The sequence below is a fragment of the Lolium rigidum genome, chromosome 7, assembly GCF_022539505.1.
Source record: "Lolium rigidum isolate FL_2022 chromosome 7, APGP_CSIRO_Lrig_0.1, whole genome shotgun sequence".
Classification (NCBI taxonomy): Eukaryota; Viridiplantae; Streptophyta; class Magnoliopsida; order Poales; family Poaceae; genus Lolium; species Lolium rigidum.
The window spans coordinates 252,820,933-252,892,554 of NC_061514.1; the positions used below are offsets into that span (position 1 = coordinate 252,820,933).

Consider the following 71,622-nt stretch of genomic DNA (forward strand, 5'->3'; position numbering starts at 1 on the left):
GCCCTCTCCATCCATTCCATGGCTTCTCGCTCGCATTGCAAAACCATCAAATAATCCTCCAATTTCACCAAGTACCACTCTCACAGTCTCATGCTGGCACACTGGTGCCGCCGGAGTGGGGTTGCCGGATTTAGTAGCGGCGGGGGCAGTTGAATTGAATGGATCCACCCACCCACCCCTGCATTTGGGTTACTCCGCTAGAATCTACCTGCTGGACCCGCCCACGCCCGCAGATGGAGTAGGAGATGCCAAACCAGTCCGCGTCCGTCCGTCGCTCGGACGTCGACGCGGCTGCTACTTGGGTTTGGGTGTACACTCTGTTTGGGGCCAAACAATGCGTGTCGGTGTCCCCGTGCACCTGTTTCTTTCTACTCCATGTATACCTCCGCCCAATCTTCTTTCCTATCGGATGCAGTACCCTTGACAAAGCTTTTGGCTCGAATCTGTACTCCAAACTGCCGCTACAGCGGTGGTCACGCCCGCACATGGTTTCGGCCATGGTCGCTGATTAGACTAGTGTCCTGTACACTGGGATCGAGATCCGGCTGCACTTGCCACTGTATTCATGGCGGCCCAGCTCCCAGCTTTGTCTACAGCTACAGCTAGCTAGCGCCTCGGTTAGCATCGCACAGTGCCTTACTGAAAATATTATTCTTTCTTCTCCTGCGCAGATTCTTCGTGGACAAGGTGGCGATCAGGGAGTACCGCAACTCGGACAAGCCCAACATGTTCTTCCCCATCGCCAAGCCCATGTACGTCTTCTCCAGCATCTGGAACGCCGACGACTGGGCGACCCGCGGCGGGCTCGAGAAGACGGACTGGACCAAGGGGCCATTCATCTCCTCCTACAGCGACTTCACCGCCGACGCCTGCGCCTGGGCGTCCGGCCCGGCCCCGCCGGCGTGCGCGGCCGTCACCGGAGACAGCTGGTGGGACCAGCCGCCGGCGTGGGCGCTCGACAAGGGCCAGCGCCAGGACAACGGCTGGGTGGCCAGGAACCTCATGATATACGACTACTGCGACGACCGCAAGAGGTTCCCCACCGTGCCGGAGGAGTGCGCGCTCAGGACGGCCACCACCTCCTGATCTTGTCCATCCATCGTCCTGCGTTCACGCGATTCATTTTTTTGGGGGGAGATCTCGTACGTACGTGTAGCTACTGATCATTGGTGAGATGCATGCATGTATGTTGATGCGATATTGATTGGCTGAGGTGGATGTCATGTGAATGATACTAGCCCTTTCTCTTGGTGGAAATGGATTGATTTTTTTGGTCGGATGATGGGTCCAAAAACCTCCAAGAAACAAGGCAAGATTTATAATGAGTTTCCAAGTTCCGAACTAACTCTGGACTTTGACATTAGCCTACTTTGACCGAAACACACATCATTCTTTGAACTTTGTTGCATATTGAGTAGGCTATTACCAGAATTTAGCTATCCTCTTCTAATCAACTGATCCGCCTTTCAAATTCTAATTTACAAGACCAACCAAGCAAACAACTTGCGATTAGAAGGCATCCAAATCTTTCAAACTGTGGATCTCAATTTGCATTTTATAGGCGGAAGATGCCGAGTATGTGCCATCTTTGATGAATTTCCAAGTGATATTGTCCTCGGTTCCAATAGTGAGCTCAATGTTAGCGACCAGTTCCCATAACATATTGTTCAATGTGCGCCACCTCCAAACCTTGTCTCAAAACAATTTAGCTTATCCACAAATTATCTTGAAAGGACCTTTTGGTGGAAATGGGTTGAATTTTTTGGTCGGATGATGGGTCGAAAAACGTCGAAGAAACAACACAAAAAATTACTATTTTTATTAATTAAAAAGGAGTTTCAAAGTTTGAGCTAATGCCTAGGCCAAAGTCTACGACTTTAACATGAGCCTACTCTTCGGGTATCGCGTTACATACAAATTTAGTGCAGGTTTGGTTCCTCAAGTGGCCCTGCCAAAAAAAATTGGGTGCCCTTCATGTTTTTGTCTAAGGTTAGGTTCTTCGTTGGGTTAGCTATTCAAAATAGGCTTTGGACGGCTGATCGGCTTGCAAGGAGAGGTTGAACAAATTGCAAACTCGAGAAACGGTGGTGCACCTCTTCTCACATTGTTGGTACACAAAGAGACTTTGGGGGTTGACCAAAGAGTGGCTTGGACTTCCCTCCATACACACACATGAATGGACGTCGGACACCTCCATCAAGGAGTGGTGGAGCACCATGACTTGCAAGGCAAACACAAATCGGAAGGCCATTTCCGCCCTTACCATGCTTGTTAGTTGGACGGTTTGGAAGGAAAGAAATGCGAGAGTTTTCCACAAAAGGTCCGCCCCAACTTCGATGCTCCAGGTGATCATTAAGGGCGAGGCTAGACTTTGGGCCACCGCGGGCGCGAAACATTTGAGAAATGTAATTTTGGGAGAGTGATCACTTTTTGTTCTCTTGGTTTGTTTGGTTGTAACAAACTTCTCCTTAATTAATGAATGAGGTAAATTTTTTGCCTACGTTTCCAAAAAAATGTGTTACCATTGTTTGGTTTGTAGCTAAAATTTTGGCTGCCAATTAATGTTCACCTCTCTTGCTCACACATTTTTGCCAAATAGTTAGCCAAATATGGGTTGAGGATTCCTTGACCAAAAAATTGGCAAGCCAATTGTTGCCAAATATTTGGTAGGGCCAATGTAGGCACCAACCAAACACACCTTAGGTCCAGCTATGCTTCATATCTTCGTCCCCTCATCTTTGTGATGATGACTGGTGTAGGCGATGCGATGTTACGTAAATCCCTAGCATTTATTTTTTTCTCAATTCCCAAGAAACAAGCATGTCCCAAGGCTATTTTGGTCCACCAATCTCTGATGTATCTTCATTTTCCCACGTGAATGTGTAATTACCGTTTTTACATTTCAAATATGGGTGGTGAAGCGGCACTCGGAAAGGATGTGTGAGGCCGATCCTTGAGCTTGGTTGCATAGTGAGCAATTGCCACAATTTATTCATCCTCTTCTAGTCAACCGATTCGACGTTTAAATTCTATTTTACATAACCAACCAAGCGAACACCTTGTATTTAGGAGGCACCCAAATCTAGATCTCAAATTGCATTTTGTAGGCCGCAGATCCGGGATATGTGCCATCTTTGGTGAATTTTCAGGTGATAGTGTCCTTGAATCCAATAGTGAGCTCAATGTTAGCGACCATTTTTCATTGCGCGACAAATTGTTCGATATGGTCCACCTCCAAACCTTGTCTCAAAATAATTCGGCTTATCCACATAATGTCTTGAAGAGACTTTTTTACCGCGGAATTCTTCTTCTTTGGTAGGGCGATGATTTTTGGAGCAATGTCCTTGGAGAATCGGCTTGAACTTCTCAATGTTTGTATGTTTATCGTAATAGACGACACACTGCAGGATTTCGAGTCTCTCCTCTCAAATCCTACGATACGGACGATGGACATTGTGGTAACCAAGAAGAAACATTCAAACGTGTCAGGCAGAGGGAACATGTAGTATGGGCTAAACGCAGACGTCGAGATCTCAATATCTCATCTCACTAGACATGTTTGTCAGGGAAAAATAATGGGCTCCTGCCACAGATCTGGCTGTATGGTTGGTCTGGCCGATCCCTCGCTGCAAAATGACGACGTGGCGAAATGTTCCTTTCGTTTGCGTAATGCTTGTGCCGGGGAAATTTGGCAAACACGAATCACAAAAGAGATGAACAAAAGATAAAGGCTACTGGGCCAAGAAGCATCTGCATGTGAGCAAGACTGATGTCTTACGGGGAGAAACAAAAAGGATGCGACTACCTTTCAACGGCTCAAGTGGTAGCGGATGGTTCAGATTGGCAAAAGCTTTGCCTATTTCTTTGATTAACAGGAGTTTGGATTACAAAAGAGTGAGCCGATAGGCAAGGATATAAAAGCATCTCCAGCCGCGTCCCCCAAAGCGTCCCCCAAACCGCGCCGGATTGAGCGTTTGGGGGACGTGTTTTGTTCGTGCTGCCTTTGGGGGACGTCGCTCCCCAGCCGCGTCCCCCAAACGCCTCCTCCAAATGAATATTGGTGCACGAAAATAAAAGTTTTCATTCAATTTTGATTATATATTACAAAGTTTGAATGAAAAAGGGCTAGATTTCATCTAAACCTACACTACTGACCGCCCGGCGGTGCGTTCGACGGCCCCGCCCCGTCGTCGCCTCCCCTACGCCGCAGCTCCTCCTGCGTGCGCCTCCTCTCCTTGCGTTCGGCGGTGGCCAGACGGTGCCGCTCCCGCCGCGCGTCCTCCTCCTCCGCCCTCCCCTGCTGGGACGCCTGGAGGGAGAGCTCGACGGCGCGACGAATATGCGCCTCTTCGCGGGCACGGGCGTCGTCCTAGAGCTTCTTCTCCGACTCGAAGGACTCGACGAGCGCGCGTTGCTGATCGACCGTCTCGTCCGGGTGCGGCCCGTCGTCGTCGGACCACTCGAACTCGTCGTCGTCGTCGTCCTCCACCTCGGTCTCCTCCGCCTCGGCCTCCTCCTCCTCCATTGGTGCCTCCTCCTCCACATCTATTGGCGCCTCCATCATCGCCGCCGCCAACACGGCGTCCTCCGCCGCCAACTGCGTCCTCGCCGCCACTCGTCGCCTCCCCCAGATCGCCTTCAGCGCCGCCTCCCGCTGATGACGCTCCTCCGCCGCCAGCTGCCGCTGGTGCTCGATTGACTCCCGCCGATCTCGGTACAGCGCATCCCGCTCAGCGAGCTGGCGCTGGCGCTCGTCAGCCCACCGCTGCTCCATCTCCGCCCGGTACCGGCACCGTCACGCCTCATGTCTCGTCGAGGCGTCGGACGCCGCAACGGTGGCGTCCCATCGCTCTCTGCCACGCCGCTGCCGCCGCGGCCTCGCCGGCCAGCGGGGCCATGGGCGCGAACGCCGCCGGATCCGCCGCTCGTGCCGCCTCCCGCTGGCCGGCGGGCTCGCTGCTGCATTGCCTCCCGCCGCTGGCGACGGTGTGCACGCCATCACTCTTCCCGGGCCGCTGCCGAGGGGTCGGTGTCGACCTGCGTTTCCGGGACCGCAAGTGGAGGGGACGGCGGTGGAGGGAAGTGGCCGGCGCCGGGGCGGTTCGCCATTGCTACCGGTGGTGGAGGAGACGGCGGTGGAGCGACGAGGGCCGTGTTTGTTGCCGGCGGGGTGTGGTGGCTCCGTTGAGCCGGGAGACCTTTTATAGACGCCGGCGTCGGGAAGAAAGCGCGGGAACAGGGCGAGAAGAGGCGGGAAGATCGCGCGGGAACGGGCGGTGGCGTGCGAACGCCGGCGACGCGTGGAGGCTGCGCAGCAGACCGACGAGACGTCTCGCCTGCCCCTCCGTCGCCATTAAGGCAAAGATGCCGCCGTGTGTCACTCGCGCGCGAATAACTTCCGTCGCGAGGTAGGCGACGGTTAGGTTAAAATTAACCGTGCCGCCGACGGGTCGGCCCCGCCACTCCCCGCCTCGCTTTTCGTTGTGTCCGGCGTGCCCGGTCCGTCCCCTGTGGGACGGGGACGGGCTCGGGGCGCCGGACACCGTATGGGGGCGCGCCGGATAAAAATGGGCTTTAGGGGACGCGGCTGGAACGGTTTTTTTTTGTCTGGCGCGCCCCAAATCCCTTTTGGGGACGCTTTGGGGGACGCGGCTGGAGATGCTCTAAAGCCTACTCTTGTGGCCTAATGGCTCTAGAATGTTTCACTCCCGCGGCACCCTAAAGAGCGGCATTACCTCTAATGCTAGACAAAACTATGAAAGGCGTGGAAGCAAAATTCTGAAATACTTTTGCATTTCGTTCGTTCCAAATTACCAAACAAGGAGAAGGACCAAGTAATAGAGCTCTTTGCCCCGTCAGCCATGGATCCCGCTGATGGAGTGCCACCACTCCTCGACCGTTGCAAAATAATTTCACTCGGAGGTGTCGAAGTCCACCTACCCAAGCCAATCTTTTACTTTCTCCAAAAAAAAAAAAAAGCCAATCTATTACTCCTCTCCAAAGGCGGAGTGAGTACAAACACTTGAACATAATATATGCAGCACTCTCTACTTTCCTCATTGTTCGTAAGTTAGCAACCGTTAAACGAATGAGGTGATCCACCGTCCACACTTTGTTTTGGAAATCAACCAAGCAAACAATTTGCATTTAGGGGTGCGTTCTGTATGGTCGGCTTCACATACGTAAGTCCAAAGACCAACTCTGGCGTTCATCAGGTCATGCGGAAGATGTTCCAGCCGACTATTTTGTTTTAGTGTCAGTCGACTAATTAATATCCTCGTAACGCTAACAGCGACAGGGTCATTATTCTATGTTAACCAAACCGATCTCGCCGTGTATCGGGGGCAGAAGCACATGGAGCCACGTTAAGTCGGCATCTGACATCAGAACGACAAACTGTGGATAGGAGAGCAGCTTCACAAGCTTACTGCTTACTGCTGACCACTTGCACAAGGATCAGCGATCGGAGATCGAGCAGCTTGATCAGCTTGCTGTTGAGTGTTGACCAATTGCATCATCCGTGAGATGAAACTTTGAAAGAAAAGTCTCTTGAAAGTGAAATGGCCCCCAATGAATTGGTGAACTGATGCGGTAGAAGAGGCTTGCCTCGGTGTCCCCCTCGCCAAAATTTGAAGGGGTAAGTTTTCTCCGTTGCATTCTTTTTTAGCCTGCAAAAATCCATATCAAGGCTCTATCGTACACAATGTCTTTACAAGTCGATGTGATCGACGGAATATTTTACCCACGGACGTTTCAGTTTTCAGCGTACACCGTTATCTGCACATCTGACTACTGAACAGTGTAGACTTAAACGAACCGTATGGGCTACTCTTAGGCTTGTACTTATGTCTTTTTATTCAGTTTTAATCATTGAGCCCTTGATTATGAAGAGGTATGAAGAGAACTTGGGGATTCATGTGTTTCAGTTAACCAAAGTTTGAAGAAAGGGGGGACACCGAGCAAATGTGGCGGTAGAAATGCTCCCAATGAACTGGCCAGTTGAAAGCGATAACTAAATGGTACTTCAAGAGCTAAAATCAAAGAGCATAAGCAAACACCTATATCAATTATCATGGCTGAGGTGACGAATCTGGTGTCTTTCTTTACGGAACACAAAACCTGCAAAATCAACTGATCGGCCAATGGTGTGGCGCATGAGATTGCAGGTTTTGCTAGGAGAGAGCGGAGAGGGGTTGTGTTACAGAGTGCGGTTCCTCCCTATGTGGTTGAATTGGCTTGACGTGACCGTAATGACGTTTGTAACAAATATATTTTTAGTTGAGTAAATTTAATCTCAATTTCAAAACAAGAAGGATCCAACACGAAGTGGAATGATCGATAGTCCTTTACAAGTTCACACCGGGCTAGCTTCTTGCATACAATCAATTGAAGTAGCAGCCAATAAAGATTTTTTTTATAAAAGTGGCTTTATTATTTAAAAGGTTTAAGCATTACATGCTAAACTGCATATAGCCGTACAACATTCAAAGTTCAAACATAACAAAACTAGACTCGATACCACATCAAGATACTGCATCGACACCTAAGACGACGGTGGTCCAATCTTGAGATTATGCTGCCACCTAGATCTCCTATGATGCAAATTTAGGTTACATGGTTTGTATGTTGGAGGTCCCTTCTCCACCTCACCAAGGGAAACTTTCCGTGCTTGGCCCGCTGGTTAACCTAATTTGCAGATTGCTCAGCGTCGGTCGCCGCCCGATCTAGGGATAGAAACTGCATTTCAGCCCCTCAGAGATCAACCCACATTTTCAGTTTCTTCAGTTAAAATGAAGGGGTATATCCCATCCGACTATATCGATATTTACATAAAAATGTCATCGTGGTGATTTGCATCTAGAACAAAGAATGTTGAAACAAAATCTCTCACCCTGCTTACAAGAAAAATGCACTATTACAACAAAACATCGCACCAATGCTACAACAAAAGGAAAATATATATTCTAAACTCCGAACTCGTAAAGGTTCGACGAGATGAACTCTAAACTCCAAATAATTGTCGTTTGTACCTCAAACTTACGAATTCTGATCAAAATTAAACCTTAGACCTATTTGGCTCACCAGGAAAAGAATAAGCTCGGCCAGGATACCCATTGCCACAAGCCAGCATGTTAGATTCATCTCTACCCCGAGGTTTTTTTTCTCGGTAGGAAAAAATACCGGTGGGTAAAGGTAATTCCGGTAATTCTGAAATACCTAAAATACCTGTCAAATACCAGACGAGATTTGTCAGTTTACTATTTCATTCAGAATTTATCAAAGAAATAAATTAGATGAAATTATTTGAATACCGAAGAATTTGGTTCGATATTATTTTCTCTCGGTCGTAACTGATAAAACCGGTTTCCGCCGAAATATCGGGAATACCGGTTGAGAAAAAACCCCCAATCCCAATCCATCTGCCTCCTCATGTGTTGGACAGCGGTAACCGCCTCGAGCTCTCTCAGGGCCATCTGTGGACAGAGTGAGCACACCTCCACCACCATCTCTCTCATATAATTTTGGCTGCTAATGGAGGCAAACACATCTAACTCACAAAATCTTGTAAAATACTTCCTTGGTTTCATAATCCTTGTCGTGATTATACTAAAATCACGACAAAAAAAATATGAAATAGGAGAGTAGTTGGCAAAATCTGGGCTGAAAAATCCTTGACCAATCAATTCTTTTCAATACTATGTGTTACTAGTGCAGCAGAGCAGTATTGAGTCTCGTGTTAAAAGAGTCGGGTGGTCCAGATTGATGGGATTGCACGACTGGACGATCCGGATGACATTAAGATGATGTGACTGCTAAGGGTCCGTTTGGTAGCCTGCGCTCGATTTAGGGCTCCCTGGCGCAGTGAGATGGGAGTGCGTGCGCGTTGCAAACAGGTCATGGGCCATAAAAGGCATGTCATTTGGTTGTTCGTGCGGCATTTTCTGCACCAGAGATGGAAGCCAACCCCCATTGTTTGGGTGCATGAATAGATGTCTTTCTGCTCTGGTCGTGCAGCGCACACCTTGTTTGGTTGCAGACATGAGCGTGTTGTGGTAACCTCTTCCCTTTAAAGTGGCGAGGTTACCCCGTAGTGTTAACTGAATAACAACACATTCATCTACATTCAGTTTATCAAAAATTGCTGCTAATACGCATCAAATAGTTACCCTACTGGATGATGCATCATGAGCAAAGCAACTATACTTCGTGATGCATCACAGGTTCATCACACGAGAGGTTAGCATATACCACCTCGAACAAGTTCATCATTATAGATCGAGGATCAGGTTTAAGCAAGTCCTAGCTAATGGTGGGATACGAGAGCACCTCCCAAAATCAGCAGATCATGAAGCACTAAGCATGAAACTAGTTGCGTAGCCAGGTCCTAATCCAGGTCGCCCTCATCGATGGCTGCAGCTGACGGTACTCGGAAGAATGCTCACATGTATGCCAGCGAATGTAAGAACATCAACAGCTACCTTCATCATTTGGGCCTCTTTGAATCCCAGGTTAAACAAACGCCGGTATGGACGAGCTCAACCAACCGGTTCAGCACAAACTCTGAAATCTTAGGTTGCCAAACCATGGCACTTTTGTTTGCAAACAAACAACGATGAGCATTCACAGTTGAAGCAGAAAGATCGGGAGAGCCCAATGGTATAATCGCCTACGTGACAAACACCAGAAGAACATAGCTAAACGTTAGCACATCAATGAACTACCACTATCGTCCCCACACCCTTAAGCATTAGTACATCACTACTAGGAAAAGGCCTAGCCGTAAGATTGATATCAGTGGCGCACCACTAGACAGGTGCGCCACTGCTATATAGCAGTGGCGCACCAAAAAGTGGTGCTCCACTAGTAGTCAATTACCAATGGCGCACTCGTATAGTCCTGCGCCACTACTAAGTGCGAAACTGGGTTATAGATTAGTGTAAAGTTAGTAGTGGCGCACCAAATATACGTGCGCCATTACTATTTAAATAGCAGTGGCGCACCAAAAAGTGGTGCTCCACTAGTACATAATTGCCAATATAAGTGGTGCGCCACTACCTCACATATTAATAGCGCACTAGAGTCGTGCGCCACCGGCCACTGCACATGCATGCCGCGCGCGAGCCTTTCCCATTGTCTGCTTCGTGCAGTGCTTGGGCCCACCCACTCCTGCGTGGTCTCGTGCCTTATCTCTTCACCACCGCACTTCTGCAAGATCCAGTTTCTCTCTCCCACCCAGTTTCTGCAAGATCCAGTTTCTCTCTCCCACCGCAGTTCCTCCCCCAACAAGCTCCAACTTCTCTCTGCAGATCCCCCGCCCATCCATGGATTCCCTATCTCCTACCTCGACCTACGCCCGACCCTGCACCACGAGCAGCAGCTGCCCAACCCTTCCCCACTCCCTTAGACCCCGCACGGGATGGAGAGCCAGAGGGTGCGCCAGCGGCAGGAGAGCGCGGCGGTGCGCACGTCGTCCTTGGCGGAGAGGCGGGAGACGATGCTGCGGAGGAGGCCCTCGGGGAGGTCGATGATGCGGTCGGCGGCGTCGCGGGGCGGGGGAAGGAGCGCGGAGAGGGCGGCGTGGTGGGAGTGGGAGACGAGGGGGCGGCCGAGGAGGATGTAGTGGAGGCAGGTGGTGACGTCGGACTCGAGTCTCCACCACGCGCACGCGGTGCCAGCACGATGCCGACGCGCCCGAGCCGGACACCGACAGGGCGGCGCTGCTCGACTTCCTCGCAGGGGTGGGCGCCGTCCGCGCGCGCATCAACTGGGCCGCCTCCCTCCCCGTCTGCGCCAACTCGACGGGGTCCTCTCGCAGCGCCGACGGCGCCCGCATCATCGAGATGTGCCCGCACGCTCGGCCGTTCGCCGCGGCTGCAGGTGCTCATCCTCCGCGACAACAGCCTCACGGGCGCCTTCCCGGACGAGCTCCTTGCGCAGCTCCTTGCGGGCTCGCGCGGCTGTGCGCGCTGCAGGACCAGATCGAGGCGCAGATCGTGCCCCAGTGCGTCGACGCGGCCACGAGCAGTTTCAGATCGAGGACCTCGTCGGCGGTTGCTACAACGCCGGCGTTGACCAGATCGAGGACGAGCCCCTGCATAAAAGGACTTGATTGCTTTTTTATTTTTTTTAGGGTCCTATCTGCAAATTATAGAAACTATGGTTGTATTTATTTTGGTCTTGTAAAAACTCTTATTTATTCAGGGAGCACTGAAGCACTTCCTTTTTTATTGTTCGGGTCCACCGCCTGCCACAGCCAGGCCATGTGGGCTTTTTTATTTTTTTATTTTATTCTTGTAGTAGTGGCGCACCCTAACGCTACGCAGCAGCGCACCTCATTTTTATAACAGTGGCGCACCCTAACGCTACAGCAGCGCACCTCATTTCTATAACAGTGGCGCATCATACAGCTTACTAGTGGAGTGCCTCCTAGTGCGCCACTACTACATAACTTACCAATAGCGCACTAGTGGTGCGCCACTGTGGCGCACCACTAGTGCGCCACTGATAGGCAAAACAGGTGCGCCACTGATAAACTGTTTTCTAGTAGTGCATCAATGAACTACCACTACCGTCCCCACATTCTTAAGCATTAGCACATCAATAAACTAGCACTACCACATCAATGAACTAACAGAAAAGAAAGAGCGGCCTTACACTCAGAGGAGCCACACGCAACGCCGATCGGGGAAGCAGGGGACCTTGGCGAAGATGCATGCAGCATAACTGTCCCCGTGGAAGAGTCAGATGCAACCTCGACAACCGTCCCTGTGGTAGAGTCATATGCAACATCGACAACCGTCCCCATGGTAGAGTAAGATCCAGTCTCGACCGGCGACAAAGGAATGACCTACAATGAATTCTATCAGACCCCCCTGTGTACCAAAGATCTAGATCTAAGGCTAGGGTTTGCTGAAGCTTACAACAACTGGAGTCATCAACGCATGGGAAGAATACGCCAAGCCGCGGCTAGTAGCCGCTGCCAGCCTCGCCGACCGTGCGGGTGAGGAAGAGCCGGGCATGTCGCTAGATCGGGAAGGGTGGATGAGCTTGAAATGGGGGGAAATGAGGGGTTTGGATTTGGTGGTGAGAGAGCCGCCCCTATACGGTGGCAAAATTTAGAGTGTGGTGACCAAGTTCATGCTGCCAAGTTATCGCCGTTCCGCGCGAGCTCACGCCATCTCCCCTCGGTGGCTCTACGAGAACGTGGCATTGTCGATTTGTGCGAAGACGAGGGTGACTCGCTGGAAACGGCCGATCCAGGGTTTCTCCAGAGCCTGGCTCGAGGGTGCTTTAAGAATCGTGCGGTGCGACAATGCCAAGGATCCCATAAAACTAAAAGGGCAAATAATTACGCTCCCATGCGAGCCAAGGCGAGCCCAGGCTACCAGAAGGGACTTAAACGATTTATATCATGGTTTGCTCTGTTGAAATTTCGATATGCGTAGGTCCACGGACCACGGACAACTCTAGCGTTTTTTTTGAAAGAAAGGCAAAAGATTTGCCTTAATTCATTCAATAAGGAGAAGTCATAGAACCAAGTTTTAGAGTTACAACCACACCGAGGGAAAAGCCTACTCTCCCGCAATCAAAAGACCCAAATGTTTCGCACCGGCTATAACCCAAGTTCTAGCTTGCGACTTAATTCTATCGAAGATGATGGTTGGCATAGTGCTCTTGTTTTTGAAGGTTCTCACATTCCACTCATTCTAAATCTCCCAAGCGACTAGCATGAGGAGAGAGGCCATAGCCTTCCCTTCTTCCGCCATGAGCAAGAACCATGGAAGTCCACCAATGTTCCATACTATCAAACTCACTCCAAGAGGCGGGGTCAAAGTCGTGGATGTTAAGCCAATCCCTAATCATAGTGTCGAGGGTAATCCTCGCCAATGCCCTCCGATAGGGGCTTAGGGTTGATGGAATCCTGCAAGCTGACACGAGACATCGGTTCACAGACAAGCGGGGAGAGCGATTTACCCAGGTTCGGGGCCCTCGATGAGGTAAAACCCTTACGTCCTGCCTCGTCTGTTCTTGATTATGATGACAATGGGTTACAATGGGGTGCCGAATAGTTCGGCTGAGATCTCGTCGAGATGGCTATTGCTAAGGTGACCTAGCTCTAAGCTTTTTCTCGGCTAAGATTGCTAAGATTGATCGTGTCCCTCGGCAGCCCCTCTCCCGGCCTTTATATATGAGGCTAGGTCTCAAGAGGTCTCACCGAGTACGACTAGGTTTACAGTAGTTTTAGATCCGATCTTTCCTTGTTCGATCGCTTCCTTGTCTTGCCCGTCAAGGAACCTTCTGGTGCGCCGTCCTAGTGGCCCATCTCGCCTTCAAGTGTCTTCAAGGGGCTCCAATTAATCAATACAGGATAGGGTAATGTGGGTTACCCGAAGGGTAGTGCCCACGTCAGTAGCCCCCGAGTGTCTAGCCGAAGATAGTTCGGGTAGAGACTAAAGTATGTCTTTTCCTGATGTTCTTCTCCTTCATTGTCCTTGTTCATCTTGAATCTTCTCTGTCTTCATTTTGTCGGGTGCGCGTCAGCGCTCCCGATGGGAGTAGCCCCCGAGTCTAGGTACGGATGCTCGCAGTCCGTGCGTAGACTCAAGTTGTACCACTCGAATATTTTCCTCTGCCGATGTTTTCCACAGATCTTCATAGGTCATCCGATTTATTTTCTTTATGCAAAGGATAATGAGTAACGTGTCCAACTGTTGTTTGGTTAACTGCCGATGGCAAAACAACGTTACCCTACACAGAATCAAGTCCTCGGGCATGATCCTGGAGTGCAAAAAACTTCTATCGGGAGCACGCCGCACTCCCGATGGGAGTAGCCCCCAAGTCTGGGTGCAAGCGCTTGTAACCGAGTGCAGACTCAAACCTTCTTCCTTCGACTGTTCATTCTGTCGAATCTGCATTTTTATCGGGTGCGCGTCAGCACTCCCGATGGGAGTAGCCCCCGAGTCTAGGTACGGATGCTTACAATCCGTGCATAGACTTAAGTCCTTCGTCCGATAACTTTCCATTTTCCCTTCGAATGCTTCTAGTTTTTTATGACATCACTGATGACGTGTAATTCTTGTGGGCTGATTGACAGGACGTGACCTGACGGGCCTACCCTAGCTCTGCGCGGGCAATTTTTTAGGGCTTGGCCATTGCACGCGTGGCGATCGAGGTGTCTCCTCGATTTTCGCACAACGTGGGAACAATGGGCCGCCGGTTCCACTCTTTCTTCAAGCGCCACGTGCTTACACATCACTTATTTTTTCCTCAAAACCTCTAAAGGGCGAGAAATCTCTAATCTTCTCCACGTTTTCCGTAGCATCTTCTCATTCTTCTCCTTCTTCCTCCCTTTGCCGTTGCTGCGCCGCCACCACTGCTTTTCCAATCTTCATCGGATCTCACAATGGTGAAGAAGAAGAATCCTGCCGCCGCTGCCAGTTCCACCAGCGGAGGCGTCGCCGCCAAGTCCTCTTCTTCTCTTCCGAAGGGGAGCGCTCCAAGCGCTCCTCCCCCAGCTCCGGCGCCGCCAGCGCCGTCGAGTTCAAAGGCCAAGCCCGGAGATTGGGTGGCATCAACCGTCACCAAGCGTGACGAGAAGAGATCCCGAAGCCTAGGATTGATTTCTTCCGAAGAGGGAAACGTGATCCTTCCGAGTGCGATTTCTCGGCCTGATCCCCCGCTCGGCTTTACCGTGATGTTCTTATCTTTCCTGTACCGAGGCCTTTCGCTTCCTACTCATGGATTCCTCCTCCACCTCTCGCGGACGTACGAAATTCAACTATGGCAACTTACCCCCAACTCAATCCTCCACGTTGCTGTGTTCATCACCCTTTGCGAGGCGTTTCTGGTATCGAACCTCATTTCGGGCTGTGGAAAAAGATCTTCTATGTGAAGAGATACGAGCAGCAGTAATGGATACTTTGTCACCGGAGGAGTGGGGTTTGTAGCTCGTTCGGAGGTCAATTACTTCAATTTCCCAATGAGAGAGTCCGTGCAAGGGTGGAGGTTGAAATGGTTTTACATCAAGGACTCCCTGTTACCCGAATCTCAGCTCCCTTGCTTTGCCGATGTTTTTGAAGCCAAGCCCAAGAATTCCTGGAAGAATACCCTCTCACCCGATGAAAGAGTAGCAGCCGAAGAACTATTTACCAAATTCCTTCGAATCAAAGAGGCCGGTGGCCAAACTATGATTGGCACAGAGGTGGCAGCGGTATTCTTGAAACGTCGAGTGCAACCAGCCATGGCCAGAGTTCACCCGATGTGGTTGTACTCAGGTCCAAAGGACGAGATCAGGATTAATGCTGCCGACCTGTCGGAAAAGGAATTACTTGATGAAGTCCGTCGTCTTACTTCCTTTACTCAGGAAGATTCGATTCCGCTGGTTTCTTCTTATACTCCCCTTGACACTGACCATCCACCATCAAAGGTATTTTTTTCTTTCTTCGCGTCCTCATTATGCTGCTTTTTCTTGGCTGCCATGGTTTCCATTGTTCTTACTTGTTATTTTCTTTGACAGATCCCCATAGTTTCTGAAAATATGCATGATTCGTCGGATGATACTTCTGAGGGGAGAGGATCCTCAATCCCCGTAGATTTTCACACTGTCGAGCACACAGGCCCAGAGGACAAATATAATGGTCCGATAGATTTTGAAGTTGCCCACACCGACCTTCCTTCCTCAGCCGATGACGCTGGTGTCGCAGATGGATCAATGCGTAATGACGACGCTGATCATGATACCTTTGTTGATGCAGCTGCTGAGGAGGCCAGGGCTTCACCTGTGAAGAGATCGACCGGCGGTTTTGCCGATGAAGATGATCTCTTCGACATGTAAGTAGTTTCTTTTCTGAAGTTATAATTTGCCCCTTTATTTTTCTTATTCTTCATTGTCTTCCTTTCACCTTTGCAGCGACGAGGGCATTATCGAGCCTCCGTCTAAAAAAGCTAAATCTGATGTTGCTTCGCCGGTCGTAGTGGCTTCCGAAGCTTCGGCTCCTAAGGCTGCCCCTATGGCTCAAGCATCGACTGCTTCTTCCCTTTCCAAAGGGAAAGACGTCTCTCCAACTGCTGCCACCGCGACTCCTCCTTCTGTAAGTCTTTTTCTAACTGTGATGCCAATCTCTTGGAACGTGCTTTGCTTGACAATTCGTGGTAAAATATCCTTCTTTCTTAAGGACTTGCGAGGCGTTATTTCCTCTTTGGAGGCCTTCGCCTCCCAATTCACTTCTCTGGAAGCTGACAAGGCTCGGCTACAAGAAGAAGTCAAATCTTCCTCCTTGAAATTGGATGGCGCAGTCAAGATAGCTGCTGAGGCTTGTCGAGAGGTTGACTCTCTGAAGGTGGAACTGGGCAAGCTAAAAGAAAAGTTGAAGGAGGAGGAAGCATCCAGGCTGGTGGCTGAAGCTCGGGCAATCGAAAAGGATGAAGTCCTTCGTCAGTCTTCTTTGGACTTGCTTGGTAATTTTTTATACACCTCTGTCGATTGATGTACTTATGGATTCGATCCTTTTGCCAATGTACTTTTTTCTTTCTTTTTCCTGCAGAAGCGGCGAATATCCCTGCTGATGCCCTGGACAAAGTTCCAAACAACTCTCCGGCAAATGCTATGTCGATGATTCTTGCCTCTCACCAGCTTACGCGGGAGCTCCTTGTAAAGGGGAAGGGTGTCCTGGCGCGGATGCACTCGATGATTTTCCCCAAGATCAAGCAGGAGAAGACCCTGGGGCAGCTGGTCGATGCCTTCGCGGTTGACACCAAGGAGGTTATCGAGGTATTCAAGCGTACATCGCGCACTTATGGTGCCGTCCTTGCCTTCCAGCTTATGATGGGTTATGGTTTTAAGGGTGACATCGAAGGAATGACCAAGGAGCTGCCGAAAGAGCAAGACGGGCAGCTTGTTGATTTAAGCGCCTTTAAAGCGTCCGCCCTCACTTGTTCCCGCCAGCTCCTTGAACTGGTTTCATCAAGGAAATTGTCGATTGGACCTAGTTTATCGACTCAGACCCAAGCCCTTGATTCTTGTAGCAAACTTTATGCTTGAACTGATATGAAACATTATTCTGCCGCAAAACTTATGCTTGTAATAAACTCCGTGCTAGCAATGTTGTTAGCACACTTTTGTTATAATATTTCTTCTTGTACTTCTCCCGATGGGAGTTACTTCGGATGCTCAGCTGTACCATATCCATCATCCTTTTGTAATGATGTTCCCTGCAGGTCTTCCCAGTGCCCTCGTTTGTTGATGACTCTTCGGGTGCCCTTCCTGAAAGTGATCGGATCCAGCGTATGAAGGATCGGATTACGCAGATGGAAAAGGACCTGCGCAGCACTTATGCCTTGGCTGCTATTGTCAATAAAAAGAGCGAGATTGCAGCCGACGTGGAACGATACACTCTTACTGAGCTGCATAAAGCTACCGAAAGTTTGAACTGTAAGTTTCCTGACTCCTTTGCCCTTTTGTTAGCAACGCCTTGTCTGACTCTTTATTGATTCCTTTGCCGATCATAGCTTTGAATCGTGCGGAAGAGAACAAGCGGATACACGAGCGAGTGCATGCTTTAACCCAGACTTTCCTCATCCGAAGAGATTTTCTGGCGAGAACACTCGAAGGCTTCGGCTATTGCGAAATTTCAGGATCGGGTCCAACAAGTCCACCAATTCTTTGACAAGTGTTACAAAGCTATGAGGGTGGTTTGGAAGACGATGTTTCCTTTGAATGCAATTCCCCCTACGCTTTTAACTCGATGTCCGAATTTGGGAATGCCAAGAAGATTCGGGACTTGGTGAGAGCTCAAGTTTTTGCAGGGGCCAAGTGTACACTTGCCCTTGTGCTTGCTCGTTATCCCTCAGCCTGTTTGCTATCTATTGCCAACGCAACAGGCGATTTTGAAGAACTGTACCCGAGGGTATTATTGCCTGCCAACATAATTGTCGACAGGCTTGAGGAGGAGTCGAAGGTACCTGAGTAAAGGGAAACTCCGCAAGGGTGACGTTAGAGTGTAAAGTTTTTTTTTTGTAAAATGAATTGTATTGGCTAATCCATCCAAGTGTTAGGATTGTTAAGCCGAAACTTGTTAGTTGGCAAATACATGAATATGTACTTTTACCGTGTCGTTGGCAAATTTTTGAAGGAGCAAATCTTAGTTGCCCGTTATACGCATGTATACTGGTTGTCTGATTCTTCTAACATTCTCATAGTGATCCCCATACTTTGAATCGTGTCAAGGAATATCAGGTTGAGTCCACTTCCTCCGTCCATGAAGACTTTGCTCATCTTGAACCCTCCTATCTGTGCTTCGACCACTAGGGCGGCATGTCCTGGTTTTGGTATAGTCATCGGATGATCCGCTCGGCTGAACGTGATGTTCTGAGACGACCACTCGACATACTCAGGGATGTTCGCTATGACGCTTTCTGCCAGGTTGATTTCTCGGGTGAGCTTCTTCATTTCCCTCCTTGAAACGCCTCGTCTCGTGGATCATACTCATCTGCCCACGTGGTGGTGGAAATGCCTCGTTGGGTTGATGAGGTTGAGCTTGCTGGACCTGATGTTGTGGTGGGGGTGGTGGTGGTGGCGGTGGGAGCTGTTGCTGGCCTGCCTGCTGGATGAGTTTATGCATATCGATGAACTGCCGACAGTCTCTGAGCAGGTGGCTAGATTTTATTTTACCATCCTTGGAATCGGTATACGAATGCAGGTAGCAGGGGCGTTGATCTGCTCAGCGTAGGGTAGTTCGAGAGTTCTCTGTTGTCGTGGTTTAAAGTTGCCATGGTTCCCAGAGTTGTTACGATTACCGTCCTGTCGATCATCTCGCCTGTCATCGTACCGATCATCCTGCTAATCAGAGTAGCCTGCGGCCACCAGGTTATTGTCATCGTAGCTGCGGTTCTTCCTTCTCTTGTTGCGATCCCTTCGACCACCCGAATCATGCTTCGGCTGGTCATCCTCTTCATCGTCGCTGCGCTGTCGTGGCTTTCGAACGTTGTCTTCGCCATCGGCCCAACTGTTGGCGATTTCCATTAACTTGGTTATGGTTTTTGGCTTCTTGCGCCCAAGTTCTTCTATATAGCTTTCACGTCGGATGCCATCACTAAAGGCGTCGATTGCTCTATCGACGGATACGTCTTCCGCAGCGTTCAAGAGTTTAGTGAATCTCCCGATGTATGCGCGCATCGACTCCTTCTGCTTTTGCTGACAATGCCGTAACTCCTCGATCCCGACGGGCCTTTTGTAGGTTGCTTGAAAGTTGGCGACGAAGGCTTCTACTAGGTCGTCCCATGACTTGATGGAACCCTTTGGCAGACCTCTGAGCCAGGCTCGCGCTGAGTCCTTTAGGTAAAGCTGTAGGCACTGCCTTGCTGCTATCTGGTTCCCTTTTTGCAGAATTACTGTCTGTAGATAGTCCTCTATCCAGGATCTCGGCTCCTGCTGCCCATCGTACTTGGCGGCGTCGGTAGGGGTGGGTTTGAACTTCTTAGGTGGCATCGCCTCCCGAATTTTGTAGCTTAAACAATCGGCTCCCCTAAGCTCGCCGTCGTTCTCCCGAGTCTCATCCGAAGAATCGCTATCGAATTCCTCTCTCGGTGGCGCGTCGTCGCCTTGCTTTGTCGATTCTACTCGAGTAATTTCATCTCGAGCGTCTCTTGCGCGGTGCTTTGGGCCGCCGGCCCGCAAGGTGGTCTTCTCCTTCCGTGGAACTAGATTATCTCCTAATATCGCGAGGCTTTCTAAGGCACCACGGTGAGCCTGTGCCATGGATCCTTCGGGACGCTTGTTAATGAGGTATGCTGCAAGGTTGGCTGTTGCTCCTGCAACGGTTTTTGGCCGTGGCATGCCCGCGGTGTCCGTAGTCATAAAGGACTTGGTCAGGTTTGACGTTATCTCCCTTGCATCATCTTCCGAAAGCCTGGACATCCTTGATCGATCCTTGCCTCCTCCGTGGGTACTTCGAGAGGCACTTCCCTGCGAGCCCCTTCGTCGTTCGCTGGATCGGTCTGCCACAGATAGGCGTCTCTCGAGGGTGGCTTGCTCCTTAGATAGGCGCTCACGATTTTTCTCCAATATGGAGCGGTAAGCATTGAGAGTGCCAACCGTGGTTCCCGCCGGAAGTGGTGTGTCGTTAAGCACGGCTGCCTTGGCTGCTGCCCACTCCTCCTCCGTGATGGTGTGGTCGCTGTTGTTGTTGCCGGCGCCGTTCTCAAAACTAGCTCGTCTCGCTGGAACGGGGGTGCGATCTCCGTCTCCCTGTTAGCGACGTAAACTTGGAGGGGCGCCACTCTTCGGGTGTCTCCTTGGGTGATGCTGTCGATGCTGTCCTCTCCTGATGAATAGTAGGCATTGCAGATGAACGGCGTGTCGCTCGACCCTAGTCCGTGCCTGGTGTCGCAGTTCATGCAGTAGTACGAGGTTAACTCCGAGGTCGCGGGGTTATCGGATCCGACTGACATGGAGGACACCGAACGGGGAGTCGAAGGTGCGGATGGACTCGACGGGCTTGTCAGGCCAGCCGAAAGGTCGAGTGATGACGATGCGCTTGGACTCGTCGACCTGGAGATGGGAGATTCCCAGCAGCCGAAGAATTCCTTCTGAGTTGACGTTGTAGTGGACGCTCCCGAAGGCCATCTCCATGTTGCCTTGTAGACCGGAGAAAGTCGAGCGAGACGAATCGCTATGTGGGGTGAACTAGTAGGAACCGAAACGAATCGGGCTTCCCAAACGAGGCGATGACGGTGTTGATGAAGCTGCCGATGACATGTCGGGTTCAGCCGATGTCCGATCTTGTGCCGACGGGTTTCCCACGAGACGGCGCCAATTGTCGAGGGTACTCCTCGCCAATGCCCTCCGATAGGGGCTTAGGGTTGATGGAATCCTGCAAGCCGACACGAGACATCGGTTCACAGACAAGCGGGGAGAGCGATTTACCCAGCTTCGGGGCCCTCGATGAGGTAAAACCCTTACGTCCTGCCTGTCTGTTCTTGATTATGATGACAATGGGTTACAATGGGGTGCCGAATAGTTTGGCTGAGATCTCGTCGAGATGGCTATTGCTAAGGTGACCTAGCTCTAAGCTTTTTCTGGCTAAGATTGCTAAGATTGATCGTGTCCCTCGGCAGTCCCTCTCCTGGCCTTTATATATGAGGCTAGGTCTCAAGAGGTCTCACCGAGTACGACTAGGTTTACAGTAGTTTTAGATCCGATCTTTCCTTGTTCGATCGCTTCCTTGTCTTGCCCGTCAAGGAACCTTCTGGTGCGTCGTCCTAGTGGCCCATCTCGCCTTCAAGTGTCTTCATGGGCCTCCAATTAATCAATACAGGATAGGGTAATGTGGGTTACCCGAAGGGTAGTGCCCACGTCACATAGTCCAAATACGAATGTAGAGGCGGCATTTGAATAGAATATGGGCCGCTGACTCGTCATGGCAACGACAAAGGGGGTAAATCCTCCCATTAGGCCACCCGCGTCTCTCAAGGCGGTCTGCCGTCCAAACCCGGTTTTGTATGATAAGCCAAGAGAAAAGCTTGCATTTTGGGGGAGCGCAAGCCTTCCAAACGACCATCTCCATGGAAGAGCGGATGGTTCCGGCGAATTGCGCCTTGTACGCCGACAAGCAAGAGTATGCCCCGTTCGCGGTGAGCTTCCAAACAATAGAGTCCGGCACATCGTCTTGGAGAGCGATTTGCGAGTTATGTTGCCAAAGCAAGGTAAATTCTTGGAGGTTTTGGACCGAGAGGCCCGCGAAAATGTCAAGATGTAGGATCCAAGCATCATTGTTGATTGACTTCCGGACGTACCAAGTTTTTCTCTTAGAGATAGCATAGATGGAAGGCGCAATGCACTTCGGGCATAGGCCATCGGCCCAAGGATCGTCCCAAAAGTTAGCCTTATTTCCATCACCAATGGTGACTTTGGTCAACGAACAAAAAATCTCCAAGTCCTCCTTGTTGCAAGGGTTCTCTATTCCAACCCAAGACTTATACGGTGAAGTCCAAGCAAGCCATAGCCAACATAGGCGTAAAGCTCTCGCAAATTTATCCATGTTAAGGATACCCAATCCGTCAAGGTAGGTAGGACGGTAAACCGCGGTCCAATTTACTTTGCACTTTCCACCGGTAGCATTTTCATTGCCCGCCCAAAAGAAACTTCGAATTAGCTTAATGATAGCTTGTAGGGGCTCCACGAGCACCTTGAGGGTTGTAAGAGGGTAGATGGCTTGCGAGGAGAGAACCGATTTGACAAGCACAGCGATATGGTTGTATTGTATCTTAATCAAACAAATCTCGCCCTAAATCGGGGGCAGAAGCACATGGAGCCATGTTTAGTGGACGGCTACACCTTGCATCCGACACTGACAGCAGAACGATAAGCTCTGCATTGGCATATCTGCATGACAATCCTACTGTTGTTGACTACTTGCATCCCACTGTTGTAGTGTTGTTGACCACTTGCAGCAGGATCAGCGTTCCTGGTTACAGCAGAATGATAGTACAAGAGATACCTGTAGAGATGCCGTCGAATCAATTTTTGAAAATCATAAGTGAGAGGAATAAAGCTAAACCGTACCAAACACTAATTAACCTGAACAGTCAATTGCCAATGAGTTTGAGTCTACAGTATTCACATGACCACATGACTGTTACGTGTTATTTTTAATCGTAATCCACTGCTTTGTTAAACAGCATAGTGGTTACATTCAAACAAAATTACATCAGCCAAGACTTCAGGTATTACATAATATAAAACGCTTAAATCTTCTTTGACATCCATTTGCCATCCTTTGTGTCACATTATTTGCATCACGACTGATCAAAATAAACTCGGCCTCCATTTACACAGAGCTCCTTCATTTCACTCACAATATGAGAGCATGTCTAATGGAACCCTTAAACCCTTATAGCTATAAGGGTCGAGAATTGGCAAAATTGGAGGGGTTGGGGGTGTGAAAAACAGGAGGCATTTAGTGGAACCCTTAAACCCGTAAAAAACGGTTATTTGTACAGGTTGTGGTAGGGGTTGGCCCCTCCAACCCTTAAATGTACAGGTCGGAGCACGGGTTGGGACCTCGACCCTTAATTTTTTTTACAGATTTAGGGGTTTAGGGGTTCCACTAAATGGTATTTGAACCCTTAAATCCGTAAAAAAACGGTTGTATACAGATTTAAGGGTTCCATTAGACACCTTCAATGCCAACTTGTTTTGCATCCTGCCATATGTTCGCCATATTGCTACAATCAGTTAGGAAAATAATCCTTTTGATCCCTAGTCTAGCCGCAGCTTCAAGACCTTCTCTACTTGCGAGAATCTTACTCATGAGCGGGTCGACAATAAAAGAATAGTGCCGACAGCCCGTCTCCATGAAAGCTACTGGGTCATTACGTATGACATGACCTAACCTGGCTTCACGAGCCTACAGTTAAGTGACCCGTCCGTGTTCACCGACGGACCCAAACCATCCCTAAGCTCAGGGAGTAGGGACGCGTCCTGGCTTTCGGCTAACGGCGTAACTTATGTTGATGAAAATTTAATGAATCTTTTAACTATAATTTTATGAAAATTTGACTAGGCTTACAGTGTGTCTAGAATTAATAAAAATCTTAGGTCCGCCACCGTCCCTGTTGACCAACACCAGCCCACCGGCTGTCTGGTCAATCTGCACTCGGGCTTCGAAGTTGCTGCTTGAACCGGCGGCATTTCCAGCAAAGCGAGTTGCTCCTCAGGTTTGTATTGTTCCTCCCGATGAACAATATTTCTTCCGACTAGTCCATATGCACTCACCATAAGACTGATAGCTATTGCCACTTGATCTGCCTTCAAAAAAGATCCCAGCAAGGCAACAACAAATCCTGCATCTACGTCGCTGGGTGTAATCTCAGGATTGGGAAACCCAAGTGATCCATGGTCGCTGCCCATAATTGTTTAGCAGGCACGCACTGTAGCAAAGCATGATAAAGGTATTCATCTTGATGACCAAACTATTTACAGATACCATGTTCCATTACGTGCCTCCTTGCCAATACAGAGTAGCTTGGGAGATATCCTTTGAAGAACCCAAGTGCACCTGGGCCAATAATAATATTCGGTGCACGCCAAACAGGAAGGTTAATTCAGCCTCTGGACTAGATGTAGGCATGTAGCGAATCCAGTTCTTCTTACAAAGTGCAATGTTGAATAAGATCACTAAAAACAATCACTTCAAATCATCGTTTAGAACCCCAGCGCAAATGGACATAAGCCAAAGAAAACAATCATAATTGTCATTCAAGACCCGTAGAAGACAACCAGATGAGCAACTCAAGAGTGATCGCAACAGCCCAAAGCAAAGAATACAGTGTAAGGAAACTAATGTTAGCTTAACGAAAATGGATGAGACGCAGGATATCACTCTTCAGAAAGCATCTTTTATTGAACCCTGACGGGAGAAGGAAACAAGCCATCTGACGATGGTGCTTCGTACAAGTTTGGACACAACGGTGATAAGCATACACGCAGAGAGATGGCTGGGCTAGGTTTTGTTGTGTATACTAAGAGCGTGCAAGCGTAACGCCTGCTATTGCTAGCACACGACCAAATATACTCCACTGCAAATATATAGCTGCTTCGCATGCAAGCTTCGATATGGAGCTGGCAGTTGCTCAGAAACCATGAATCTTGATGTGCTCCTTTTTCACAATGCCGGCCTGCGTGGACAAATGAAGACACATGTTAGACATATTCATCCATGTTTGCTAATAGAGATTGGCAGATTGTACTTCTGAACATTAAGGTCAGAAGAATGGTGTTTACCTGGACGAGGAAATTTGAGACGTTCTTCCTCTGGTCACCCTGAAGTTGAATGACCTATATTGCAGAATAAGAGCATTGATCAAGATAACTAGCTTGTAAAATTTACAAAACAAATATGACAAGGGAATAAAAGTTTGGTAGTTTCAACACACCTGACCAAGCTCTGAGTCCTGGACAACAGTACCATTGCAGCAGAACTCTTTCTTCAGATCTTTGAGGATCTTACTGTAGCTGAATTCCTTCTTCAGACCCTGGACAGTGGTCAGACTCTTGCGGCCATTACGCTGCTGGATGCGTACATGAACGTAGTCTTTTGTTCCTGCCGCTGCACCAGCGTCCCCAGCATTCGCCTCAGCAAAGGGATCTGTACGTAGCAGCAAAATAATATGAGTGACATATTCACAAACACTGCAAGCAAATTCAACAATAATTGTAGGTAAGAAAACAACAGGCGTACCAAAGGCAGTTGGGATCTGAACGTCAAGATCAGACATGAAAACTCTTTGTGAGAGGGGCAAAAGCTACACCAAAAACTGCACACGGCAAGAAAGTGAATCATTAGAACATGAACCCTAGAGAAGTGAATGACATAAGTTCTCATTCCTACAATCACGCATTCAATCATTAGAGTATCTTGCATAGAAGTGAACTAGATCTTAACAAACAGTCATACAAGAGCAAGATAGAAACCTTTGATACACAGATAAAGGAGAGGCACATTAATACATTTGGTATATGGCCTGTCTCACAGTTTCGTTTCATGTGTTCTGAGTATGGAGAAACTATAGTTACCATAGCCATATCTAACTAACAACCTTGGTTTTCATTGTCATTCCCTCCATGTAAAGCATGCACTATCCTATATACCACGTTATTTGTTTCTAGCAACCTATCATTTCAATGAACGAGCCCTTGGTTGTATAATTAATCAAGCATATTGTTAGGTTTAAAAGTAGGCCATTGGTTTTAGGCTTGTAGCCTTGTAGGACTAAGATGTTAACAGGATGAAGTGGTGGAAAATCAGTAAAAACAAAGAAATAATACAAATCAAGGATCTGTTAGAAAATCCACACATAAGACCAAGATATACATTGTAAGAAAAAATTCAGAACAAGAATCAGTATAGCAAACATCAAGTGCTGCACATAAAACCTTACTTTCACAGAACATAAAGACTACCGTCTGCATAGATGAGATTCTCATGCCTTTGACTCCATGTCATTGACTGGTGACTATTGAATAACTATTTAGCACCAGAGGTACTTGTATTTGCACAGTCAAGAATAAAGAGAGATAAACTTATCTCTCATACTTGCACCAATAGGAATCATCGCTATTCCAATCGATCATAATGATTAGGGAAGAACTAGTTCACAAAACTAGGATCAACCTGCCAGATTTGTCCGGCTAGCTTTGTTGTCTTCTATAAGTGATCTTTATGACCCTTTCCAATCATTTTTTTTCTTCTCTAGTTTTCTAACTAAGTTCCAAGGTTGGAGTTTTTCCTAGGAAATTTCTATTTGATATTCCTGATCAGCCAAAGCAGTGTCTTTTTTCAGATAGATCCTAGTACAGATCAACCAATAAAGATTCTCGAGTTCCCTAGATTATTTGTTTACAACAACATGTCAAGACAGGACAAATCGAATTTTTTTGGGTATTTTAGCAACTGACAATCAACTTGGGTACATAATCCAAGGACACAGCTTCTAGCAAAATAACGAATTTCCCAGGACAAAAGACAAAAAAAATTTCAAGACCACCTACACGGTTCGACCCTGAATCCCTTGACGACCTAAACAGAACGAAACGCGAAATACGATAACAGGATCGCAAATCAAGATCAATCAATAGTCATACAGATCCTCTCAGTCATACAGAACTCCTAATACATCAAGAATCGATCATACAGATCAAGAATCGCGGAGAAGGGGGCATACCCTGGGAGGTGGTCGAGGAGGAAGAGATCAACCAAGAACTCTGTCGGAAAGATTTGGATCGCGGAAAGGCGCTGGTAGTCCTTGGTGTTCTCCCCTCCTCTTGGTTTTAATGCCTCCTATATAAAGAAGAGGGGAGGAGGGGAATTTATAGATGGGCGGAGGAGCACGCGTCTGGGTTCGTTTGCCACCCTTTTCCTCTCCCCTCCCCTCTTTTGGCCGCAAAGCCTGCTGTTTAAAGGTTGTTCTCCACCGTCAACTCTGATCGTCATTCCGGTTATTTTGTGGTAGCCACTCTGTTTGTGCCTGTGTGCCGAAGGTCGGAAATGGAGCACGAGGAAAACACCTCGTTTTTTGTTACACCTCTTTTTTTTTGAAATATAAGATTAACCATAATAAAAATATTATAAATAGTATTACGTATGTCATATTGGTAAAAAAACTGATGTGACACCAATTAATAATAAAGATATGAGAAGAGTGGTATTATAGGTAGATACTGTATCATAGCATGTGGAAATAGAAATTTTATAGCAAATATATACATAAATACGCATTGAGATTGCACAAAATATTAAATACGATGAAACTATAATGTGTATGATAGTATCATACACACCAATTAATAAAGAGAGATGAACTATAATGAGTTGATAATATCATAAAGTGTATCATAAATTAGTATCATATATATGATAATAGTGTATAATACTTCCTATTGTGATTAGTTTAAGATATTGTTGCTTACTGTTAATGATTTTTCAGATGCTATTCATTGAAAAATACAAGAATTTAACTAACATAAATGATTGACATACAACGAAATAAAAGGAGATTAGGGGCACATGAACCTAGCTGGCCATATAGGGTTTCACCAGCGCGCCGACGACGTAGCGGTTTGTTCCACCTTCAGTTTTTCGTTTGTCGAAGACAATATATGATCGACAATTGCTCCTGAACGTCCATGTCGGTGACATCCTCGTCCACTACAATTTGATGGATCATCATCTTGTCTTGTTGTGCATGCCCACGAGTCAAAATAAGAAATCGTCAATGAAATAAATGATGGGCGGGGAAATGTGCGGGAGTGGGGAAGCGTGATATGGAAGCGGCCGTAGGCGAAACACCGGCGTTGAAATGGGCGGTGACGGTGATGGAAGGGGAGGCGTGTCATGGAAGACGGGTGATGAATGGTCAGGGACGATGGCAGGTAGCTCCTGGCTTGATTTTACCTACGCGGCGAGGCGGCGACATCCATTTGGAGCGCCCAACACATTTCTTGGCTTTTTATTGTGTGTGAGGGCATCTCCAGCGGCGCGACGCAAACGGACGTTGAGCGACCGTTTGCGTCCGCCTTGACCGAAAATGCGTCTGGCACCATCTCCAGCGGCGCGACGCAAAGTGATCGGGCCGTCCGCAGAGACGCAAACCTGGCGCATATTTGCGGCAGGTTTGTGTCTCTGCGGACGCGCAAAGTGTCCGCTCGCGTCTCCACCGGGCCCGCCTGGCAGCGAGTCTGCATCGAGGGTATCGCTTCGGGGGTCAACGCTTCCGCGTCTGCGCCGCAGCCTTCGTCATCAATGGCGCGGCTGCCTGTTCTGCGCGCGCGCTGGCGGGCGGCGGCTGGGCTTATGCGCCGCCTACAATGGCATCGTATCCCGCGCGCGGCCGCCCTTAAAAGTCCACCGGCCGCGTTCCTCCTTCGCCCACACCTCCACTCGCACCACCACCGCTGCAGCGCCATGGGGAAGAAGAACGACTTCGAGGCCTCCGGCAGCGGCAGCAAGAGGGTGTCGCTGCCCATCACGCTGGGAGGCTCATGCACGGCAAATGGTTGCCGTGCGAGGCCTGGTTCGGCGTTCAACTTCCTGGCGGCTGGCGGCTCAGCTGCCGCCGGGTGCCCATCCCTCCAGTCCCTGCGCGCGAGCCTGATCGGAGCACGGAGATCCGGCGAATGAGGCGGTACCTGCCGCCGGACCTCCGCCCCGATCCGGCGTACGCCATCGACTCCGAAAGTTGGCGTACGTATCTGTGGACCGAGACGGATAGGAGGAGAAGGGCAGGCTTCATGGGCGACAGGGAGTTTCCCTTCGCGGCTGCATCGCCGACTCGTCCATGAAGATAGGAGCCACCGATGCGTCGTCAGCAGCCGCCGACGCGTGCGCAGTACAATGACGACGACAACGAACGCGACGACGACGACGACGACGCCTACGACGACGAGGAAGACTACATTGAGGCGCTCGCGTACCATAACGAGGAAGTGAAGGATGACAGCGACGACTACGTCGCGACCGTCTTCAACGAATGGCAGCAGGCCATGGCAGAGGGCCGCAATTTCGAGTTTCCGGAGAACATGACGGACGACGAGATGGCGAAGCTCGGCGTCCTCGTCTCCGAGAACGACGCGCCTGTGCAGCCGCCGCTGCTCCGCTACACCACCTGCGTCATGCCGCCGGGCCTGTCGGAGGATGAAGCCCTTCGACAGGCGCTACAGGACTCGGCGGTGCCACAACCGCCGCCGTACAACCCCTGGGATCCTCCTCCACAACCGCAGCCCTGGGCGCCTCCTCCACCGCCGCCACATCCGTATCCCTGGGCGCCTCCACCGCCGCCACAGCCGCAGCCCTGGGCGCCTCCACCGCCGCCACAGCCGAAGCCCTGGGCGCCTCCACCTCCAGCACCGCCGGCGCGCCCGGCGTACGCTCCCCCGGATGGCAACTGACCGTGGGCGATACCGGAGCTCATCGTACTCGACAGCGACGAGGAGCAGCAGTAGGCGTTAGGGTTTTTTCATGTTTAAACTATGTAAAATATGTTTTCATGTTTAAAAAAAATGATTCAGCCAAAAAATATGTTGTGCCGCTGGAGGCACCCAACGCAAACGGACGCGCGGTCGATTTCGACCATTTTTACCGACGCAAACGGACGCGCACGGACGCTATAATATGTCGCGCCGCTGGAGATGCCCTGATGTACCGATAGTCACTTAGAGCATGTTTGGGGACGCGACATGAGATGCTGCTTCTACATGTAGCTAGCGCAATACACACTGAGACGCAGAGAATCCCGAGCACGACGTCATGCTTCCGTGATGGCAGGTGCAGTTCACACCCGGACCGGAGATTAGGAAATTGGTTAATCCCAATCCAAGAGCAGGGCAAATGGCATCCGTAGTTATCTCCCGCATCGGGGAACCGATCTCCGGCGGGGCCCCCACGAGACGAGGAGAGGAGGCGTAGCGTAGGAAGGTGGGCGTCGTCCGCTGAAAATACGGCCGGACCTGGTTCTCCCCACTCCGGCAGATTCCAGGTTCGCCATCGACGGGAACGCGGCACACCGCTGGCTGAGCAGCGTCCCGCTAATATAGCAAAGAAAGGTTCCATTGGCTGCGGGCTGTGGCTGCGGGGTTGGCGTGGAGCGGACGCGCGGGATGAGGGCATCTCTAACGGGGCGGCGAAAATGGACGGTTTGCGTCGGCAGGGATACAGTTGCTTCGTCTTCCGCGGTATTATTTACGGGCGGTGCGCTGCTGCCTTTCCAGGGTCGCGTTAATGGCGTGCCTCGGCTTCGTCGAGCGTGCGCAGCTGGGCATCATCGCAGTGGCAGGACATCGAAGGCGAGATGGCTTCCGAGCCTCTTAAAGTGATGTTGCCGGCACCAATTTCCCCGACCACACCATTGCCAGAGCCAATACAATCCATCCCACCGACGCCATGGGGAAGAAATGCTGGCAGTTCCGCAAGACCAAGAACGACCACGAAGCTAGCGACTCGCGGTCTGGCAAGAAGCTACGGATCGGGCGGTACGTCGGCATCGACTTCACGCGCCGCCTTTCTGAGGAATACCGGCCGGTGCCATGGCCGAACGCAAACCTGCCTGGAGGAGGCTGGTACCTCAACTCCAGGCGCGTGCCGGTACTCCCAGTGCCGCGCGAGGGCCGAGAGCGCCGGGACGAGGTGCGTCGCTGCTGAGCCATCTTGCCGTCGGATCTCCAAGAAGATCCGGCGTACGCGCTCAACTCCTACAACTGGATCTCCTTCGGAACGTGGGAGTTCGACGCGCGCCGCCGCGCTGGCTACCTTCGGGACGTCGAGTACTTCGACCGCGAGATCGCCGCGGAAGAAGAGGAGAACGACCAGGAGGATGCGGACGAGGACGAGGACGAGAACGAGGACGAGCAGGTGGAGCGCGCATAGTACGACCACGACGACGACGGGCCGGCGTGGGATCCGGAGACCCAGCCGCGGGACATTACCGAGGAGGAGGCCATTGCCATGGCACTGGCCAACAACGAGCGCGACGAGCTCTCTTTATGGGACGGGCTCGCAATCTAGCTCTGCGAGTCCGCGCTGCTGCAGGGTAGGCCGGCGACTCCTCCGGCCACGCCGACGCGTTTGAGCGACCGCACTCCGAATGCTGCTCCAGCCTGGGATCACTGGCCACCTTCACCACATCCTCCTGCGCAGGCGATGGCCTAGCCGCAGTTGCCGCAGCCTGCCCTACCTCCTCCACCACCGGCGTACCGGTTTCCATGGCCGACGTCGGAGTTCATCGACCTCGTCAGCGATGACGATCAGTAGACAGTACCTAGGTTTACCACGCCTTTATGGCATTTTTATACTTTTTATTAATGTAAACTATGATTTTATGAATGGGAAAAAAATTATGTGTTATTCCGCTGGAGTCACCCACCATAAATAAACGTGCGGACAATTTCAACTATTTCACCGACGTAAACGGACGTGAAGACTATGAAATGCGTAGCCCGAAATACCTAGCCCCGTTGAAAATGCCCTGAGGATGAGGAGGAGGCACGCAACTTTGGGCGGCAGACACGACAGGGACGCGCGGGTTTAGTTGGGTGGCATCGGCTTGCGTACAGTCCCCGGCGTGGCCGTCCACGTCCAGGGGGAGATTCTGGAGAGGTGACGAGGCGAGACGCCGTGTCGAGCGACGCGCTTCCCGTGATGCCGCCGGAACGGACGGACCGTGTGCATCGTCGGCTCGTCGCATCGTGCCTAGGATGAATGGGATGGGGCCGTACTACTGGATACAGCCGGGACGAACACCATGCTTTTAACCTGCGCCTCGGAGTGGAAAAGCTGCTTTCTTCCTGTCGGATTGGTTAACCACACCGACAGATACCCTTGCTCTCTTTCTTTTCTTTCTTTTTTTTTTTTAAAAAAAAAACAGGATGCTCTTGCTCAATGATTTGCATGAACATGGTACAATTCAATCAAGGGAATAATATGGAAGATCCGACAAACGGCAAGGGATAGAATTAGAAATCTGTGCATCCACATACATGAATTTGGAATTGAGGGGAAATTTTTCGTGCCTAAAACAAAAAACTCAAAGTGATTCAAATTGCTTTCGGTTGATGACTAGGGTTACATCATCACTAGATTGCGACAGATTTCGACATAACCTTTGTTAAAGTCAGGTTTTCTTTTTCAAACAAAAAGCAAACTTGGATTCAAAATATAACTTTCTAAGTACATTCAAACAATATTTGATTGTAAATAAAAGAGAAAGATAAGTAATTCACAAAAATAGAAATTGCAACTATTTTCTTATATTCTGCCTTTTGCAGTCATATTTTCAATGTATACAAGTTTAAAAAATGTTGCGTATCTACGATCCTCTTTTCCACGCCCATTTTCCAAATGTGGTCTAACCATGCTGCGACAGGAAGACCCAAAGACCATTGTGCAGTTGTCCTTTTTTTTTATTAAAAAAAAAACAGTACCCCAGTTTTTTTACCGTATTGCTTTTGTGACAGAAACAACTCCTTCAGCAAGGTGTAAGACATATAAGTAATTCTCGTCTCAGTAAGCTGGGAATAACAAATGTTCCAGCATTTCTTTAATCAAATGTTCCGTGGCTACTGGTTTCTCTAACAGCTGGCCGAGTGGCCAAGACATACGGAGAACGAACAATCAGGTGCTATCTACAGATGATGACTTCACTAGCGATCCATTCAACATACTACGGGTTCATGTCCTTGCCTAGAATGCAGTGAGATTCACAGCTTAGCTAGCCATGGCGCGGCCAGACTGAACCATACACATCCTTCTTCGTGTACCTCCGATCCCACGACCATGGGACATCTGAAAATAAAACAAAATGTTAGGTTTTACAGCCCAAGATATGACAGTCATTCATCATTATGACATCAGCTAACCTTCAGCTCCGTACAGCCGTGGAGGGAGTTGATACGGCACAGGCAATTTGACAACTTCTGTAGTAGATGGATCTGTTTCTTCATCACCTTGCCAGCAAAGTGTGACCAGCTTGGTCTTGATGTTCTTACCAAGGGCAAGTTTATCCTGGGTACAAATGCGAGTAACCAAGGCTGATGAAAGCCAGATCTACAAAGCGATAATAGAATAATAAGAAGGAACGATTTGGTACTACTCCCTCCGTTCTATATTAATCGACGCGAATTTACGTACAAAGTATACAGTGTCCTGGTAGCATCCTGCGTCAATTAATTCAGACCCGAGGTAGTACCTGGTTTGACCAATTCTTCTCTGTGCATGAAAATTGTGGCACGCACTGGAGAGTTTTGGGCAAGAACAATACACCCAACTGAAAGTAGATCAAATAATAAGGAAAAAAGTCATGATCCCATGATGACTGTTCAATTATTCAACTAGCAGTGCTTCACATTGAAGTTCTGTAATCTAATGTGGACAAAAAATAATAGGAATGCAACAAGCATCATAATTTCGGTACCTCATATGACCGTATCATCAGCTGCGTGTTGTTCTTCTGCAGTGCACCCCAAGCAGCTTTGCTTAAATTTGATGAGGTAAGCAGAAACCATCTGATGGGGATATACAAGATTTTAGGTAAGGAAAACAATTTACCCCCCTCTACTATCAAATGAGTCCAGATTAGGCCCTACACCAGCTATTTAACCTCCTCAACTTTGAGAATCGGTACAAATCACCTATGGATGGTGGTTTTCAAAGCTCATTGCTGTGCTAGCTATTTAGTATGCGGCATCCTGGTCAATTTATTAAAGAGGAAAACCAATAGAGAGAGGAATATAATGGATTTTTTAAATATATGCTCGGTCAATTTTTAAGCTTACTTGCTGGCATGACTCAGAATATTCTGATGGAGCGAACCTAGCTCAGTGAGATGCCATGTAAGCAAAACCATTACCAATACCATCAGTGCTGTGAAAGTCGCACTAGTTTTGAAAGATGACCGTGTTGAACAACTAGTTTTGTAGTGGATGGTCTAATCTGGACTTCCATGAAAGCAGAGGGGTTAAAGTTGACTTTTTTTTTCCTTCCAATAATGATCATCCAAGAACTTGCTATAAGAACTTACGCAATATTTTGACCATTGTAACGAGTGAAAGTTTTTATGTGAGGCATAGCACGGCTGATACAAAAATCAAGATGAGAATATCAGTTTCAGTCAGTAGTAAAAGAACTTGGTTCAAAAGAAGAAAAACTGAAAGATTCAGAAAGTAAGGATGCCAATCTTTTGCAGTCGATGTCGATATCAACTAAAGATGTTTACTTGAACTGAGTAGTCCAGAATATATAGTCATAATGATTATATTACATACTAATAATACTACAAAGAAGTTGTATTTTTCAGGTTATAATGGGATCATTCATTGCAACTAAAGCAAAATCCACCTGGTAGAGGATTTTTAAGACCTTATTTTGCCAAGCACTCCAGATGCAATGAAACTAGTAAGTCTCTACACCACAAAGCCACAGGCATGCCATGTAGATCAATCTTCTTGCTTTAGGTGTAATGACAGAATATTGCAGGATAAAAAGAAACTCATCTCCATCCTTTAGCTCTATTACTCATAATACTCCATTACTTGGAAATATGGAATAGAAAGCTTTCTCTTCAAGTGCTATATCTTGGCAAAAATTAATTTAAAGGTTAGTTAACACAAATATAAAGGCCAAAGAACAACAGGTATCAGTGTATACTTACTGCCAAGTGCCAAGTTACAAATCTTCCAATCATGGCTACCATGGGAGAAAACTAAACAGCCCAAGCAAATCTTCTTGTGACATATGGCAAGTATACAACACATAAGGGATTAGCTACATAACCTACTGCGCTGTTCTGAAAACTAAATGAATCTATAGTATGGAGCAGATAATTTGCAGAATGGGTCAATAACCGGTACATGACATCCTACTGGATTCGTAAACACTAAAATTTCATTGGACCAACATGATAGCTTTAGCTGCAGGAAAAGAGAGCATACCAACGGCCTACATGGTCTGCTTTCCACCTGGACCAATATTTTCTCAAGAAATCTTTCTCAACATTCTTCTGAGGACTTGGAATGCAACTACCAGCTGCATACCCCTAATATGAAATATGGAACACACGCAAAAAAAAGGTCAATAAGATGGTAAGGGACAAGACAAATTGTTATCATGGATCTTGCCAATATTGATCTAAAAAGTGAACACAAATATTTTATATGTTTCTACTATTTTGGCACCAGCACTGATTCCAACAAGATCAAGGAAGACCAAACAATGGGTTATACCTCTATTGAACACCTAACATCCTCCACTGTAGGCCAGACAATCAGTGGTTTACCGATACCCAACGGTGATCCATCCTCTGCTTTACCAGCTGATAACGAGCATGCAAACTCACTCATCCATTTCTCATCAAGTGAACCCAAGGAAGAAAACTGGACCCAAGAAGAAACTCATGTTACACATCCTTCAAGACATTCAAACATGATGAGTAGTAAACGACAAATGCATTATAAACTTCTCAGACAAATGAAAAGGAGTATGAATGCCAGATGTTTTTAGTGAAATTTATCAGGAATACAGTAAGTGATAGTATTATAATTGTAAGGTAGTGCATGATGTTAGTTTCATGCAGACCACTCATTTTACATGCTCCTATAGTACAACATAAAAATTACTATACTTGCTATGCTCTGTTGTCCACCAGTACAATAAATGACAGCTTAATACTGAGTGCTATGAAATTGTGAGTCAGGTACTGATTTTTCCAATACACGACAAGGCTGCTAGCCAGGCACCAAGTTTGGCAGCATATCAATTTAAGTTGTTTATTTAAAAAAATCATGGATAAAGTAAAAGTTATTAAGTTTATTTATCACAGCTTGCCAAGTTGCATGCCCTAACAAATTGATAGATGGATCGCAAGGAAACGTACCTGATAAATAAGTGGTGACTTACAAAATTGCTTTTCAAATACACACTCTTCAAGAACACTCCTAAGCTTCATATGGCCCCACCTTTTCATATTGGGGCCCACGTGATAACCAGGAACAGACCCGATCAACCTGACCTGCAGAAGTTAGCCGAGACTAATTAATGATAACACAAGGGGAAAAGGTATGAGCTACATGTGTGCTATAGTGGTCAGATATGTTTCAACATTTAAGTATAAACTACAGAAAGTAGCCGCACAATCATGGTTGAAGAGCAGTGGCTGTTTTGTAGGAATTGGGTGCTTGCCCAGGCAAGGGTGGAAGACAAAACAACACATCACACCTTCTAACATGTAATGCAGTCATCTAGAAAAATGCATGGTAAGATTAATTTCAAAAACTGCCACAATGGTACAAGACACCCAATCAAAGGATCTAAAAATGGATAATAAATGGAACATTGCAGTCATTTTGTATGAATGTGGTATATAGCTGGTAAGAGAGGCAGCAGACTTTCAGATGAAGCGGTATATGATTCACAGTGCACATAGATAACATAATTCAGTGCTAGTGGCCACATGATTTAGAAATTGCCATCATTTATCAAGCAAATCCAGAGTTAATAGAATCCTAGCACAAAGTCAATAACTGACATTTAACAGAACGCTACTTCATTTGATAAGCCAATGGCCGTTTTCTTTTCATTTCCCTTTTCATCCTATGTAAGGATAATAATTTGAAAAATGAACACATGTTTATGATTCAGCGTGTCTCACTGTCTCACAAGGCTTAAAAGTAAATGCAAGATTAAAGAAATATACCAACCGTTGAGCTACTATAATCAAATTTCCTAAAGAATGCTGCATTGATGTTGACATCACCAGCAACTGGGAGATTTAACCTGAACTCAGGCCACTGCATCATCATAGACAAGATAGAGTTGGTCAAAATTCAACTACAGGGACAAAGTAATGCAAAGTAGCAGATGGAATCAACTATAGGGAGGGGTTTCTAACAGGCTAAAAGCTAGAAACTTTCAAGATAAGCTATCTGGATATGATCTGTGAAAGCCAAACAGTTCAAAGATACTAAATTACACTAGGATTTATCAGAGAGAAGGATAAAAGTTGCTACAGAACAAAGTTCCATGCAAGACCAGATCATGTTTCATGATCTGTAGAAAACCCATTGAACTTGTTTAAGTCATATTTTATGATGAACGTGAGACATGACATCGGTTATACACGACTGACTAATTTTCGCAACAGATATGATAAAAATCATGTACTAAGTACTATGTCATTATAATTATAAGTTCATAACAGATCAGTGTTTCCATTGACTCCTAGACCTTAATCCGACTGAAAGCAAGTAAATATTTCCCCATCCAAACTACTTTACTATATCCATAAATATATTATGTAGTAGTACACCACCAGATACAAACACAAGTTCCTAGTGCCTATTATGAATGTTTTGACTTTTTAAAGCTGCACATAGTTATTTACTCCATTCGTTTTCAGGTAAGGTTGAGTGACTGTTCCTTTCAATATGTTGATAATAAATTTCAAATTTGAAGGTACTGAAAATAACAATTAAGTTATTGAACACAATGAGTGTATTGAAACAAGAGTTTTTTTAGGTGAGTATTGAAATAACAATCGATTAAATATTCTAGAAGCAAAGAGAATACCATGCTACCTTAAGTGCCCTGAGATAATCAACCAGGTCATTCTCAAAAGAAATATTTGTATTCATATCATTTGCATCTTTCCAGGGAAAATCTTGCGTCCATAGTCCCTGACTTTTGTTATTCCAGTCAACATGTATCAAATTTGCAGTGTGAACAACAACACGAATCCCTTGAGGATATACAAGCAGCATGGCCTTTGAATGATGTGTTCCAAATGAAATTGGGAGCGGAGGCTTGTGAAGGATCCAATTAGCAGGCTTTGATTTCTGTACCCAAGCATGCAGTAACATGAAATAAGAAAATAAAACAAGATAATGAATTGTTTAAGCAATTTTGCCACCTTCAAATGCTCCAATGAAGCACCATCCTCTCCATGGAGAACTAGGACATGTGGAACTTTCCTTAGACTTGGACATGCTGCAACATGGAATATCTGATCACATTACAAAATGATCTACATAATGAGGAGAAAAGATGCAATGGCATCTCACAATATATAAACCTAACAATCTGGGAATCACAACTTCACTAAGAAGATAGAAGAAATATTGAAAAAAAGACAACATAACATAAGGAAGGGTAGGTATATATATCTTGCTTATTTATGTAGTCTTGCATTACTGTCCAATATATTTAACAAGTACATCAACACATATAAGTTTTTATTCTTAAAAATTGTAATACCCTGATTTTTACGGATTGATTTTTTTTCTCTTTTCTGAAAGAGAAGGATGTTGCAAAGCAGTCAAGTTAATCATGGGATTGACGAGTAACACAGAAGGGTTGGAAAGTTAAGTTCCGATCCTCACAGAAATGGTATCAGAGCCGACGTTGACCTAATCGCGTGGCCTTAGTTAGAATGGAAAGCTATAGTACTCGTATGTTAATAAAAATATAGTTGAAAAATAATAGGTTTCCTTAATGTTACTCTCGCATTTACAAAAAAATTGTTGATGATTATTCTTCTCTTATTCAAATGTGCGTAGATGGCAGTACCTTCGACTCGGCGGATCGAGGAGTTTGGGCACCTTTGACAACAGTTTCGAGACATGTTGACCAGGTTGTGACTCTGGCCACACCATTCATACGCTCTGGAGTGAGGAGATTGTTGGAGCTACCTTAGTGATGTATCCAAATCATGCACTACGTGGAAGTTGCGCAGTAGCAAAAGGACATCAAATCACTACTGAAGGAGAGGACTTTAAGGATGCCACTATTCATGTCATTCACCGAGCGATGCATGGGATGGTTGTTACCTTCCTGGACGAGCTACACAACACACCTTCCGTTACTTTGCCTATCGAGACAATGGAGGTGTAATCCGCCAGAACATGATGTACCAGAATGAGGATGATCCTACGCTCGTTCGCATGACGTCGCTTAATTTTGGACTAGAGCGTCGCCTAGTTGCGGTCACTGGTATGTTAGACGATGTTCGACACCTTTGCCATCACTACCAGGACCGAGTTGAGACTCTAGAAGAAAGGTTGGTGGAAGCTAACACAACCTTAGCTGCTATTAACGCTGCACGTGAGGCTGCTGAGACTTGTGGAGGACGGCATCACTGGTGCTCACGTGGAAAAATGCCGCTGCACAAATCATGCTCATGGGCGAAGGACAAGAGGACCGCAGCAGGACCCTGCACCTAGTGCACAACGACGGAGGGCTAGGCACCATCCACGTATAATGGTTACTCGAACGAAGAAGAGCCTTCGTGTGAAGAAGCGTCGTCTGACACTTTGAGCCATCACACCACCAATGCAAGCCGACTAGTCCCGGGAAGAAGTGACAGATTGGTGGTGAGATGGCTCAAAGTGTCAGACGGCACTTTTTCACAACAGGCTCTTCTTCGTGGGGTAGACTTGTATAGGATCTATCTATTAGGTGAGATCATAGGATCAACTCACATAAAACATATTTTTATCATGCGAAAAAATCTGAAAATAATATACAACATACCTATGGATTGTATCTACAACTCCAAAAAAAATCAGCTCAAAATTTGATCTACACTTGAAGAAATAAAAAAGACAAATCCGACTATGAATAGTGTGAGATCTGACTGAATTCTAGTTCACACTATTCACACCTAAATTTGTCTTTTTTGGTTCTCTAAGTATATGTCGAATTTGAAGCTGCAACTTTTTGGTATTGCATATGTAACATATATGTGCGTTGTCATTTTTTTCATAATATTTTGAACATGTTTTGTGCTTCAAAAAATTTGTTCCTATAGATCCTATCTAAAGGGTGATCCTACCTAAGTCTTCCCCTCTTCTTCGTTCGAGTAACCATTATACGTGGATGGTGCCTGGCCTTCTGTCGTTGTGCACTAGGTGAAGGTCCTGCAGCGGTCCTCTTGTCCTTCGCCGATGAGCACAATTTATACAACGGCATTTTCCACGTGAGCACCAGTGATGGCGTCCTCCACAAGTCTCACCAGCCTCCTCACGTGCAGCGTTAATAGTAGCTAAGGTTGTGTTAGCTTCCACCAACCTTTCTTCTACCGTCTCAACTCGGTCCTAGTAGTGATGGCAAAGGTGTCGGACATCGTCCAGCATAATGGTGATCGCAACTAGGCAACGCTCTAGTCCAAAATTAAGTGACATCATGCGAACGAGTGTAGGATCATCTTCATTCTGGTACATCATGTTCTAACGAATTACACATCTATTGTCTCGGTAGGCAAAGTAAAGGAAAGGTGTGTTGTGTTGCTCATCCTGGTAGGTAACCGCCAGCCCATGCATTACTCGGTGAACGACATGAATAGTGGCATCCACAAAGTCCTCTTCTTCAGCACTGTATCGGTGTCGTCCTCTTGCTACCGCGCGACTTCCACGTGGTGCATGATACAGATACACCACTAAGGTAGCTCTAACAATCTCCTCACTCGAGGGCGTACGAATGGTGTGTCTAGACACTTCTGGGTCACGGTTGTAACCGAACCTCGTCAACATGTCTCGAAACTGCTGTCAAAGATGCCCAAACTCCTGGATCCGCCGCGTCGAAGATACTACCATATCTACGCACATTTAAATAAGAGAAAAATAATCAACAACAATTTTTTTGTAAATGCTAAATGAGAGAGACAAGTAACATCAAAGAAACCTATTATTTTTGTCAACTATATTTTTATTAACAAACGAGTACTAAAGTTTTCCATTCTAACTAAGGCCACGCGACTAGGTCAACGTCGGCTCTAATACGACTTCTGTGAGGACCGGGACTTGACTTTCCAACCCCCCCTGTGTTACTCGGCAATCCCATGCCAGGATTAACTTGACCCCTTTGCAACATCCTTCGTTTTAGAAAAGAGAAGAAAAAAACCAGCCCGTAAAAATCAGGATGTTACAAAAATTTGCTGCAACAGCTCAGACGAATGAGCATTCAACATTTATACACATGAAACAACCTAAGGAAGGTCACAAGGCAATAAGCCAATAACCCAAATGACTCGACGAACCAACAGAAAATGGCCACTCTGATTGTCTGGATACAAAAAGGTACCCTATGATTTAAGTTGATACTAGCATCGACCAAGTAAGAAAATGGATTCATACCAATGAAAGTCATCCCATCAAGAAAGCATGAGTGCAATTCAACAGTCTGGGCATAAAATATTATTCATTAATAATGTAGAGAATTATTTCTCAATATAGCGGAGGGACTACAATTCAGCCAATACAATGAACATAAGTGGTGCAATATAAACATGACATTTCAAACAATCTAATGAGTTGTAATAATGCACACAGTAGATCCAAAGAACTGAAGATCCCCAGCGTTTACTTTTTGAACCTACCAAGTGGCGTCACTATACCATTAAAAAGATAAAAAGTTTACTGTTTGATAATAGTTAGCTTTACCATACTAATGTAAAATCAACTTCCATAATAAATAACTTACCGGTAAGCAACCAATCAATGTCGACCATATAATTTGAGAGTACAGCAAAAAGCACATCACCCTGGCAATTCATTCATCATGTAAGAACTTAAAGATCAAATCTGACAATGCAGGAAAAAACGAAACAAATGATAAACTACGTTTCTTTGAGATCTTTTTTGTGAAATGCCATGGAATAAAGATTCACTGAATGACAAGCAGGAAATCCGCGCATGTTTATTAAAGGTCAAGGAATGAGCTCCCATGCAACATTTATTTCATAATTTGATTAATAGACCCTATTGTAAACAATGATGTCACATGACCTGCTAAACAAAATTAACTGATCTCTCAAGTAACTTCCACTAAAAGTGTTCGTGCTGAATGATACCTGAATGACATCCTGAATGGTAACTGCGGAACTGTTAGTCCATGAAGGAAGACCTTGGACACGCATGAGTCGAAAAGTCAATGGGAGTACATCTTTCAAAGGACCGGCAGAATGCGTTCTCTTGTTATTTCTCTCAGAAGAACCAGCACTATCAAGTGAACTTAATGCTTGACCACAAGCCATGCCAGGAACAGATGTACCCTCTTCTGCAAAACTTTCCTGATTAGAGTTCAGCAATGGGGTCAGCACCAATGTTCGCATGAAGTTCAAATTCCACTTGTTGCATAAAAAATATTTGCAGATTTTCCAAACAAAAAGAGATAGAACAAACTAATGAATAAGAATTATGTTTGTTGTACAAATATATAAATATCCACCGCTCACATAAACAGGGGGTGACTATGGCACAAAGTAGAAAACACTTTTTATGTCAAAGAAACTTTATGGCTCATTTCATAAATGTTTCCATTTTCCCTTTCATTTATAGCTAAGTGATGGAACATGGAAATTGTGTTCACTAGGTGCACAAAAGAGGACTCCTGTACCATATTGGAATAGTCCATAATTGCCCAGTACATGTAGTTGCAATCCATCGGCATTTGAAGAACATAAAAACAATATTCAGTAAAAAAAAGCGTCAAAACTAGTGTCATACATATATACATCTCCACCCACATGTTGTCCCCAAATTCGGAACCCCAAAGCATAACTATTAAATGTACTCCCTCCGCTCACTAATGTAAGACCTTTTAGCTTTTTTCGTAAATGCATGTATCTAGACACGTTTTAGTGTGTAGGTTCACTCATTTTGGTCCATGTCTAGTCCACTTTGAAATATCTAAAAGGTCTTACATTTGTGAACAGAGGGAGTATTATGGTTTCAATGCTGAGTAAGTAAATAATATTATATCCGGACTCTAGATAATTGCATAATTTAATTTGCCTTTACATGAGTAAAGTAGCTGAATGACATGAGCAGCTAGTATTGGTATATCTTTGCTAATAACATCAATACATTTTGGTATTATCAATGCGAAGATTACCAGAATATTGTGTACATAAGTTTATGAAGCTCAATGTGATCATCCAAATCACAACAAAAGAAAAGGAAAACAACAGAGGCTGATGAGCAAACACAAACATAAGGTTAATAATCACTAGCTTCATGTTGTCGGGTAAAGTACAGCTATATAAGATAAGAACTCATCATCATGTAAACCTAATCCTAGCCTAATTTTCTCAATTAACAATAATACAAGGTATTGGAAAAAGATCATCCAGGCATAAGTTTCATGACAGCAAACAGAGTTAACTAACCTGCAATGTTCTTGCCAAAGCCTCATCTTCCATGACTTGCCGATTCCTCTTTGCAACTACGCTATCTTCCTCGCTATGCCTCTTTCCCTTCTTTAAGTCATTTGAATCCACTGAAGCGGAGCTTTTACGCTCATCACTCATAGCCACATACTTCATAAGATAATCGCCGGGAATAAGCTCCAGGACATCATCATAGATAATCTTGGCTCTACCCTGAGCACAAACCTTTCTCGCCTGCCCGTCTGACCGGACAACAATGGGATTTGGCCCCTCCTGCAAACCCATCGACATCGAACTAAACCAGCTTATTTTTCCAATCAGAATCAGAAGAAATTAAAACACAACAGCATGCCTCCTGCAAACTCACCACGACAACTTCGACGGAGCCATCCGCCAAGGCGCGCAGACTCAAATGCTTGCGGCTGACCCTCTTGTCGACAACCACCAAATTACTCCTCCCAACGACATTGGAACCCTCAAAGATGGGAATGCTTAGCAGTGAGGCATTCGATGGCCCAGATTTGCCTTGAGCGAAGGGAACTAGGGTCCCAACCCTTACCTACATATGCATAACCAACATGCCACATACGAGTCAAATACAATGCACACCATGAAAAAACAGTCGCGCGAAATGAGCAACTGGAACCCATCCAATCCGAATGCACGGGAAAACTCCGATTAGGAGACGGATCGCTGCACTGGAATTCGACCCGTTTCCAATCACGCATCGACCACAAAAATAATCCGACGGAGATTCGCGCGCGGGCGCTCGCGGAGAGAGAATGAGGAAGGGCAACTTACTCGGTGTGACGACGCCATGGGAGAGGATCGGGAGGGGGGCTCGGTTCTACCCAATCCTAAACCCTAGAGCCACAAGACTAAACCCTAGATCAGCATAGCCACAGGAGAAAGAGGCCGAGAGCGGTGAAGTGAAGACGAAGGCAGTCAGGGTGCAAGCGGGACCTGATGCGGAGGCCCGCATATTTCCCGCATGAGCCCGCAGCTAATTAGTGGGCCACCTGCGGCAGGCCCATATTTCTGGCGTGCGTTCGCGGAGACCGCTTGGGCCGTTTGTTTTCCTCCGTGCCAGCAGTTCCTTCGCTGTCCCAGCACTTCCTTCGCTGTCAGTTCCAGAACGTTGCACAGACCCTCTCCTTCTCTTTCAGTTTTTTGTGGCAGAAACAGAGACACTACCCTGATCCGTCTGGGCCTGGCCCCGATCTCCACAGCCTAGCTTTATATTTGATTACACATCAAACTTTATCACAGAAACCAAGTGCTAAAAAAATATTTACACAGGTCACCATGAGGTGCACATGATGCCATTAACTTTCATCACAGAAACCAAGTGCTAAAAAAGTTCCATTCCATGGGTCAGTCAAGTCCGTGCATACATTTGCTACACATCACTCAAAGTACACAATCTGAATCATGCAATTCTAGAGCTTGCCCTCTCCCAGTTGAATCTGAGATGCCTATTAAACAAAGGGAACTATGTATTTTAGGCTCTGTCCAATAATTCCTATTAAACATATGTTTGAAATAAAGAGAAATCATTATTCAAAAATGTACCCACTTCCAATACAAGAAAGACCTGAAGATCACGAGTACCTATAGTGTGCTCTTTTGCAATCAGTAAGAAAGAAAGTAATGCAGCACAACACTCCAATGAACACATCAAAGTGAAAAAGAATCAGCTTGTAAGTAGTATCACCAGAACGAATAACAAGCAATAGGAGCAGATCACGATGAGCCAAATAATATCATATGCCTGTGCTAGTTACCAGTGAACAATGCCAAACAAGAATGTAAACTGCAGGGTGAAACATGGTGATGGACCCCATAAGAGGCTGATCGTCTCGGACCTGTGTGCCAAGTAGTCAGGCTAATGTAGCGCTGGCGAAGTTATGGCTATTTTTCTGGCTCCTTTAAACCAGAAGATGTGAATGGCATACTATGTGCTTGTTGTGTCCTGCTTTGGTTGATTATTAAATGTAGTAAAATCAAACGGCTGTAAGAAAAGTGTGTATCGTCATTTCTGTCTTTCTCAGTTGCAGTAGCTGTGTGGTACTAAAATCAAACGGCTGTAGTAAAATCAAATGTATGGTAGAACATGTCTAGATACATGTGAATCTAGACGAATTTGATGTCCAAAAATAAAAGCAAAAGGAATTCCAAAACGCTCTTGGTAATTGACCTTGAACTGGGTTCGGTTAGTATTGACTCGCTGAACAATGATATCTACAGAGCCATGGCTAATTTGTCCAGATTGTATCATATGCCTGTGCTAGTTACCACTGAACAATGCATGTATAAACTGAGATGAACTACAGAAAAAGTCTGCAATTTTTTGCTACCTTGATGATGGTGGGGACGAGGGAGCTCCCGTTAGGCTTCTTGCTCTGCGGCCGCTTCCCGCCGCCCACGTCTATACGCATCTGGGCATCACCGCCGCCGTCCTTGCCACGCTCTGGTTCGCCGCCATCGATCTCTTGGCTGCCCACCCTCCCCACGCCGTCCGTTCCAGGAGGTGGTTCTCCGCCATCTAAACCTAGTTTGCTTGGCGCCGTTGCTGGCCTAGCCCGCGGCTTCCCGTCGCTGGCCTTGGGGGATGTTGACTGGAGAGAGAGAATCGAGGAAGGGGCCAAGGAATTCGCCAAGATGGGGGGCCCTGGAGGTGGTAAAGGAGTCGAAGGAGCGTGAGAGGCCCCCGGAGCCGGAGGAGGAATGGCGGCCATGGTGGCCGTGGCGGCGCTCCAGTGGGGGAGCCGGGGAGCCGAAGGAGGAAGAAGGCTCGGGCGTTCCTGGCTCGCTGCGATGTGTGGCATCTGCGGGCCGGCCCGCATATGCCGTTTCTTAAAAACAAAATCCGTGGGTAACTGCAGATGCATTTAACTGGGCCAAAATCGCGGCGCCGCAGACGGCCCGCTGCCGCTTGCAGCCTGAGAAGGCAGGCTTAAGCGGCGCACAGGTTCCCAGTTTTGCCCTCGAAAAATAACATTTTACACATAGATCCTTGCAGCCCTTGTCCCTCTTTCAGTGGTTCTCGATCGGCCGCTCTGTCCAGAGCCATCCTCAATAGCCCCGCACCAGGGCCAACCCGCCGCCGCTGACCGGAAACACGCGCCGGAGCTGCCTTGCCGGCCGCGTCGCCAAACCCGGCCTCCCGGCAAAGCTATACGTCCACCTCCGCCCGACAATCTCCAGCTCCTTCCGACGAACTCAGCCTCGTCATCTAGCTCCGGGTGACCTCCACGGTGGCCTCCTGCAATCCTCCGGGTATCCTTTCTTGTGTTTGAACACTTCTATTCTCTATGTAACCAATAGGTTAATCTGAGATGGGAGTGTGAACAACAACACGTATCAGATTTGCTGATAAATTTAGGAACTTTAGACAATACATAGTGAATTTCAAGGTCATATAATTGATTTTTCTTCTTCTTTTTGAATACTTGAATTCTCTATGTAATCAATAGGTTAATCTAACCAGAGGGATCTCTGATGAACGAATTAGAAAGAAGTCCACATAATCCCCCTATGTATTAGGTTTGGGGCAGAGAACCCCCTAACTATTAACTGGTACATATGACCCCCAAGTATGACAAACCAGGTAAATTACCCCCTCAGGCCGGCGAGGGCTGTTTTGATAGTGGTTTTCGTCCACGTGCACCGTGGTATTTAGCTAGGCCGCACCTGGTCCGGTGCAAACCCCTCGTACCACACCGCATCGCTCTCCTCTAGCACCGCATCGTGCTCCTCTGCTTCGCTCCTCCCTCGCGCCGCTCGTACATCCTTCCGAGCCGCCGTTGCGCCACATTCCAGGAGATCTCGCCGGAGTGCGATTGGGACTCATAGAGGTTGCATCCGCCGCGGCCGTCCCCGATTCGAGTGATTGGAGCTCCTCCCCCATTCGTCCCGGACGGGAGAGAAATCAAAAAGGTTGGAGCTCCTCCTTGATTCGTCCCTCATCGAGCGGATGCGTGTCCGCACCGAGCGGGGAGAGGGGTGGATGGAGAGGAGGTAAGGAAGGAAGGAGTAGCGATGCTAGCACCGGCGGCAAGGCCCAACGGCGCATTTTGTTTGCTGCTGGTTCTCTCGTTTCAAGCGATGCCCGGCGCTAGCCGATCTAGCATAAGCCAAACCGGTGAGGTCTCTGCTACACCACATGCAGTTTCTGCTAGCACTGAACTCGGTAGAGCTACATACAAACGAAGTTGCTTCGATGAGAAGCCATGAACTACTGACCATTAGCAGATATTTTTATTTTGGATGATCGGGTTGGAGAGAAAAAGGTGGTACTTTTGACAGTTCAGTAAATTCGGTTGCGGAACAAATTTTGGAATGTATGTTATACTCAAGTTTGGATGATCTAGAATTTTTGCATTTGGAATAAATTATCATTTTCTCTCTCGTTGGCACCGAAATAGCCGTAATCAAACCATCGGTTCCGAATGTAACACCGGTAGTACATGCGGGATTGTTTCGACGATCGACCGACCGCTTGCAACGGGGCGAGCGCTTCGAGAATCTTGAGGGAGCTGGTGAACTTCTTGACATGCCCAATTTATCAGTCAAAATCGTGGATACAGAGAGATGATGACAGATCATCCAAACGGACGAACGAGACGAAGAGAGGGCGCACACCGGGCGGACAAAGGGCCCAAAGGGAGGAGCAGCCCGGAGAAGCAGTCGGGGACGAATCACCGCGGCTTCTGTATTCCTCACCTCATCTCCTTCCACCCCTCTCTCTCCCTGGCACGGGCGCACAATGGCGGAGGAGCTCCAACCTTTCCGATTCCTTTTCCATCGGGGACGAATCAGGGAGGAGCTCCAATATTTTTGAATCGAGGACGAATCGGGGACGGCGGCGGCAGATGCAACCTCTATGAGTCCCAATCACGAAGAGCTTCTTCTGGAACGTGGCGCAGCGGTGCAGCCGGATGTACCAGCAGTGGGGAAAAGAGTCGACTTCTTTCGCGCGTGAAGGTTAACTGCAATCGCCTTACGTGGCACAAAACCACTATCCATGTCAGCCAAAACAGCCCTCACCAGCCTGAGGGGGTAATTTGCCTGGTTTGTCATACTTAGGGGGGTCATATGTACCAGTTAATAGTTAGGGGGGTTCTCTACCCCAAACCTAATACATAAGGGGGTTATGTGGACTTCTTTCAACGAATTATGATATCAGGCGGCTGTACTCCTAACAGTTTTCATTTTGTGGCCCATAGGCTCTGGACTTCAGAAAAAAATAGAGCCTATATCTATTAGAAATTTTTGTCGAAGTTGTACTATTTCATAATGTCTAGTTAGCTAGCAAAGAGTTGGACAGAGTAAGATAATTCCCCTACGTTTCCTTCTTGAGGCAAAGGAAGAATGCATTGGTAATTTAGGACCCCTTCACTATTTGTATGTAATGTGTTTGAAGTCCTTTAATTTTCAAATTTTAATAAATCATCTGGGTTGTCTTCAGTTGACGTGCAACAGCGTTTAGGTCATATTTCAGGAAAAGCTTGATTTCCCTCTGGGCCTCTCTTGATAGTTTCAGTTAGAGCATTTTCTCTTGTCCTTTAACATGTATTCATATAGTTTTACTTATCGTGCCACATTTATTTTGTTTGTGGAGCAGATTTCTTGGAGTTGCAAGTTTTTGGGAACCAAGTATTGCTCAACGTGATTAGGCTCTGGTTCATATCATGGATCAACAGCCCAAAGACGATATTGATATTTTTGAACCAACGGTGACCTTAGATCAAACACATTATCAAGAGGGTTATAAAAATGGTTATGATGATGGCTTGGTGTCTGGAAAGGAAGACGGAAGGCAGGTTGGTTTAAAGATGGGTTTCCAGATAGGTGAAGAACTGGGATTCTATCAGGGCTGTTTGGATGTGTGGATGTCAGCAATTCGCCTTGATCAAGATGCATTCTCAGCTCGAGTCAGGAAGAACATGGAACAGCTGGCTGCACTACTGAGCATCTATCCTTTGTCTGATCCAGAGAATAACCAGGTTCAAGACATGATGGAGAAGATCAGGATGAAATTCAGGGTTATCATGGCAAGCTTAGGAGCAAAATTGGACTATGAAGGTCGCCCCACATCTTCTAAGGAAGACTTTTAGGATACCTGGTTTAGCATTATGGATAGGTCCCTTGTGGATTTCAAATCTCAGTTACCACTTTGAAAGTGATGTTTGATATCAATATCTTTGCCTTTTGTTTTGTGGTTGTGATGTTCTGTTTCATGAATATGGCTATAGACATGTAAGGACTTATGGTGCTACCGGGATAACTGAGGGTACCTGAAGCACTACTGTATCTAAGTATCAAAGGCCCACTTCAACTTTAAGAAATTTTCAGTCATTGTTCTTTCTTTGCCTGGTCTTCTCTTCTGAAGGTATATTTATTTGTAGCTGTACTTATACTGTCACTGCTCTCACTTGACCATTGAGAAAGGTCGATATAATTGTTGTGTAGATGATTTACTTCATTATACTCAATGATATAGATATTTTGTTAGAGTCACATACACATCCACTCTTAACTCTTAAGAGAAGGCGTGGGCCTATCTGCATTACCCTCAGGGGCACTTTGTTTTCCTGTACAATCTCATTCAAAAATTGATATTATTCAGCAAAACAAGCTGCTGCTGAACCGTAGGCCATGATGATGTGTGGCAAGTGGATAAGAAAGAATCAACTGCCTTTTCTCAGATAGAACACCGCAGAACCACATCGTTGTTAGATTGAGATCATACCGAGCACCTAATGAAGAGTCCCGGAAGAGGTCACCAACATTGTTACCAATTGGTTATTACTCACATGGCACAATCACACCTGGCTGCATTGGGCGCAGTGGTAGCGCTCAGTTTGTGGACTAATTAATATCTGCAGCTTATCTACAGCGTTTCTGAATAATGCTCCCAATGCAAGACAGGGGTTTATCACTGAAATCATGGTCATCTCTTGCATTTGTTGGTCGTCTGTGGCCAGACAGTTCACTTCACAAAACTATAAACCAGTTGTGTTGAAAGAGAATGGACAGTGACAACACATTTACCCCAAGAACTCCAGAATTCAAGACTGTGTTTACCAATGCATGAAACAATGGGAGTGCACGCTCCACCAGCCCACTAAAATATAAAATGAATCAATAACCAAAATCTCCTAACACTATGTACTTGAGAAATTATGAACTTAGCTTGTTCAAACAAAGGAGAAAAGAAACTTTATTGTTCACTCTATGGGAGCCGCTCTTGAAGCCATTAAACATGAAAAAATGATAGATCATTTGATGCCATTCGTTGACATAGACATGCATATCTCTCAAAATATATTTTCAACACCTCTATTGCATTTAAAATAAAAGAAGCTCTAGCACATGAGTAATCTTGCTTCCCTCTGTGCAGGGTCTTTCTTTTACTTTTATGTTGAGTCTTCATCTTGTTATTTTATGCACCAATTAAGAGAGCATAGTTTTTATTCTGAGTATAATGTGCATAGTCACAAAATTTATTATTGATTGATTCAAGATTATGTTATTGCTTGTTCTCAAATTATTTATCTAGTCACCCTTTGAACTCTAAAGGTGTCCTGGCATTTATGTTTTGCTATTCCATAAAGTACAAGCTGAATACCACTTTGCTATGTTTTCTCTATGCTAAAAGTCAAACAGTTGCTTTCAGTGCACTACTATTCATGATCTTTTGTTTGAGTTAGAGCATCTCCACCGGTAGCCCCCAAATAGGCGCCGGCAGGGGCGCCGGCACCTCCGTTTGGGGGACGCCGGCACAGCATCCTCCATTTGGGGGAGCTGCTCCCACACCGGCGCCCCAAACTGGCGGCCCCGATAGATTTTGAAATGTAAGTACAAATTTGCAACACGATATTCATACATAGTTCGAACGAAATTTGTACAAATTTAACACGAATTGAAACTACAAAACTAAAAATAAACATCTAGCGGCACGGGGTGTCGAAGGCGCTGAAGTCCAGTTTGTCGCCGTTGGACGTCTTGAAGGACCAGCTATCGGCGTCATCGGCCTCCTCCTCGTCGGCCTTCTCCTCCTTTGGCGCCGGCAGCTCCGAAGGTCCGACGAGGTCGACGTAGTTGGCGCCGTGGTCCCTAGCGGACCACACCGCCGCCTGCTGCGGGTCGATCGCGATGTGGCGATAGTCTTCATCGACGGAGCGGCCGAGGATGAAGTTCTGGCCGGGGAACTCCTCGTCGTCGCCGTCGCCATGGAGGGCCGCCTGCGCCTCGGCCTCCTTCCCGCACCATTTCTTCTTCGCTGGCGGAAGTGGTGGCGAGGTGTCCTCCTCCTTGACGCGGGAGCGGCGGCCCGACCCCATCGTCCGACGAACCGGAGCAGAGGAAGCGCGCCGCATCGCATCATCGTGGATGACGACGCCTCCGGAAGGAGGCGCGGGCGCGGCCGAGCGCGTGCGCCCGACGGCGGACGATCCGGTGCGGGAGGATCCGGACGCCGCGGTCCGTTCCGGCGCCCTCTGCGTGGTAGGCGGCGGTGCCATGGTCGCCGCCTGCGGGAAGTAGACCGTCTCCCGTTGCCCGCGGTGGCGTGGACGGTAGCCGTACTCGTGGAGCGTGGCGTCGACGTCGTGGCCGTACCACCAGGCACGGCGGCCGACGGTGTTGAAGCGGCCGCCCGAGGGATTGTCCGTCCGCGCGAGCTCGACGGCGCGCTTGCTGCCGAAGCGCTGTTCCCAGGACGGGATGTCGAGGGCATTCTCCGGGAGGCTCCGGTCCTCTGGCGTCATCTCGGACCGCCGTTGCCCGGCGAGGGCCCGCGTGAAAGGACACGGATTCCGCCTAGAGGGGGGTGAATAGGCGGTTTAAAACTTTTACGAATATGGCTTAACAAATGCGGAATAAAACTAGCGTTTAATTTGTCAAGCACAAAATCTATATAACTAGAGTTCACCTATGTGCACCAACAACTTATGCTAAACAATTCAAGCAACTATGTGATAGCAAGATATATAACTTCAAGCACAAAGGCTATCACAAAGTAAAGTGCATAAGTAAAGAGCTCGGGTATAGGAATAACCGAAGTGACGCGGAGACAACGATGTATCCCAAAGTTCACACTCTTGCGAGTGCTACTCTCCGTTGGAGCGGTGTGGAGGACAAGTCACTCCAAATGCTCGAAGGCCACCGTATTCTCCTCGAGAATTCCCACCAAAAGGGATGTCCTCGATCCACTATGGAACCTTAGGGTGGTCACCGAACCCGCACAAAGCTTGGGGCTATCTCCACAACTTAATTGGAGGCTCCCAATAAATCGCCACAAAGGCCTTGCCCTTGAAGAATCTCCACAACTTAATTGGAGTCCCCAAGAACACCACAAAGACCACAAAGACCACTAAGCCGTCTAGGGTCCAAAGACCCAAGAGGAACAAGCTCCCGAAGTGAGTATCTCACGAACTTTCACCTCCATGTATCACCGCGGAGAAGTCAAACCGATGCACCAAATGCAATGTGATGTCTACGCACGCTTCTATTCCTGTAGACAGTGTTGGGCCTCCAAGAGCAGAGGTTTCTAGAACAGCAGCAAGTTTCCCTTAAGTGGATCACCCAAGGTTTATCGAACTCAGGGAGGTAGAGGACAAAGATATCCCTCTCAAGCAACCCTGCAATCACGATACAAGAAGTCTCTTGTGTCCCCAACACACCTAATACACTTGTCAGATGTATAGGTGCACTAGTTCGGCGAAGAGATAGTAAAACACAGTTGGTATAGATGGTGGTAATATTGCAGGAAGTAAAGATGCGATAAACGAACATGTAGCAGAACGAGTAAATAAACGGTGCCGGAAAATAGCTTGCTGGCGTGGGAGGCAATTCTCCGTGGTGTAAACAAGGCCTAGGGATCATACTTTCACTAGTGGACACTCTCAACATTGATCACATAACTGAATAAACAAATACTACTTTCTCTACACTCTCTTGTTGGATGACAAACACCATTCATTGTGTAGGGCTACAAGAGCACCTCAATGCCGGAGTTAACAAGCTCCACAACATTCGATGTTCATATTTAAATAACCTTAGAGTGCATGATAGACCATTGCAATTATACCGAGTACTAACATAGCATGCACAATGTCACCATCAGGCTATGAAAGGGGGAATAGATCACATCAATACTATCATAGTAATAGTTAACTTCACAATCTACAAGAGATCACAATCATAACCTACGCCAAGTACTACATGATGCACACACTATCACCATTACATCATGGAGGAGGAATAGAGTACTTTAATAACATCACTAGAGTAGCACATAGATGATATTCAACTAGATCACAAAGCTCATGATCACATAAAGATCACATGGGAGAGAGAGATGAACCACATAGCTACGGTACAGCCCTTAGCCTCGGGGAAGAACTACTCCCTCCTCATCATAGGAGACAGCAGCGGCGATGAAGATGGTGGTGGTGTCAATGGATATGCCTTCCGGGGGCACTTCCCCGTCCCGGCGGCGTGCCGGAACAGAGACTTCTGTCCCCCGAATCTTGGCTTCGCGATGGCGGCGGCTCTGGAACTTTTCTCGTATCGTGGCTTATTGGTTTAGGGTTTTCGCGACGGAGACCTTAAGTAGGCGGAAGGGCAGCCTCGGAGGGGCCCTGGTGGGGCCACACAATAGGGGGGCGCGCCCCACCCCTTGGCCGCGCCGCCCTGGCGTGTGGGCCCCCTGGCTCCCCTCTGGTCCTTCTTCGGTGCTCTGGAAGCTTCGTGGAATAATAAGATACTGGGCGTTGATTTCGTCCAATTCCGAGAATATTTCCTTTGTAGGATTTCTGAAACCAAAAACAGCAGAAAACATCAACTGGCTCTTTGGCATCTCGTCAATAGGTTAGTGCCGGAAAATGCATAATAATGACATATAATGTGTATAAAACATGTGAGTATCATCATAAAAGTAGCATGGAACATAAGAAATTATAGATACGTCTGAGACGTATCAAGCATCCCCAAGCTTAGTTCCTACTCGCCCTCGAGTAGGTAAACGATAACAAGGATAATTTCGAAGTGACATGCTATCATAATCTTGATCAATACTATTGTAAAGCATATGAGATGAATGCAGCGATTCGAAGCAATGGTGAAGATAATGAATAAACAACTGAATCATATAGCAAAGACTTTTCATGAATAATACTTTCAAGACAAGCATCAATAAGACTTGCATAAGAGTTACTCATAAAGCAATAAATTCTTAGTAGAAAACTTTGAAACAACACAAAGGAAGATATAAGTTTCAGCGGTTGCTTTCAACTTCAACATATTTATCTCATGGATAATTGTCAACACAAAGTAATATAACAAGTGCAATAGGTAAACATGTAAGAATCAATGTACACAGTTGATACAAGTGTTTGCTTCTAAGATAGAAGGAAGTAGGTAAACTGACTCAACAATAAAGTAGAAGATAGGCCCTTCGCAGAGGGAAGCATGGATTACTATTTTTGTGCTAGAGCTTTTCATTTTGAAAACATAGAAACAATTTTGTCAACGGTAGTAATAAATCATATGTATTATGTATAAGATATCCTATAAGTTGCAAGCCTCATGCATAGATTACCAATAGTGCTCGCACCTTGTCCTAATTAGCTTGGATTATCATGGATTATCATTGCATAGCATATGTTTCAACCAAGTGTCACAAAGGGGTACCTCTATGCCGCCGATACAAAGGTCTAAGGAGAAAGCTCGCATTGGATTTCTCGCTTTTGATTATTCTCAACTTAGACATCCATACCGGGACAACATAGACAACAGATAATGGACTCCTCTTTAATGCATAAGCATTCAACAACAGATAATATTCTCATAAGAGATTGAGGATTAATTGTCCAAACCGAAACTTCCACCATGATTCATGGCTTTAGTTAGTGGCCCAATGTTCTTCTCTAACAATATGCATACTCAAACCATTTGATCATGAAAATCGCCCTTACTTCAGACAAGACGAACATGCATAGCAACTCACATGATATTCAACAAAGGTGATAGTTGATGGCGTCCCCGTAAACATGGTTACCGCTCAACAAGCAACTTATTAAGAAATAAGACACATAAGTACATATTCTTCACCACAATAGTTTTTAAGGCTATTTTTCCCATGAGCTATATATTGCAAAGACAAAGGATAGAATTTTTAAAGGTAGCACTCAAGTAATGTACTTTGGAATGGCGGACAACACCATGTAGTAGGTAGGTATGGTGGACACAAATGGCATAGTTTTTGGCTCAAGGATTTGGATGCACGAGAAGAATTCCTCTCAATACAAGGCTAGGCTAGCAAGGTTGTTTGAAGCAAACTCAAGTATAAAAGGTGCGAGCAAAGCTCACATATGAACATATTGTAAGTATTATAAGACTTTACATCGTCTCCTTGTTGTTCAAACACCTTAACCAGAAAATGGTGAAATCGAGCTCGTCTCCGTCAGCAGTCGTCGTCGTCGACCACGCCATCATGTTCAGGGTAAGCTTGCGCATCTGAAGAGCCGGATCTTGCTTCCTAGAACCCTCTGTAGCCCTCGATCGATAGTTCACCGGAGAGCACCGTCGCGGGACATGTTTTCCGACATGATTCCGATGAGTCCCCGCGGAAACCACCACCACCATTCGCTTTGCCTTGCAGTACTCGTTCGAATGCACCTAGTTGCGCGTCCCGGGAGGCAGTAAATCGGCGGCGCTGCCTTCAGCTGACCGCCGGTGTTTAAACGTCGGTGAGGTCAACAGCCTCAGTCAACTGTGACTGGTCCTTGCTTGCGTGGCATTCGACGTGGCCATAGGTCCCACTGGTCAGTGACCGTAGCTAGGTTACGAATCGGTATGTTTAGCATTTTTGTTTAATTTAAAAACTAGTAAATTGTTGAAACTTTGCAAAATCATATAAAATTCATTTCAACTCAGAAAAATATGAATAATATATCAAACTGCTCACAAAAATAAACTCTATTCAAATAAAATATAAAATAAAATGTGTGTCAAAATAAAAATTTAATTATTTTAAACCTTATTAATTATGCCATTTCATTTGTTTTAACTCTAATTTAAATTCAATAATTAGTGAAGTTTAAAAAAATAAATATTAGCTATTCAGTAACTAAATAAAATATTAAGATTAGTTTTCTTTATCATAATTACATCCACTTAAATATTAGTGATAATTTATCAACCATAATTTGCAAATTGCTAATTTACTACTTTCTTAAATAAAATAACTCAAGAAAATACTATAAGCCCATATTTGTTTGGTAATTCAAAACTTGTTTTCTTAAACATCTTTAGTTAACAAGTCATTATCTTAAAACCTAACAATAATTAGGAAACCCTAGTTTCTAATTAAACCCTAACTAGTAATTATTTTAATTCTTAAACCCTCTAAAAATTAATAGCATGTTAAAGTTATTAATAACTATATTTCAAGTACTTAATCACATTAATTCTAGTACCAAGTATTACTTTAAGAATTGGATCATAATTTAGAAACCCTAGTTTTATTATAAGTTAGAATCTGGATCCCATTATTTTATGTGATCATTTGAAAATGCTTTAACCCTAAAACCCTAGTTGCTTATCACATGTGATCATGTGAATTTCCCCTTGCATAAAGAACCATAATATGTGACCAATGAATGCATACTTATGATCTACTATCATAAAACCAAGTCACATGAGATTATCATTTCATGTCCATATTCTTAGTTTAAACCTATATGATTCACTAGTGCCACCTAGATGCAAACCCTAGCTTGTTAATTGGATTAGTACCATTGATCACCACTCCATTATACCACACCATTAGAATAAACCTCAATCATTAAACCCTAGTAGAACCATAAGATAAACCCTAGTACCAACCTTATGTAGCAATACACAACACATGCTTCTATTCCACTAAACCCTACTTAGGAAATGATAAGCCACTTAGTTTAGAAACCATTAGAGATTATTTGGTAAAGCAAATATGAAGCCATAGTAAACCTAATAGAAAACCTATGGAACCATCTTAATAACCATCCTTTGATATGATGTATATGGGAAACCATGGTAATAACCCTATCAATACCTGCTACATATAAACCCATTCTACTTAAAGAACCCAACTAGTTCCTATTAGTGAACTAAATGAATCCAATAGTAAACCCTAGAAAGCCATAGCTCCTATGTATAGTAGTTCATATTCTTATTTAACTTGTTCTTCAAAAGTTATTCTTTTGAAGTACAAATGTCAATCAAACCTTAGAAGCCCTAATCCTTCTTTGAAATACTCATTAATTCTTAATTAACATGTTCTTCAAAAGTTATTCTTTTGAAGTATAGTATAAGTAATCATCAACCATGTTCCGTAGAACCTAAAATTGACAACTGTTCTTTATATATTATTCCACCACTACTCTTTATGTGTATGTTTGTTATGATGTCTTATATCACTTGGATATAATGCTAATATAACCAAACCCTAATAAGAACCTTGTTTGAGAACCATTCTAAAAGTGCAACCAACCCTAAAGAAATCTTTACAACTCTTACATCCTAAATCATCGAGGTTAGGTTACGCCCGGGACGATTGCATCTCATACTATGCATTATAGCATTATTGCCAGTTCTTTAAACATTGTCCTTACCGGACGATGATGGTATTTCAGAATATGGAGTTATCACGTATCGAAGCTTTTTCCTGCATAATCTTGCAGTCAAGAAAGGCAAGTTCATCGCTTGCTCATGTCATTTGATTATTTGTATCAAACTATATGCAAAGTACTATACTTATCACTCATGCATTGAAAAGCAAAGTATTATTTTACAATTATGAATATGACTATGTGGTGGGCAATGTAACCATGGTATGTGTTGATATGGTGGAGGTTCCATTGCATGGGTACTACTCATCTAGGACTAAGTACCAATGCCGTCCAGTGATTCTAGCGCCGTACAAATCGCGTTGATCATAAGATCTATAATGGCTGCGGGGAAGTCAGTCGTATCTTTTCCCTTCGCACGCCAACGGACTGGTAGAGCTGCGAGGTGTTGGAGGCACCGCCGTAGGTTGGGATAGCCTTTTAAATCCCCATCCATTAGTGATGTTAGCTCTACGGTCTATGATGGATTGTCCGGAGTACACCGTGAGTAAAGCCGTATTATCGGGAGAAGTCTACTGGGGGTGTAGGGTCGGACAAAAGGGTGGGTTTGCAGTCGCGGAGAAGGCGGTGTGGGCTTGGATCTTACACCTGGCCTCACACCAAAGGAAGTGTGGATGGGAAAGCTTGCACCTGGTTGGTAACAAGGATAAGGTCTCTTATGGGAAAAGTAACGCACCTCTGCAGAGGATACTGAATTGTGACTGTCACTCCCTGTTCCGGGAAGGGAACTACGAACGCGGCAGGAAAGGAACTCCATGAAGTTCTAGTCAACCTGTGAAGACTGACGGGCATAGTTTTCAGAATAAAATAAACCTTTTGAAGAAATGCTTATGAAAACTTGCATTGGCCTATGACTTTCTGGTCTATGGCTGTAGCTAGTGCATGATACACCTATTTCCTAATATGAACTTGCCGAGTACGCTCGTACTCATTCCCTCCCATTTGAACCCCCTTCTTAGATCAAGGCACCGAAGGAGAAACTACCGTGGAACTACAAGACAAAGGAGTCCACTGCAATAAGATGAAGAATACGATCAAAGAAGTCAATAGAGTCAACTTCTGCATCAGCTAAAGTGGAAACTTAGATTAGTAATAGAAGGGAACCTTTCCCTAATCCTAGCACCTAAGTAGCTAGAATTCTATAGCCAGCCAAGTAGCTCTTAAGTTTGAGTTAGCAATAAGTTAGACTACGAGTCGTTCTTCTGGAGCTTTTATATGATGTTTTACCTCACTGTAAAGTAGGAGGCTGTGTTGATCTTATGTAAACAGATTGTGTATCCTTCTATAGACATACCTTGGACTCGCATATGTTTCTGTTGTACCGCTCTGAGGGATGTAATATGAGTGGAACGGTGTGATGGCGTGTTGGACTCACACGTTCGTTGGGAACCCCAAGAGGAAGGTATGATGCGCACATCAGCAAGTTTTCCCTCAGAAAGAAACCAAGGTTTATCGAACCAGGAGGAGCCAAGAAGCACGTTGAAGGTTGATGGCGGCGGGATGTAGTGCGGCGCAACACCAGGGATTCCGACGCCAACGTGGAACCTGCACAACACAACCAAAGTACTTTGCCCCAACGAAACGAGTGAGGTTGTCAATCTCACCGGCTTGCTGTAACAAAGGATTAGATGTATAGTGTGGATGATGATTGTTTGCAGAGAACAGTAAAACAAGTATTGCAGCAGATTTGTATTCCAGTATAAAAGATTGGACCGGGGTCCACAGTTCACTAGAGGTGTCTCTCCCATAAGATAGCATGTTGGGTGAACAAATTACAGTCGGGCAATTGACAAATAGAGAGGGCATAACAATGCACATACATGACATGATGAGTATAGTGAGATTTAATTGGGCATTACGACAAAGTACATAGACCGCTATCCAAGCATGCATCTATGCCTAAAAAGTCCACCTTCGAGGTTATCATCCGAACCCCTTCCGAGTATTAAGTTGTAAAACAACGGACAATTGCATTAAGTATGGTGCGTAATGTAATCAATAACTACATCCTCGGACATAGCATCAATGTTTTATCCCTAGTGGCAACAAGCACATCCACAACCTTAGAACTTTACGTCACTCGTCCCGGATTTAATGGAGGCATGAACCCACTATCGAGCATAAATACTCCCTCTTGGAGTTAAGAGCAAAAACTTGGCCGGAGCCTCTACTAATAACGGAGAGCATGCAAGATCATAAACAACACATAGGTAATAGATTGATAATCAACATAACATAGTATTCTCTATCCATCGGATCCCGACAAACACAACATATAGAATTACGGATAGATGATCTTGATCATGTTAGGCAGCTCACAAGATCCGACAATGAAGCACATGAGGAGAAGACAACCATCTAGCTACTGCTATGGACCCATAGTCCAGGGGTGAACTACTCACTCATCACTCCGGAGGCGACCATGGCGGTGAAGAGTCCTCCGGGAGATGAATCCCCTCTCCGGCAGGGTGCCGGAGGTGATCTCCAGAATCCCCCGAGATGGGATTGGCGGCGGCGGCGTCTCAGTAAGGTTTTCCGTATCGTGGCTCTCGGTACTGGGGGCTTCGCGACGAAGGCTATTTGTAGGCGGAAGGGCAACGCGGGGGGCCACACGAGGGCCCCACACACCAGGTCGGCGCGGCCAAGGGCCAGGCCGCGCCGCCCTATGGTGTCGGTGCCTCGTGGCCCCACTTCCTTTCCCCCTCGGTCTTCTGGAAGCTTCGTGCAAAAATAGGACCCTGGGCGTTTATTTCGTTCAATTCCGAGAATATTTCTTTACTAGGATTTCTGAAACCAAAAACAGCAGAAAACAGCAACTGGCTCTTCGGCATCTTGTTAATAGGTTAGTGCCGGAAAATGCATAAATACGACATATAATGTGTATAAAACATGTAGATATCATCAATAATGTGGCATGGAACATAAGAAATTATCGATACGTCGGAGACGTATCAGCATCCCCAAGCTTAGTTCTCGCTCGTCCCGAGCAGGTAAACGATAACTACGGATAATTTCTGGAGTGACATGCCATCATAACCTTGATCATACTATTGTAAGCATATGTAATGAATGCAGCGATCAAAACAATGGTAATGACATGAGTAAACAACTGAATCATAAAGCAAAGACTTTTCATGAATAGTACATAAAGACAAGCATCAATAAGTCTTGCATAAGAGTTAACTCATAAAGCAATAAATCAAAGTAAAGGTATTGAAGCAACACAAAGGAAGATTAAGTTTCAGCGGTTGCTTTCAACTTGTAACATGTGTATCTCATGGATAATTGTCAACATAGAGTAATATAACAAGTGCAATATGCAAGTATGTAGGAATCAATGCACAGTTCACACAAGTGTTTGCTTCTTGAGGTGGAGAGAAATAGGTGAACTGACTCAACATGAAAGTAAAAGAAAGGTCCTTCAAAGAGGAAAGCATCGATTGCTATATTTGTGCTAGAGCTTTTATTTTGAAAACAAGAAACAATTTTGTCAACGGTAGTAATAAAGCATATGTATCATGTAAATTATATCTTACAAGTTGCAAGCCTCATGCATAGTATACTAATAGTGCCCGCACCTTGTCCTAATTAGCTTGGACTACCGGATCATCGCAATACACATGTTTTAACCAAGTGTCACAATGGGGTACCTCCATGCCGCCTGTACAAAGGTCTAAGGAGAAAGCTCGCATTTTGGATTTCTCGCTTTTGATTATTCTCAACTTAGACATCCATACCGGGACAACATGGACAACGAGATAATGGACTCCTCTTTAATGCATAAGCATGTAGCAACAATTAGTATTCTCATATGAGATTGAGGATATATGTCCAAAACTGAAACTTCCACCATGATTCATGGCTTTAGTTAGCGGCCCAATGTTCTTCTCTAACAATATGCATGCTCCAACCATTAAAGTGGTAGATCTCTCTTACTTCAGACAAGACGGACATGCATAGCAACTCACATGATATTCAACAAAGAGTAGTTGATGGCGTCCCCGGGAACATGGTTATCGCACAACAAGCAACTTAATAAGAGATAAAGTGCATAAGTACATATTCAATACCACAATAGTTTTTAAGCTATTTGTCCCATGAGCTATATATTGCAAAGGTGAAGAATGGAAATTTTAAAGGTAGCACTCAAGCAATTTACTTTGGAATGGCGGAGAAATACCATGTAGTAGGTAGGTATGGTGGACACAAATGGCATAGTGGTTGGCTCAAGGATTTTGGATGCATGAGAAGTATTCCCTCTCGATACAAGGTTTAGGCTAGCAATGTTATTTGAAACAAACACAAGGATGAACCGGTGCAGCAAAACTCACATAAAAGACATATTGTAAACATTATAAGACTCTACACCGTCTTCCTTGTTGTTCAAAACTCAATACTAGATATTATCTAGACTTTAGAGAGACCAAATATGCAAACCAAATTAGCAGGCTCTAGGTGTTTCTTCATTAATGGGTGCAAAGTATATGATGCAAGAGCTTAAACATGAGCACAACAATTGCCAAGTATCAAATTATTCAAGACATTTTAGAATTACCACATGTAGCATTTCCCGATTCCAACCATATAACAATTTAACGAAGAAGATTCAACCTTCGCCATGAATACTATGAGTAAAGCCTAAGGACATACTTGTCCATATGCAACAGCGGAGCGTGTCTCTCTCCCACACAATGAATGCTAGGATCCATTTATTCAAACAAAAACAAAAACAAAAACAAACCGACGCTTCAAGCAAAGCACATAAGATGTGATGGAATAAAAATATAGTTTCAGGGAGGAACCCGATAATGTTGTCGATGAAGAAGGGGATGCCTTGGGCATCCCCAAGCTTAGACGCTTGAGTCTTCTTAAAATATGCAGGGGTGAACCACCGGGAATCCCCAAGCTTAGAGCTTTCACTCTTCTTGATCATATTGCATCATTCTCCTCTCTTGATCCTTGAAAACTTCCTCCACACCAAACTCGAAACAACTCATTAGAGGGTTAGTGTACAATAAAAATTAACATGTTCAGAGGTGACACAATCATTCTTAACACTTCTGGACATTGCATAAAGCTACTGGACATTAATGGATCAAAGAAATTCATCCAACATAGCAAAAGAGGCAATGCGAAATAAAAGGCAGAATCTGTCAAAACAGAACAGTCCGTAAAGATGGATTTTATTGAGGCACCAGATTTGCTTAAATGAAAATGCCCAAATTGAATGAAAGTTGCGTACATATCTGAGGATCACTCACGTAAATTTGCATAATTTTCTGAGTTGCCTACAGATAATTAGACCCAGATTCGTGACAGCAAAGAAATCTGTTTCTGCGCAGTAATCCAAATCTAGTATTCACTTTACTATCAAAGACTTTACTTGGCACAAAAAAACACAAAACTAAGATAAGGAGAGGTTGCTACAGTAGTAAACAACTTCCAAGACTCAAATATAAACCAAAAATATTGTAGTAAAAACATGGGTTGTCTCCCATAAGCGCTTTTCTTTAACGCCTTTCAGCTAGGCGCAGAAAGTGTATATCAAGTATTATCGAGAGATGGAGCATCGATATCATGAGCTCCCCCATCTGTAGGTATACTAAGGGCTTTGTCAATTTTAGGCCTATAATAATATTTCTTTGGTTTAGGCACTTTAGAGACTGTTATCACCAGAATTTGACCAAGTCAGAGGTGGGCCGCGATCAAGATGGTCTGAAGATATATATATACATGGAGGAATACGTAGATCGGCCTTTTATACCAAGTTGGGCTTAATTGCCCGTGTATCTGTAACATATTAGATCGTATTTTAGTTTAGAGATAGAATCTTACTCGTGCACGGTTTAGTGCACGCCCACATTAGAAAGTCCCCTGGACTATAAATATGTACCTAGGGTTTATGGAATAAACAACAACTCACGTTCAACCCCAAAAACAAACCAATCTCGGCGCATCGCCAACTCCTTCGTCTCGAGGGTTTCTATCGGGTAGCGACATGCCGACTAGATCGCATCTTGCGATCTAGGCAGCACAAGCCCACGTTGTTCCATGCGTGGCTCGTGCTGAAGCGTTTTTGATGGCGAGCAACGTAGTTATCATTAGATGTGTTAGGGTTAGCATTGTTCTTCGTTTAAGCATGCTTACGTAGTGCAACCCTTGCATATCTAGCCGCCCTCACGCCTATCTCGGGTGTGGGGCGGCACCCGCTTGATCATTATTTAGTAGATCTGATCCGTTACGATTGCTCCTTGTTCTACAAGGATTAGTTTAATATCCGCAATAGTTAGGCCTTACAAAGGGGGAGGATCCGGTGGCACGTAGGGTGGCGTTCGCAAGTCCTAAACGGGATGTTCCTAGGATCAACTTCATGTTGGTTTTTGGCCTTGTTTAGGATCGGCTTACGAGCACCGTGCGTGGCCGCAAGGCCCAACTCTGGAGTAGGATGATCCGATTATGCGGTGAAAACCCTAAATCGTCGTAGATCTCATTAGCTTCATCTTGATCAAGCGGGACCACCAAGTATTCGTGCACCCCGTACGGATCATGGGTGGATCGGCTCTTTGAGCCGATTCACGAGATAACTCGAGAGCCGATCGAGGCTCGTATTTAACGTTTACATGTATGCCCTGCAGGAAACTAAGCGAGGCATCCTCATCACCTTCCCGACCAGGTATAGGTCAGGTGGCACGCCCTTGCACTTCGCAACGCCGCGTGTGACCGAGAAGAGCATTGCGGGCCGTCGCTCGGAGGGGTCTCGGCCAGCCGCAGCTCTAGGCTCTTCCCGGCTCTACGGTGTTGACAAGGCCGCTGCCCGCCGGTGGGTTTTGGCGATCAACACATTCACGGCACGCTCGGTGGGACACAATCGTCTACATCAACCACATCGCCATCTACATCCGAGATGGCGGACGGCACGCCCGATCACCTACGGGGATCTACCGACGACCTCAAGAAGCAATACAACGAGATCAAGGCTACCCTCGAAGCCGACCTCATCGGCTCTTTTCGGAGAACCCGTTCCGGTGGCATCGGATGGAAGGGGTTCTCACCGCAAGGTGCGCTCGATGGGATAGACCTCTCTACCCCGTCGGAGGAACGCACCGGGGTGCGCGGCGAGAGATCAACTACACGGTGGCTCACTCACTACACCGCTACTCTGAGAACTTGGTCAACGTGTTGGAGCGTGTCGCTCTGCGCGTGATCCAGGAGTTCACGAGCCACCAGTACTCGCCGTCAGGACCAGCTCTTGGGACTCATCAAGGAGAGTTGCCATCCCAGTCCCGACTACCAAGCAGAGGAAAGCCGATGGCGAGACTTCGGCTGATGCGAAACACATTGCTCGTCCTCCCGACGGGGCCTAGGGCCCTAGATTTACACGAGGGGAACTACGATACCTTCATGAGAGGGCGTTGACCCAGCGAGCCGGCGAAGATTATGTTCACCACACGGTTTGCTTGGGTCCAACAACGATCTAACGAACAGCGACCACGTCGGCTACACGAATCCCAACGGAGCTGACGTGCGAGTACACGCAAAGCCGATATCTGTAGTTACCAGACAGATTCGGCTCGAGGGAGGCATATGGTCACCACACCAGACAGATGGTAAATGTTAGCCGGTGGGAAATCGGCCAGTAAAAAAAAAAAAGGAGGAGAGAAGCAAAACGTTGCAAACGTAGCGATTAACACATCAAGGCCCTCGAGAGCGAATCATCTGTCTATGAAGGCCCTGCGAAGAAACACACCAAGGGCGATGATGGCATCAACACGGATGCGTTCCGCCTCGGCGATCTCAGCCTCGTCATCCGCGTCTTTGCCCGTCACCGGCTGATTGCTCGGGGAACGGATTTCAGCCGGATCGGTCTTCGGATCGGCTGTGAGACCTTTTGCTTCTTCTTCAGAGCGGGCAACAAGGGCCTCCTTGTCTTGGATGAGCCGTTTGGTCACCCTTACCCTCTCTTCAAGGTCCTCCAGCTCCTTGCGCAAGACCGAAAGTATCCGTCTTGGCGTCCAGAGCAGCCTTCTTCTCATTGAGCCGTCGGCACTTCTCGGCAATGTCGGCTCTCAGCGGAAGTTGGGAGTGGCGAAGAGTAATCCTTTGGCGAGCTGATTGCACCCGTGACTTAAAGACCGGCAGGGTGACAGCGGGCCAAAGCTTCACTTGCAGGGTCATAGGGAGATGAGGATGGATATCCTCGAGGATGCCTTTGACTTCCTCGGAATTCTCAATCAGAGCCTCAATAGAGGTAGAGAGCAAGTCCTTGAGGCGCTGGAGCTGGCCACGGACCGTGCTGATATCCGGCTCCCCACTTGCCTTGGAAGGAACGGGATCGATGGATCTTTGGGTCGAACGAAAGCAAGCTCGAGAGATCACAACCACGATAAGGCAAACACGGTGAGTTTAACGGGTAACAAGGAGCTGGTGGAGCCAAAGATGAGAGACATACCTCTCCCAAGGGAGAAGGAGCAGCCGACGCGATAACGATCGGCTTTTACGGGGGCTCGGTTGGATCAACCGCTCGTGCAGCCGCCGGCGTCGGGGCAGCTAGCTCCCGGGGTAGCGGACGGCCTCGGTACCTCCTCAACATCCCCGCTAGACGTTTCGGCGGCCTACAAGAGGAAGTGATTAGCCGATCCAAATGATAACGGGACAGCATGAAAGCGTGACCACGAAGATCATTACATTCGAGACCTCCTGGCTTGATGAAGAGGTTGGTGGGTTCTTACGAGCCCTTTTGACACGGCGGTGCTTCGTACGTAACCCTGATCTGGTCGGGGCACGAGGAACGGGGGTTCCGGTGATCAACCTTTTCTTGGAAGCCGGCCGGCGAAGCCGTCTGACTCCGGGTAGTGGACCTCTCGGAATCACCCGAGTTCGATTCTCCCTGGCTGGTTTCTTCGGCTCCGCTGGAGGATCCTTCAGTAGAGGCATGTAGGAAAGGATACAAGCGCGTCATGAACAAATTCTTTGAAAAAAAAGCGGACGAACACCTGCAGGGTCTGAACCAACTTACACGCAAGCTTTCCTGGGCCGGAGCTTTGCGCTTCAGGGTTTTCCCGGCCGCTACCTTCCTCACCGCCGTCCTCGCACGAGTCGAGGCTCGGGGGGCAACGGACCCGAAGATGCTTTACTCTTAGAAGCCGATTTCGGTGAAATCGGGCTGACTCACATTATAACTTTCTTCGGGGAGGCGAACTGCGGCGAAGAGAACCACTGGTGCCGGAGGAAGAAAGACGAAAGGGGTGCCGTCGGCTTGTGTAGGAGCTGGGCCATCTTGTTGCTTGCCAAGAGAAGAGAGTCGGTTCACGGACAATCACCATAAGGCGGTTACAAGAAATACTTAAGTGACGGTACCTGGTCGGCAGGGGGATCATATTCGGCGTCAAGCTCCTTCAGCTGCGGTCCTAGTGCCTTCCTGAAGACATGGGTCTTCCACATAGACCGCCAAGTTTCAAAACCGTCGGTGGTGAAGGAGAAACGGAGGTCGTGGGGAATTGGTATGACCAAAGCGTCAAAGAAGGTATAGCACCTTTGGGCGGTGAGGATGTCAGGCAGTTCAGCTCTACTTGCTGTCAGGTGGTGTAGGAAGAAGTGTGGAGGCACCTGTCAGAGACCAAGCTGCCGAGCCGCTACTACTGGTTGATAACACTCATAACCGGGCTTGATGATCCGGTTCGAGGTGCTCATGCCAACAGGGAGAAAGCAAGGACGAATCATGAGGGAGTACAAGTGCTGTGTGCCGGCGTCATCGGCAAAGTCGTCCAATCGGAAAGAGACGGGGTTTTCAAAATTTGCCGATTCAGTATAAGGGTGGAACAGGGGGTTGTCTAAACCCTGGAAGAAAATCTTAAACCACCCTGCTGCTTCCTTGGGGATCAATCTGCTACCCGGGAGACCATACAGGGCTTGGCCGTAGCTGGTGCATCGAATTTCCTTGCCATTTTCATCCGGAAAGGTGCAGTTGGTCAGCGATGGGAAGTCCGGGATTTGGCTTTGGAAGTATAGTTGGGCCCACGAGTTGAATGAACCACCGGGGGCCGCCGGTTTTAAGCTGTCTTGCGGGTGAACAGTTTGACGGACATCGGTTGAAGGGATCGATAAATCTCTCCAAGGAATAACTTGCCTAGACCAAGTTGGGTGCCTTTGGCGAGTTCATAGGCCGGGGAGAGGTAATTCTTGGTAGGAGCAAGTGACGGACCACGAGAATATGAAGTGCTCCAACCGAGAAGTTCAAGAAGGCTGTGTGCTCCCTCTCTGTCACTTGGGCCTTTGGTTTTCATATAACGATTGAGATAGGCACCCCAGCTGGTACACTCTTTTTAGAGGAGAGAGTGAAAGGGACCTTTGGCAGCTTGAATGCGAAGAGGCTGGGAGATGCAATGTCTAGCCCTGTGATCATGGCCACATCCGAGCGGGGTCGGAGTCATAGGGCCATGACCAAACATGAAACGAGTTCGGTGCGTCGGACCAGAAGTAGCCGATGGTTTTCAAGATGTTCTCATTCTTCTCAAGAGGAGACAGCGATAATGACAGGGCATCGGCTATTCCTATGGTTTCCCAAGTGGCATAGTGGGATTTTGATACCCTCTTGTACCATGCCACCCAACCTTCGGGGGATTGGGCCGGGCTCGCGGGCGGTCGGCCCGGGAAGTCAGATCTAGGTTTTGGCTCACAAAGGGGATTACGTTAGCTTCGCATGAGATTAACGAGGCGGGGCTCTCGGAAGAACGAGGACCGAGGCACATCGAATTTGCGAGAGAAGGATGTGGCAGAAGAATGTACGAAACCTAAATTAGTGGCGGAACGAGGCATTAATTCGGGCGTTTGCATTAATCCCGTGTCAAAGTCAAACGGCGAGAGGAGGTTGAGGATTACCTTCAGTCCGAAACCGTGGTACCGGTGTTAGCTGATTCCGCCATGAGATGCGTTGAAGAAATTGGAAGCCGCGCGGTCGAGATCTGTGTAGGGGTGGTGGATTGGAGCTGCTCGCGGCGACGATTTGGGGATCTGACTCTGTCTTTGCAGATGGAGGTCGCGGGTTACCGTTTGGAAGGATGGCTAGCTCAACGTTACCCGGTGTGTTTATGAGAGAGACCGATGCGGCGCCATCGGTTTCCTTTTTTTAAAAAAAAAGATCGTGTGATTTCGACTATCGGCAAAACGGCTAGGCTAGAAACGCTTCTTCAGTATTAAAAGAGGGTTTTTAATAAAGAGCCGATTGTTCAAGGAGAGCCGATTGTTTGCATACCACTGATGCCATGTTACTAATCCTCGCTGCCTCCATTATCGGCATCATGGCTCCTCACTGCAAAATATGAAGAGACAAGAGATACTGCAACGGTGATGCCACGACATGACCCGACGAGAGAAGAGCATGATGATTTTGGAAATGATATTTCCAAAACCAGGGGGCATGTGTTATCACCGGAATTTGACCAAGTCGAGAGGTGGGCCGCGATCAAGATGGTACGAAGATATATATATACATGGAGGAATACGTAGATCGGCCTTTTATACCAAGTTGGGCTTAATTGCCCGTGTATACGTAACATATTAGATCGTATTTTAGTTTAGAGATAGAATCTTACTCGTGCACGGTTTAGTGCACGCCCACATTAGAAAGTCCCCTGGACTATAAATATGTACCTAGGGTTTATGGAATAAACAACAACTCACGTTCAACCCCAAAAACAAACCAATCTCGGCGCATCGCCAACTCCTTCGTCTCGAGGGTTTCTATCGGGTAGCGACATGCTGCCTAGATCGCATCTTGCGATCTAGGCAGCACAAGCCACGTTGTTCCATGCGTTGCTCGTGCTTGAAGCGTTTTTGATGGCGAGCAACGTAGTTATCATTAGATGTGTTAGGGTTAGCATTGTTCTTCGTTTAAGCATGCTTACGTAGTGCAACCCTTGCATATCTAGCCGCCCTCACGCCTATCTCAGGTGTGGGGGCGGCACCCGCTTGATCATTATTTAGTAGATCTGATCCGTTACGATTGCTCCTTGTTCTACAAGGATTAGTTTAATATCTGCAATAGTTAGGCCTTACAAAGGGGGAGGATCCGGTGGCACGTAGGGTGGCGTTCGCAAGTCCTAAACGGGATGTTCCTAGGATCAACTTCATGTTGGTTTTTGGCCTTGTTTAGGATCGGCTTACGAGCACCGTGCGTGGCCGCAAGGCCCAACCTGGAGTAGGATGATCCGATTATGCGGTGAAAACCCTAAATCGTCGTAGATCTCATTAGCTTCATCTTGATCAAGCGGGACCACCAAGTATTCGTGCACCCCGTACGGATCATGGGTGGATCGGCTCTTTGAGCCGATTCACGAGATAACCTGAGAGCCGATCGAGGCTCGTATTTAACGTTTACATGTATGCCTGCGGGAAACTAAGCGAGGCATCCTCATCACCTTCCCGACCAGGTATAGGTCAGGTGGCACGCCCTTGCACTTCGCAACGCCGCGTGTGACCCAGAAGAGCATTGCGGGCCGTCGCTCGGAGGGGTCTCAGCCAGCCGCAGCTCTAGGCTCTTCCCGGCTCTACGGTGTTGACAAGGCCGCTGCCCGCCGGTGGGTTTTGGCAGTCAACAGAGACATACATAAACTTTTGCTCCTTACCCACATAAGCTTTTTCTCTAAACTTTATAGATGAAAAGGTTGAACCCAAGGTTCCCATAGCTTTTTCAAGTTCACCAATCCTATTGATTTGATTATCATGGACAACACAAGTTCCTAGGACACTAATTCTTTCATCAATTCCTCCTAAGGATTTATCAAGTTCATCAGCTTTATCAAGTAACATTTCCAATTTAGTTTCAACACTCGGAAAATTTTTCTCTATGGTTTCCAATTTTTTCATAACATCCTCAAGAGAGGTTTCAATTTTAGTTTCGTTAACAGGTGGTGTTCCAAATAAACTTTCAATAATGCAACTAGCTTCTAAAGCGGGAGCGCCTAGGAAGTCACCTCCCGCGAGACAATCAAGAACATATCTATTCCAGCTAGAGATACCAACATAAAAATTCCTGAGTAGGATAGTGGTGGAGTGTTTCTTAGTGCACCTACTATGAGCATCACTAATTCTATACCAAGCATCTTTTAAACATTCTCCCCCTTGTTGCTTAAACGAACGAACTTCAACTTCAGGATTACTCATTTTAGCAATAGTAAATAAAGAAAACTAGATGAAGTAAATGCAAGTAAACTAATTTTTTGTGTTTTTGATATAGAGTGCAAGACAGTAAATAAAGTAAAGCTAGTGATGACCCACAAGTATAGGGGATCGCAACAGTCTTCGCGGGAAGTAAAACCCAATTTATTGATTCGACACAAGGGGAGACAAAGAATACTTGAAAGCCTTAACAGCGGAGTTGTCAATTCAGCTACACTGGAAACGGACTTGCTCGCAAGAATCTATCGATAGTAACGGTTTTATAGCGATAGCGGTAGCGAAATAACAGCAGCAGAGTAACAAAGACAGCAGTAGTGATTATAGTAAACAGCAGGATTAAAATACTGTAGGCACGGGGACGGATAACGGGCGTTGCATGGATGAGAGAAACTCATGTAACAATCAAGCAGGGGCATTTGCAGATAATAATAAAACGGTATCCAAGTACTAATCAATCAATAGGCATGTGTTCCAATTATAGTCGTACGTGCTCGCAATGAGAAACTTGCACAACATCTTTTGTCCTACCAGCCGGTGGCAGCCGGGCCTCTAGGGAAACTATCTGGAT

The 71,622-nt window shown here is 46.5% G+C and overlaps 4 protein-coding genes across 13 annotated transcripts in view; 2 read left to right on the forward strand and 2 right to left on the reverse strand.

The window, feature by feature from the left end:
• Positions 1–1,279, forward strand: part of LOC124672643 (probable xyloglucan endotransglucosylase/hydrolase protein 8) — a 1,982-nt gene extending 703 nt beyond the window's left edge. Inside the window, exon 4 of the mRNA XM_047208843.1 lies at positions 672–1,279. Within this exon, the coding sequence (XP_047064799.1) occupies positions 672–1,086 (415 nt within the window). The 3' untranslated portion in view covers positions 1,087–1,279. The remainder of the gene's footprint in view (positions 1–671) is intronic.
• A 23,097-nt stretch (positions 1,280–24,376) lies between these two features.
• Positions 24,377–26,926, reverse strand: LOC124669460 (protein translation factor SUI1 homolog). The gene is made up of 5 exons (XM_047206072.1): positions 26,722–26,926; positions 25,239–25,314; positions 24,934–25,145; positions 24,782–24,835; positions 24,377–24,675 (listed from the first exon to the last, which is right to left on the reverse strand). Exons 2-5 carry the CDS (start codon positions 25,273–25,275, stop codon positions 24,631–24,633), a joined length of 348 nt encoding a protein of 115 aa, XP_047062028.1. The 5' UTR covers positions 25,276–25,314; positions 26,722–26,926; the 3' UTR covers positions 24,377–24,630.
• Positions 26,927–32,492: 5,566 nt separating this feature from the next.
• On the reverse strand, positions 32,493–46,011 carry LOC124678218 (tyrosyl-DNA phosphodiesterase 1-like). Of its 10 annotated transcripts, XM_047214136.1 has the most exons (16): positions 45,558–46,011; positions 43,568–43,759; positions 43,201–43,473; positions 41,884–42,102; positions 41,514–41,574; positions 37,948–38,024; positions 37,616–37,873; positions 36,740–36,829; positions 35,917–36,051; positions 35,267–35,416; positions 34,976–35,079; positions 34,066–34,119; positions 33,460–33,550; positions 33,235–33,312; positions 32,906–33,050; positions 32,493–32,831 (listed from the first exon to the last, which is right to left on the reverse strand). In XM_047214136.1, exons 1-16 carry the CDS (start codon positions 45,936–45,938, stop codon positions 32,758–32,760), a joined length of 2,382 nt encoding a protein of 793 aa, XP_047070092.1. In that variant the 5' UTR covers positions 45,939–46,011; the 3' UTR covers positions 32,493–32,757. The 10 variants fall into 10 exon arrangements, 2 of the variants coding, with proteins under 2 accessions (XP_047070092.1, XP_047070093.1); XM_047214137.1 differs by lacking the exon at positions 32,493–32,831 and having other exon boundaries at positions 32,934–33,050; positions 33,177–33,312; XR_006994379.1 differs by lacking the exons at positions 32,493–32,831; positions 32,906–33,050; positions 33,235–33,312 and adding an exon at positions 34,696–34,765 and having other exon boundaries at positions 33,481–33,550; positions 34,066–34,618.
• A 2,827-nt stretch (positions 46,012–48,838) lies between these two features.
• Positions 48,839–49,319, forward strand: LOC124678758 (protein LTO1 homolog). Its single transcript, XM_047214618.1, has one exon. It carries the CDS (start codon positions 48,894–48,896, stop codon positions 49,317–49,319), a length of 426 nt encoding a protein of 141 aa, XP_047070574.1. The 5' UTR covers positions 48,839–48,893.
• Positions 49,320–71,622: the final 22,303 nt, after the last annotated feature.

Bases quoted from the DNA above. Each gene is read 5' to 3' on its own strand.
- LOC124678758 (XM_047214618.1), top strand. From the start codon at position 48,894: ATGGATCAACAGCCCAAAGACGATATTGATATTTTTGAACCAACGGTG.
- LOC124678218 (XM_047214136.1), bottom strand. From the start codon at position 45,938: ATGGCCGCCATTCCTCCTCCGGCTCCGGGGGCCTCTCACGCTCCTTCG. The intron at 43,760-45,557 runs GTAGCAAAAAAT...ATGCATATGTAG, and splicing joins TCGTCCCCACCATCATCAAG to GTAAGGGTTGGGACCCTAGT. The intron at 37,874-37,947 runs GTGGCAAAATTG...GCTTGGGTACAG, and splicing joins CTTCATTGGAGCATTTGAAG to AAATCAAAGCCTGCTAATTG.
- LOC124669460 (XM_047206072.1), bottom strand. From the start codon at position 25,275: ATGTCTGATCTTGACGTTCAGATCCCAACTGCCTTTG. The intron at 24,836-24,933 runs GTGTGTTGAAAC...TCTGCAATATAG, and splicing joins AGGACTCAGAGCTTGGTCAG to GTCATTCAACTTCAGGGTGA. The intron at 24,676-24,781 runs GTAAACACCATT...TTGTCCACGCAG, and splicing joins TCTCAAATTTCCTCGTCCAG to GCCGGCATTGTGAAAAAGGA.